At 42.6% G+C, this 72,089-nt stretch overlaps 2 protein-coding genes across 4 annotated transcripts; one reads left to right on the top strand and one right to left on the bottom strand.

Moving 5' to 3' along the window:
• Nucleotides 1–19,628: 19,628 nt before the first annotated feature.
• On the bottom strand, nucleotides 19,629–56,533 carry pigx (phosphatidylinositol glycan anchor biosynthesis, class X). Its single transcript, XM_041210562.1, has 7 exons — nucleotides 56,401–56,533; nucleotides 45,786–45,864; nucleotides 41,946–42,081; nucleotides 38,293–38,506; nucleotides 32,637–32,737; nucleotides 26,924–27,086; nucleotides 19,629–20,201 (listed from the first exon to the last, which is right to left on the bottom strand). The coding sequence occupies exons 1-6, from the start codon at nucleotides 56,456–56,458 to the stop codon at nucleotides 26,943–26,945; spliced, it is 732 nt and encodes a 243-aa protein (XP_041066496.1). The 5' UTR covers nucleotides 56,459–56,533; the 3' UTR covers nucleotides 19,629–20,201; nucleotides 26,924–26,942.
• A 17-nt stretch (nucleotides 56,534–56,550) lies between these two features.
• cep19 (centrosomal protein 19) lies at nucleotides 56,551–71,746 on the top strand. Of its 3 annotated transcripts, none has more exons than XM_041210560.1 (4): nucleotides 56,551–56,631; nucleotides 62,741–62,897; nucleotides 67,026–67,317; nucleotides 70,553–71,746. In XM_041210560.1, exons 3-4 carry the CDS (start codon nucleotides 67,188–67,190, stop codon nucleotides 70,915–70,917), a joined length of 495 nt encoding a protein of 164 aa, XP_041066494.1. In that variant the 5' UTR covers nucleotides 56,551–56,631; nucleotides 62,741–62,897; nucleotides 67,026–67,187; the 3' UTR covers nucleotides 70,918–71,746. The 3 variants fall into 3 exon arrangements, with proteins under 3 accessions (XP_041066494.1, XP_041066493.1, XP_041066495.1); XM_041210559.1 differs by lacking the exon at nucleotides 56,551–56,631 and adding an exon at nucleotides 56,722–56,808; XM_041210561.1 differs by lacking the exons at nucleotides 56,551–56,631; nucleotides 62,741–62,897 and adding an exon at nucleotides 56,749–56,808.
• The last annotated feature ends 343 nt before the right edge of the window (nucleotides 71,747–72,089 follow it).

The following is a 72,089-nucleotide window of genomic DNA, read 5'->3' as shown; positions in this document are numbered from 1 at the left end:
CCAAAACAAAGATATATCAGTAGTTCTGATGTTTTACCTGTACTAAATTTTGATTTTTCCCGAAAATTACCAGGAGTCTCTGAGTTGCTAATGAAATTAAGTCACAAATTCCTGCTCGTGCTAATCACACTCGGGCTAACGCTTGCTGCTCGTACCTGGTCCCTCAATGAAATTCAAACCAATCCCATCACAACCCACCTAAATCCTGGCCAATGGAGTCCTCCTGGCTTATTCTTTTCTGGTTTAAGGTGGGTGGTGCTGTGTGGGTATGATGTCACTACATGGCAATCCCTCACGATGGAAGTTGTCATTTCTTCCCCTTTTTGGTGGTTGCTGATGACAGACTATGGGATTGGTTTGTTTAAAATATTGTTTTGAAATCTTCTGGATTGCTTTCTTTGGCCATCGGCAGATAGATAGATAGATAGGGTAAACTCCTGACAATCCCGGGATGGATGGCGACCCTAGGCCTTCAATGCAATAAAAATCCCAAGGAATTTCATAGGAATGTAATCAGCCACCAACAATAGAACAATTGAAATTGGGAATGCGCAAATGACACTTTGAGAAATGAAACAGTTCTTGATCTGAATTCTACTGACAAGAAGCTTGGGTGGCTCAGCTGTTGAAGCTTAAAGGGTTGGGGGGTGGACAGGTTGTTTTACTGGGAAGATGTTGCAAGATATTCACACCTGTAAATTGTGACCAGAGCAATTGTGCTGACTGTGGATAGACTATTCGTCTCCAAGTCCCAGCGAGGTGTTAGGAATGTCAGTAAATCATTTTAGTAAATGGTTATACTTTAAACCATCTATTTAATTCCAAGATAGAATGAAGTTGGGAGGGGTGGGGGAGTGGGGTTCTAGCGGATAGCTAGTTAGCATTTCTGTCTGGATACAAGGTCTATATGATTCACCTTGCCATGGAGATGAGCTTTGAGAAGGGAAGATTCCATAGAAAGCCATTGTAGGTTCTGGTTGCAAGTTTTCCTAAAATGTCATTGAACCTCAGAGACATGGGCAGTCTGAAACAATCCAAGAGAGAGAGAGCGCGGAGAGATAGAGACAGCAAATCCTTATTGTTCACCACGCGAAACGTGGGTGGAAAATCGTGCTCAGATTGAAGAGACCAAGCTCGTGAGGCTTTAAACAAAGCTGGAAGATTCAACCAGCTTTGGCTAGAGGGAGGGATCTCCAGAGTAGCTAACCCTGTGTCTGACTAGAAAAGGAATAAATGAACTAAGAATCACTTTGGACTGGTTGCTGGAGAATGAAGTGTCCACTTATGGGACAAAGTAAAGTATAATTATGGAGGGGGGATATTTGGTCATTTTAAAACTCAAATGGGAGATCTTTTCTATATTTAGAGTTGTTGCCTACTGAAATAGTGTTTTGTCGATGTTGCTTATAGTTTGTGCGTTACAGTAAAAGTCTTTTTAGGATAAGGGTGTTTGGCAGAATAAGGGTGAATGTGGGAATGGAGAACAGTACTGTCCACGTAGTGATGTAGAGAGTCACAAGATAGTAGACTGTAGAGGAGGAGAGTCTGGAAGGGGCTGGTATGGAGTTAGCACCCATGCAGGGCAGTACCTTGGATATGTACATAGCTATGGGTTATCAATGAACAGTTTACGTTCAACCGTACGAGTCTCCAGACCTCTCCATGAAACACCAAACCTTTACAACATAGTGGCAGTGAAGGATGGACCCCAAAATCCCAGAGAAGCTGGAGAAGGAACCCAGAATCTCAAAGCTTGAAGAAGTAAATAAACTGAAGTCTGCCCTGTGAGGAAGGCACTTAAATTGAAGACACGGTTGGAGACTGTCTAAATAGAAAGCTCCATTACGGACATGGAGGCTGAAGGACTCCACCAGAGCATGTGGAGATCTATTGCCAGACCTGATTAAAAAAAAAGGCAGAGTCAAGGAACCTGGCCCGATCATAAAAAAAGACAGCAAATTTCAAAAAGAAAGAAGGATGAAAGAAAAACATGAATTCACCGTGCAGATGAAAAGCCAGACTTCAGTGAAAGCTGAGTCAACAGGCCTAGCCAAATCACAAGAAGGGTGAGCAAAAATTACAGTAGAAAAAAGCTGAACTTAGCTTTTGAAATAGGCAACTATCAGGATCAGCACATCCAGAGCGCAGCTAGAAGAAAACTGTGGTACTGGGTCCCAGTCAGCACTGTAACACCAGGTGGCCGAGCTGAAGTGAAAAAATAGTTTTTAAAATATAGAAGGCAGAGTTTAAAAAATTGCCTTCCACTATCTCTCCTCTGATTTAAAAGTCCATTAGAGGACCCAGGCTTCCTGTTTTGAAGTGTCTTGCAGATTCGAATACTTTTTTAAAAAGCAGCCCGTGATTGCAGTGGGAGCCTGCTGAAACTGACAAAGCATGGGAAAGGGATCAGAGAGAGAGAGAGAGAAAATCGGTGGCAGCAGAGCCATCTTGAAGGAAGAAAAACAATTAAGGAGGTACTCTCCTGTTACAAAAAATGGCCATGCATAGAAAATTAAAACTTCCAGGTCAGTTTAGGATCAGACAAGAGCCAAATCAGACCCAAAATTAGGAGTCTTGGAGAAGAAAATTCTTATATTACAGGAGTACATCAGGATTAATGAAGAAATCAGAGGAAGTAAAAGTTAATACATTTTTATACTTGTTTGATATATTAATGGATGAAGTAATCCTAAACCAAGTTATAGATACGTTCTCAACCACATTTGGCGAGATAGTAAAAGCCTCTGACAAATATTTTAAACTCCAAGTTCTGGAGAGCACAGGCCTTAAAAGAAGATCTAGTACTCCCCAATAAAGCACCATGGAGACAACAGGCCCTAGAGCCAGGGTGAAATAAGACCCAGAGCCTGCGTGACAAAAGGCCCCAGAGCCAGGGTGACAAAAGGCCCCAGAGCCAGGGCAACAAAAGATCCCAGAGAGAGGGAGACAGGAGACCCCAGGCTGAGGGGAGTATTGCTCAAGCAAACCACAAGATGGTCGCGGACTATGTCACGCAATGAAGTACACGAGCCAAAGAGTTTAGTGCAGAAGAAAGAAGAGGCTGAGAGCCAAAAGGCTTAAAAATAGAGTTTTTTGAAAATGCTGATGCATTACCCAAGCAGATGGCAGTGCAGAGTGAGCAGCTGGCTGTGAATGAAGGAAAGCTATCTGAGATAAACAAAAAGAAACAAAACCTGCAAAATGAAAATGAAAATATTCCACAGGAAGATATTCATATCAAAGCTGAGTTGAAGGAACTCAACCAGAAGTAATAAGCAGAAAACATTCTCAAAGAAGTCACGGCCGAGAAAGACTGTTTGAAGATTCAATACGTAGCCCTGGAAAAATATGAGGCACTAAAAAAGATGTTGAATACTACTTCTGCAAAAGGAGCTTTGGAGCTATCAGTAGCAATGAAGCAATGCACTGAAGCACTACGTAAGTTAGCAAGAGGTAAAAAGAAAATAAACAGTTGAAAGAACAGCTGATTGTCCTTCAAAATCAAAAGCAAAAGGAGTACGTAATCTTTCAGCAGCATGAAGAAATGAAGACTATTGTGAACAGCAGAATAGAAGAACAATGGGAGAAACTCAATGAAACTCTGCTGAATAACAAGAAAACTCAAGACGAAGCAACTGAGTCTCACAAAAAAAAGGAGAAGCTGTTGAAAGACCTTAACATGTTACAAGGAACCCTTAGGTCAAAGTTTGTTCCTCTGGAAGATTACAAAGAAGCAAAATAGAACCATAGAAAAGTTATAGCACAGAAAAAGGCCATTCAGCCCATCATGTCTGTGCCGGCTGAAAAAAAAGAAAAATTTTAATCTCACCTTCCAGCACCTGGTCTGTAGCCTTGCAGGTTACAGCACTTTAGGTGCAGATCCAGGTGCTTTTTAAATAAGCTGATGGTTTCTGCCTCCACCACCAAACCAGGCAGTAAATTCCAAACACCCCCCATACTCTGGGTGAAGGAGATTTTCCTCACGTCCTCTCTAATCCTTTTACCAATCACATTAAATCTGTGTACCTTGCTAATTCACCTCTCTGCTGGGGGAAACAGGCATCCCTGTCTACTCTATCTAGGCCCCTCATACTTTTGTACACCTCAATCAGGTCACCTCTCAGCCTCCTCAGTTCCAAGGAAAACAACCCCAGCCTATCCAATCTTTCCTCATAGCTGCAATTTTCAAGCCCTGGCAACATTCGTGTAAATCTCCTCTGTACTCTTTCCAGAGCAATTATGTCCTTCCTGTAATGTAGTGACTAGAACTGTACACAAAATTCCAGCTGTGGCCTAACCAGCGTTTTATACAGTTCCACCATTACATCCCTGCTTGTGTATTCTATACCTCTTCCAATAAAGGAAAGCATTTCATATGCTTTCTTAATCACCTTATCCACCTGTCCTGCCACCTTCAGGGACCTGTGAACATGTATACCAATGCCTCTCACTTCCTCTACCCCTCCCAATATCCTCCCATTTATTGTGTATTCCCTTGCTTTGTTTGCCCTCCCCAAATGCATTACCTCACACTTCTCAGGATTGAATTCCATCTGCCACTTTTTCACAAACTCAATCAAACCATTTATATAATTCTGGAGACAACAGCTATCCTTTCAACCACACAGCCAATTTTTGTGTCAACTGTGAATTTCACAATCATGCCATCCACATTTAAGTCCAAATCATTAATATATACAACAAACAGCCAGGGACTCATCACTGAGCCCTGTGGAACACCACTGGAAACCGCTTTCCATTCACAAAAATATCCATCGACCATTACCCTTTGTTTCCTGTTGCTGAGCCAATTTTGAATCAAACTCGCCATATTCCACTGTATCCCAAGGGATCTCACTTTTTTGACCAGTCTGCCATGTGGGATCTTGTCAAATGCCTTACTAAAATCCATATAGACAACATCCACTGCACTACCCTCATCAATCCGCCTTGTTACTTCCCAAAAAAATTCTATTAACTTAGTAAGACACGACCTTCCCCTAACAAAACCATGCTGACTATCCATGATTGATCCGTTCCTTTCTAAGTGACAGTTTATCCTGTCTCTCAGAATCGATTCTAATAATTTGCCCACCACAGAAGTCAGACTGACCAGCTTATAATTATTTGGTCTATCCCTCGTATCCTTTTTAAATAATGATACAATGTTTGCAGATCTCTAATCCTCTGGTACCCCGCCTGTATCTAGTGAAGATTGGAAAATGATCCTCAGAGCTTCCACTTTTCCTCCCTGGCTTCCTTTAACAGCCTGGGATGCAATCCATCCATCCCCGGTGACTTATCCACCTTCAAAGTTGTCATATGCTCCAGCACTTCCTCTCTCAATATGCATATTGTATGTACTGTTTCATACTCCTCCTCATTAACTGGAATGTCTGCATCTCTCCTTAGTGAAGATGGAGACAAAGTACTGACTGAGAACCCTGCCCACATCTTCAGCATCAATGCACAAGTCACTATATACATCTCTTTTAGGCCCTACCCTTCCTTTAGTTATTCTCTTGCTCTTAATATACTGGTAAAACATTTTTGGGTTTTCTTTGATTTTAGCTGCCAATATTTTTTTGTATCCTCTCTTTGCTTTCCTAATTTCCATTTTTACTTCACCTCTGTACTTTCTATGCTCCTCTAGGCTTTCTACTGTATTAAGTCTTTTGTGACTGTCATTAGCTTTCTTTTCTGTTTTATCTTGGCCTGTATGCTTCTGGAGAACCAGGAGGCTCTAGATTTGGCAGTCCACCCTTTTTATTGTGGGGACATGTCTACACGGTGCCCGTAGAATCTCACCTGCCACTGATTTGACATTTTTTCCTTCTAATAGCTGTATCCAATCCACTCTCACTAGCTCACCCCGAACTTGGTAAAACTTGTCTTCCCCCAATTTGGAATTTTTACTCCTGTTCTGTCTTTGTCCTTTTCTATAATGATGCTAAATCTAACTGTATTATGGTCACTATTTCCAAAATGGTCACCCACTGCTACTTCATTCGCTTGCCCAGCTTAATTTCCTAAGACTAAATCTAGAATTGTGCCCCCCCTCGTTGGGCTTGTTATGTGCTGGCTAAAAAAGTTCCTTGAATGCAGTTTATGAATTTTATGCCCTCTGTGCCTGTTACACTGTTTGTATCCAAGTTGATATTATTGAAGTCACCAACTATTATTGCCCTTTTTTTGCACTACATATTTCTTTTATCTCCTTCTCACTATTTGGGGGTCTGAGTCTATAGTATACTCCTGGTTCTTTTTATTTGTTCATTCATGGGATGTGGGTATTGCTGGCTAGACCAGCATTTATTTTTAAGAGTCAACCACATTGCTGTAGTTTGGAGTCACATGTAGACTAGACCAGGATGGCAGATTTCCTTCCCTAAAAGGCATTAGTGAACCAGATGGGTTTTTGTGACAATGGTTTCATGGTCATCATCACACTTTTAATTTCAGATGTTCATTGGATTCAAATTTCACTGCCTGCCATGGTGAGATTCAAACCTGGATCCCCAGAGCATCACCCTGGGTCTCTGGAATACTAGTCCAGTGATAATACCACTATGCACCACCTCCCCCAGTATTGTGGCTGCCCCCTTTTTATTCTTGAGCTCAACCCTTATGGTCTCATTTGATGATTCATTTGTATATCATCCCTCCTCACAGATGTAATTGATTCTTTAACTAATATTGCTACACCCCCTACCATTTTTAGTCCCCTCTCTATCCTGCCTTAAAACCCTTTATCCAGGGATGTTGAGCTGTTATTTTTGCCCTTCTTTAAGCCAAGTTTCGGTTATAGCAATGATATCATGCTGCCATATGTCCAACTGCACCCTTAGCTCATCAGCTTTGTTTGCTATACTTTTTGCACTTAAATAAATATCTTTTAACATGACCAAATTCCTGTGCTGTAAATCTTTTAACCTTTGCGTCTTATGTCTTTCAATCGCCGCTAGTTTTTTGCCTCCCACCCCCTGCTCTGAATTTGTCCTATCTGAATCTGCCCTCAGTTTTCCATCCCCCTGCCAATCTAGTTTAAACCCTCCCCAACAAGACTAGCAAATCTCCCTGTGAGGATATTCATCCCAGTTCTATTAAGGTGTCGGCCATCCGACTTGTACAGATCCCACCTTCCCCAGAACTGGTCCCAATGCCCCAGAAATCTGAAGCCCTTGCTCCTGCACCATCTCTCCAGCGATGCATTCATCTGGTGGATTCTCCTATTTCCATACTCACTAGCACGTGGCCTTGGATGTAATCCAGAGATTACTACCTTTGAGGTCCTGCTTGCTAATTTATTTCCTAACTCCCTGAACTCAGCTTGCAGGACCTCATCCCTTTTTCTATCTATATCATTGGTACCAATGTGCACACTCATCCTCCAGAATGCTCTGAAGCCGCTTGCTGATATCCATGACCTTTGCACCAGGGAGGCAGCATACCATCCTGGAATCATATCTGTGACCACAGAAACACCTGTCTGATCCCCTAACTATAGAATCCCCTCCCACTATTGCTCTCCTCTCTTTCCCACTCCCCTCCACCCCACACAAGTGAGCCACTTAGGGTGGTCTGGTCATGACTCTCGCTGCTCTCCCCAGAGGAACCCTCTCCCCCATTGGTACTCAGAATTGTGTACCTGTTAGAAAGTGGTATGTCCTACCTGCCTTACCTTTCTCGTCTGTCTGACGGCCACCCAGTCCCTCTCTGCGTGCTCTTTCATAAGCTGCGAGATGACTACCTTCTGAAACGTACTATCCACGTAGCTCTCACCCTCGCAAATGCTCCTTAGTGACACCAGCTGCTCCTCGAGCTCCATGATACGGCGCTCGAGTTTTCCCATTTGGTGGTACTTTCTTCACATTGTCCAGGAAATGGGTAGCGTTCTGGAGTTCCCACAAGGTACAGGATGTGCACTCGACTGGTATGAGCAGCCCTTCCATGCTTCAAATTATTTATTTACTGCGCTGAAAATGAAAATTAAGTAAGTACGATAAAATGTTAATTAACTCTCATTCCGTCCTCACGCTGGTTATTTTTAAAATCCCCGATCCTTGCTAAAACTCTCGCTCTGACCTCACACCATTTTTTTTTCAAAGCCCCGATTCTCACTGGAACTCTCGCTCTGTCCTTTTGCCAGTTTATTTCCAGTCCCCAACAGCAGATTCTAATTTTCTATCCAAAACCGTTTAATTTAATGTCATTCTGAACAAACTGAGGAACCAGCTGGCAGAGAAGGCTCAGTATTCCAGGAGGAAGCCAAGAAGTACAAGAAAGAAACTAAAGAGCTAAAGAACCAACTGAATGGAAAAGAGGAGGCATTGAAGTAAAACTTTCCAAGCTGCAAGTGGATAATGAAGCCATGAGTAGCACAATTACAGAACTGAAACAAGTTAAGACTTCACTGGAGACAGACCTGGCTAACAGTGAAATCAAAATGACGGACAAGGACAAAGCTCTGCAGCAGACAGAGAAATAGTGAGGAGGATAGCTGTAAACTGCATGAGGATATCAATGGACTGGTCAGGTGGGCAGAGCAGTGGCAAGTGGAATTCAACCTGGAAAAGTGTGAGGTAATGCACTTGGGGAGAGCTAACAAGGCAAGCGATTACACTATGAATGGTAGGACCCTGGAAGGTACTGAAGATCAGAGGCACCTTGGTGTACATATCCATATCTCCCTGAAGGTAGCAGGGCAGGTAACTAAGGGGGTTGAGAAGGCATATGGGATACTTGTCTTTATTAGCTGAGGCACAGAATACAAGAGCAGGGAGATTATGCTGGAACTGTATGAAACACTGGTTAGGTCACAACTGGAGTACTGCGTGTAGTTCTGATCACTACATTATAGGAAGGATGTGATTGCACTCAGAGAAGGTGCAGAGGAGGTTTAACAGGATGCTGCCTGGGCTGGAGTGTCTGAGCTATGAGGAAAGATTGGATAGGCTGGGGTTGTTTCCCTTTAAGAAACAAAGGTTGAGAGAGGACCTGATAGAGGTGTATAAGACTATGAGGAGCATAGATAGGAAGGCACTTTTTCTATTAGTAGAGGGGTCAATAACCAGGGGGCATAGGTTTAAAGTAAGAGGTAGAAAGCTAAGAGGGGAGTTGATAAATCTTTTCATCCAGATGGTGGCAGGAGTTTGGAACTCACTGGCATGAAAGGGTGGTTGAGTCAGAAACTCTCGTAATATTTAAGAAGTATTTAGATTCACTTCAGTTGCTATAGCCTCCAGGGCTATGGGCCAAACGCTGGAAAATGGGATTAGTGTAGTCAGATCTTTGTTGATCAGTGCAGACATGATGGGCTGAATGGCCTACTTCTGGGTGCTGTAGACGTCTATGAGTCTATGAGAAAGAAAAGACAGAAATAAGATTGGAAGATGTAAATCCTGCACTGAAGCTCAAGGAACTAGAAGGAAAAGCACTGGATGCCTCAAACTTACTGAGCACCACTGAGTTGTTGAAAAATGCCATGGCTGAAACTGTGAATCGAGTGAACACGATGGTTCCATTTTTGAAACGTCAACTTCCAGGAAGAACATGGCAGACCCATGGATAAAGAAAATCTGAGTCCACTCTGGGAATGAACAGAGTGCACATTCCCTTCAGAAGGAACAGGACAAATGCATGGTGTTCGAACAAAGAAGTTGGGTTGTAGATAAAGAGAAATGCAACTCAAAGGAGCGTAACAAGCGAATCAAATGGAGATAACCAAGTACCGGAAAAACAGAGTACTACAATTTCAATGCCAAACCAACAAAGTCAACCCAAAGTAACTAAGACTACCATCCTTCCCAATGTGAAAGAATGAGATCTGGAAGAATTGTCAAGCCTTCTGACCATCTGAATTTATGAAGTCAGAAACTTTGTGGACAGTGGCGGGGGTGGTGCTGGTGGGAAAGGTGGTGGGGACAGAATGGGTAGCAAGTAAAGTAAAGATTACATTGTAAATGTATATGGGTAAGGATTTGGGGGGAGATGTAAGATAAGGGTGTTCGGCAGAGTAAGGGTTAATGTGGAACTGGAAAATAGTACCGCCCACATAGTGATGTAGAAAGTCACATGATAATAGATAGGAGTAGGATCTGGAAGAAACCAGCATGGAGACAGCACCCATACAGAGCAGTAACATAGTTATGGGTTAACAATAGATGGTTTACATTCAACCATATGAGCCACCAGACCTCTTCATGAAATACTGTAACAGTCTTAACATTTGAAATCTTGTCATATGATCCTTTCAGCCATTCACTGCAAGTTTGAACTTCTTTTTAAATGTTATTGTTCTCTATGGGGATCATAACAATGTTGAATCATTGGCTATTAAGTTTATCAAAAAGAAAATCTATCACTCAGTCTTAGAGACAAAGAAGTCCATGAGGGTGAAGTGTGGAGGGCTTTTAAGAAGGCAATTTACATTGGAGAAGGGAAGCCATGGGGTTATCTTTGCATTCCAGGACAATACTGGAATATTGAACAGATTTGGCAGAGGAGAGCAGGACCCAAAGCAGTCCTGGTGATGAATGACTAAACTATTAGTCCACCATAGATGTTTGAGTCTCCAACCTTTGGACTTAAGGAAGTGGAGATGAATGCTATACACAGGGCAATTACCAGGATGGGAGGGGTAGGGTTTTACTGGGGTCAAGGTTGTTAAAAGATGGAGGTGAGGATGTAATTGAGCAGGATCGTAATGCAGAATTATGAGGCGAATGGAGGACCAAAGGCTAGATAGCCGGGAATGTGAATATGTGGTTACGTGACTTGGGGTGAATTTTATCTGGGGCATAGTAGCAAACACGATTGGCCGGGGGAAAGGAGACGTGGCTGCTGAGGATACAAGAAAGTGATCAGAGGTGGTCGTTATCTGTGATTGACACAATGGGAGTAGAGAGACCACGTGAGATACAAAGCCGAGGGGGTGGCTGTAAATATGAATAGGGGAATTTACATAGAGGGAGGAATTGATGGAAGATAGGAAGGCAGTGAACTCAGAGGACTTGACATATAGTTGTAGCATGATGAGTTGAAATAGAGGTTGAAATCACCAAGGAGGAGAAGTTGCTTGTTGCAGAGGCTGAGGCAAGAAAACTCAGATGTCTCAGTGAAAAACTCAGTGTGGTACTTGGATAGGCAGTGGAAAACAAGGATTTCAAATGAAAGATATGAGGGGTGGCACAGGGTGAGATATTCAAAGGAGGACTAGATTTATATCCAAGAGTTTTGATGGAAGCTCAGGAAGTAATAACAATAAAAATGACCACATGGATAGAAAGCTTGGTAGAGGAATACTAGTGGAAATTCATGCTGGAGGGACAGAGGAAATCTCAACAACATGTCTAGGTTTTGAGGAAATACAGTAAAGAAGGAAAAGACAGTACAGCAACCTCTTGAACTGATTGAGAAAGAAATCAACAGCACGTCTGGATGTGATCCAGTTGATAACTCTCAGACAGTTAGGCTGATAAGCTGAGTACCTTGCAACCTCAAGAATATTGGCCCCCAGAGGCCAGGCAATCAAATGCCTCCCAGTTATCCAGGACATCTGCTGAATGTGATGTGCATATAGAACGTAGAGTTGGGGGTGCGCTGTAGAGTAAGATCTTGAGTGGTGACACTGGAGATGCACCAATTGTAACAGGCTGGGGCATGAAGCCACCCAGATCATCAGAACTTCCAGCTTGAACCAATGTATAGAAAAATGGGCTTTACTTCATCACTCAGAAGAATTGTGAGTGTACTGGGGGTGTATCAAAAGATTTACTAAAGCGTGACATCCCTCTTGAAGAACCTTGGATCAAGGCAAAGGTTGGGTGGGGAGGGGGATTGTGAGAGGGTAAAGTATACAAAAAAGTTGTTGCAGCACTTCCTTTTTCCTAACAACGCATGTGTACTTTGTAGCACTATTATAATGCCCATTAACAAACCTTTCAGGAGGGTAGAGATAGAGAACCTAGGCTCTATGGATGTCTAAAGTCATTACTGTTACACACAGGATGAAGCCGAACAAACTGATCTAGTCCATTGATGCAGAAATATTGCAGATTCTGTGTCAGGTAAATGTTTACTAAGCTTTCACAGGCAGGGTTATCAGTGCCAGATGAATGACTGTGAGAAGTAACACCCCAACGTCTAACTAAGCTACAGACTACTCCTTATTTAATACGTAGAAATAATATCTAAGTGTTGACTAGGTGGTGGAGAAGCGTAAGCTATGCTCATCACTTTTTCATTTAGACCACAGTTCCTTACAATGATTACTTTCAGCTGGTACCAAAAATACACCTATGTTGCAATATGTTGTCCTGCAAGGGTACAATATGGCCATCTACTATTATTTTGGCTTCCAAAGTGAGGACCCACTCCAAAGCACTGTCACACAAGAGTTAAGCACAGGCTCAGTCCTTATGAGTGCCACAGCAATGACATTCATGCATACCAAATCCAAATTAGGAGGTAAAAGTAGCCAAGGTCCTCCCCTGATGTAGTTGACAGGCCCCTCAACCGCATCCGGCCTATCTCCTGCACCTCTGACCCCATTCTTTCCCCTCCCTCCAAGAACAATGATAGGGTTCCCCTTGTCCTCACTTTTCACCCCACCAGCCTCCACATTCAAAGGATCATCCTCCACCATTTCCCCAATTCCAGCATGATGCCACCACCAAACACATCTTCCCCTCACCTCCCCGTCAGCATTCCGTAGGGACCGTTCCCTCTCAGGTCCACTCCTCCATCACCCTCAACACCTCATCCTCTTCCGATGCAATCGCTGAAGGTATAACACCTGCCCCTTTACCTCCTCCCTCATCAATATCCAAGGCCCCACACACTCCTTTCAGCGAAGCAGTGATTCACTTGTGCCTCATTCAATTTAGTCTATATTTGCTACTCACAATATGGTCTCCTCTACATTGGGGACACTAAATGCAAACTGGGTAACCACTTTGCAAACCACCTTCACTCAGTCTTCAAACATGACCCAGACCTCCCTGTCACTTGCCTTTTCAATTCACCACCCTGCTCTCATGCCCACATTTCCGTCCTTGGCCTGTGCAATGTTCCAGTGAAACTCAACACAAACTGGAGGAACAGCATAAAAGCAAAATACTGCAGATGCTGGAAATCTGAAACGTAAACAAAAATACCTGGAAAAGCTCAGCAGATCTGACAGCATCTGCGGAGAGGAATACAGAGTTAACATTTCGTGTCCATATGACTCATCAGAACGAAAGAGGAATAGAAATGTGGTGAAATATAAGCTGTTTAAGGGGGGGTGGGACAGGTGGAGCTGGATAGAGGGCCAGTGATAGGCGGAGGCAAAGGAGAGTTTGTCAAAGATGTCATAGACAAAAGGACAAAGGGGTGTTGACGGTGGTGATATTAGCTAAGAAATGTGCTAACGGTGACATTAAGGGTAGAAAGCAGGATGAGCAAATGACAGGTGGCCCTAGTGGGGGTGGGGTAGGGGAAGGGAAGTAGGCTAAAAGGTGGAGATAAAGCAATGGATGGAAATAAATTTTAAAAATAAGGATAGAAATAGTTGGGAAAAAAATATAAAAATATATTATAATTATTAGAAAAAAGGGAATCAAAAAGGGGTGAGGATGGAGGAGAGAGTTCATGATCTGAAGTTGTTAAACTCAATGTTAAGTCCGGAAGGTTGTAAAGTGCCTAGTCAGAAGATGAGGTGCTGTTCCTCCAGTTTGCGTTGGGCTTCACTGGAACATTGCAGCAGGACAAGGACGGACATGTGGGCATGAGAGCAGGGTGGTGTGTTGAAATGGCAAGCAACAGGAAGGTCTGGGTCATGCGGACAGACTGAAGGTGTTCTGCAAAGCGGTCGCCCAGTTTGTGTTTGGTCTCTCTAATGTAGAGGAAACCGCATTGGGAGCAGCAAATGCAGTAGACTAAACTGAGGGAAGTGCAAGTGAAGTGCAGAGGAGATGAGGTCAGTGACAGTCCTGAAAACAATGGCTTGATGTTCAGTGGTGGGATCAATCCCTCTACACCTCCACCCCCCACCGGGATAGTCTGAGGGCTCTCCACTTCTTCCTTGAACAGAGGCCCGAACAATCCCTATCCACCCCCACTCTCGTCCGTCTGGCTGAACTTGTTCTCTTACTGAACAATTTCTCCTTAAATTCGTCTCACTTCCTCCAAATAAAAGGTGTGGCCGTGGGTACCCGCATGGGCCCCAGTTATGCCTGTCTCTTTATGGGGTATGTGGAACATTCCTTGTTCCAGTCCTACTCAGACCTCCTCCCACAACTCTTTCTCCGGTACATCGATGACTGCTTCGGTACTGCTTCATGCTCTCGTCTGGACCTGGAAAAATTTATTAATTTTGCTTCCAATGTCCATCCCTCCATCATTTTTACATGGTCCATCTTTGACACTTCCCTTCCCTTCCTTGACCTCTCTGTTTCAATTTCTGGTGATAGACTATCCACCAATATTCATTACAAGCCTACCGACTCCCACAGCTACCTCGACTACAGCTCCTCATACCCTGCTTTCTGTAAGGACTCCATCCCATTCCCTCAGTTCCTTCGCCTCCGTCGCATCTGTTCTGATGATGCCACTTTCCAAAACAGTTCTTCTGACAAACTTCCTTCTTCCTTAACTGAGGTTTTCCACCCACGGTGGTTGACAGGGCCCTCAACTGTGACCAGCCCATCTCCCACGCATCTGGCCTCACACCTCCCTCTCCCTCCCAGAACCATGATAGGTCCCCCTTGTCCTCACTTATCACCCCACCAACCTCCGCATTCAAAGGATCATCCTCCGCCATTTCCGCCAACTCCAGCATGATGCCACCTCTGAACACACCTTCCCTTCACCCCCCTGTCGGCATTCCGTAGAGACTGTTCCCTCTGGGACATCCTGGTCCACTCCTCCATCAGCCCCTACACCTCAACCTCCTCCTGCGGCACCTTCCCATGCAACTGCAGAAGGTGCAACACCTGCCCCTTCACTTCCTCCCTCCTCACCGTCTAAGGGCCCAAACACTGCTTTCAAGTGAAGCAGCATTTCACTTGCACTTCCCTCAATTTAGTCTACTGCATTCACTGCTCCCAATGCGGTCTCCTCTACATTGGAGACACCAAACGCAGACTGGGTGACCGCTTTGTGGAAAACCTTCAGTCTGTCTGCAAGCATGGCCCAGACCTTGCTGTTGCTTGCCATTTCAACACACCGCCCTGCTCTCATGCCTACATGTCCATCCTTGGCCTGCTGCAATGTTCCAGTGAAGCTCAACGCAAACTGGAGGAACAGCACCTCATCTTCCGATTAGGCACTTTACAGCCTTCCAGACTTAACATTGAGTTCAACAACTTCAGATCATGAACTCTCTCCTCCATCCTCACCCCCTTTTTGATCCCCTTTTCTAATAATTATAATATATACTTTTGTAATATTTTTCTTTTCCCACCTATTTCTATTATTATTTTTACAATTTATTTCCATCCATTGTTTTATCTCCACCTATTTCAATCCATTCCCCCCACCCCACCCCCACTAGGGCTATCTGTCACTTGCTCAAACTGCTTTCTACTCTTGATGTCACCATTAGCACATCCTTTAGCTAATATCACTACCGTCAACATCCCTTTGACCTTTTGTTTATGACATCTTTGGCAATCTCTCCTTTGCCTCCACCTATCAATGGCCCTCTATCCAGCTCCACCTGTTCCACCCCCTCAAATAGCTTATATTTCACCAAATTTCTATTCCTCTTTAGTACGGACTCGAAACGTTAACTCTGCCTTCCTCTCCACAGATGCTGTCAGACCTGCTGAGTTTGTCCAGCAATTTTTGTTTTTGTTTTGGATAAACAGCACATCATCTTCTGATTAGGCACTTTACAGCCTCTGGGCTCAACATTGAGTTAAACAACTTCAAACCGTGAGCTCAGTCTCCATTTTGATCTTTTCTCAATTTTTTTCCCCAACACCTCCCCCAACAGTGCCAATTTTTTTATTCATTCACGGGCTGTGCACACAGCTGGCTGGGCCAGCATTTATAGCCCATCCCTAATTGCCCTTGAGAAGGTGGTGGTGAGCTGCCTTCTTGAAATGCTGCAGTGCATGTGGTGTAGGTACACCCACAGTGCTGTTAGGAAGGGAGTTCCAGGATTATGACCCAGTGACAGTGAAGGAACGGCGATATATTTCCAAGTCAGGATTGAGTGACTTGGAGGGGACCTTCCAGGTGGTGGTGTTCCCATGTATCTGCTGCCCTTGTCCTTCTAGATGGTAGTGGTCATGGGTTTGGAAGGTGGTGTCCAGGGAACCTTGGTGAGTTTCTGCAGTGCATCTTGTAGATGGTACACACTGCTGCTGCTACTGTGCGTCAGTGGTGGAGGGAGTGAATGTTTGTGGATGTGGTGCCAGTCAAGCAGGCTGCTTTGTCCTGGACCATGTCAAGATTCTTGAGTGTTGTGAGAGCTGCACTCAACCCGGCAAGTTGGGAATATTCCATCACACTCCTGACTTGTACTTTGTAGATGATGGTCAGGCTTTGGGGAGTCAGGAGGTGAGTTACTTGTCACAGGGTTCTTAGCCTCTGACCTACTCTTGTTGACACAATATTTATATGGCTCATCCAGTTCAGTTTCTGGTCAATTGTAACCCCAGGATGTTGATGGTGGGAGATTCAGTGATGGTAATGCCATTGAATATCAATGGGTGATGGTTAGATTCTCTCTTGTTGGAAATGGTCATTGCCTGGTACTTGTGTGGCATGAATATTACTTGCCACTTGTCAGCCCAAGCCTGGATATTGTTCAGGTCTTGCTGCATTGGACATGGACTGCTTCAGTATCTGAGGAGTCGCAAATGGTGCTGAACATTGTGTAATCATCAATGAACATCCCCATTTCTAACCTTATGATGGAAGAAAGGTCATTGATGAAGTAGCTTAAGATGGTTGGGCCGAGGACACTACCCTGAGGAACTCCTGCGGTGATGTCATGGAGCTGAGATGACTGACCTCCAACAACCACAATCATCTTCCTTTGTGCTAGGTATGACTCCAACCAGTGGAGAGTTTTCCCCCTGATTCCCATTGACTCCAGTTTTGCTAGGGCTCCTTGACGCCACATTGGGTCAAATATGGCCTTGATGTCAAGGGCAGTCATTCTCACTTCACCTTGGGAGTTCAGCTCTTTTGTCCATGTTTGAACCAAGGCTATAATGAGGTCAGGAGATGAGTGACCCTGGCAGAGCCCAAACTGGGTTTCAATGAGCAGGTTATCGCTAAGCAAATGCCGCTTGACAGCACTGTCGATGACCCCATCCATTCCTTTATTGATGATTGAGAGTAGACTGATGGGGCAGTAATTGGCCAGGTTCAATTTGTCCTGCTTTTTGTGTACAGGACACACCTGGGCAATTTTCCACATAGCCGGGTGGATGCCAGTGTTGTAGCTGTTCTGGAAGAGCTTGGCTAGGGGCACGGCAAGTTCAGGAGCACAAGTCTTCAGTACTATTGCTGGATTATTGTCAGGGCCCATAGCCTTTGCACTATCCAGTACCTTCAGCCATTCCTTGATATCGTGTGGAGTGAATCAAATTAGCTGAAGATTGGCATCTGTGATGCTGGGGACCTTCGGAGGAGCCAAGATGGATCATCCACTTGGCACTTCTGGCTGAAGATTGTAGCAAATGCTTCAGCCTTAACTTTTGCACTGATGTGCTGGGCTCCCCCATCATTGAGGATGGGGATACTTGTGGAACCTCCTCCTCCAATGAGTTGTTTAATTGGCCACCACCATCCTGACTGGATGTGGCAGGACTGTAGATTTTAGCTCTGTCCATCACTTGCTGCTTATGCTGTTTGGCACACAAGTCGCCCTGTGTTATAGCTTCACCAGGTTGACACCTCATTTTCAGGTATGCCTGGTGCTGCTCCTGGCATGCCCTCCTGCACTCTTTATTGAACCAGGGTTGATCCCCTAGTTCAATGAAGCTGTAACAAGCTGTATTTTGTTCTGTGTTTTGTTTTCACAGATCGCTGACCCTTTTTCTGCTATTAACACATTCTGCTATCTATCCTTTATGCCTCTATTAGCATCTTCTTTAGCATTTAACATGACCATTAACAGTCCTTTTGTCGTGTCCCTGACATCTTTCTCAAATCTCTCCTGAGCTCCCACCTATCCCTGACCTTTTATTTTGCTCCACCTCTCCCACCCTCTTCAACAGCATAAAATCCATCTGTCTTGAAGCTATTAATGTATATATTATTGGAAAAAAATCTTTTAAAATAGAGGTTTAGTCTGTGGATGTGTCTTAATTGGATTAAAACCAGCTAGTCTGGGTGCTTTGATGTGTACTAGTTTTGAGATGTAAACAGAGAAGTAGAGGTGCATTTGCATTTTTTTGAATAGAGCATTCAAGAAGTGGGGTGAAATCTGGCACTTAACTAGCAGAGATCAAGCAATATGTTTATATTACTAATAAAATTGGTACCATGAAAGGGGTTTTATTGTTAGAAGAGGTGGACCGCAAAATGAGCTGTGCTAGGTATAATTTCAGCAGTTTTGTGTGTGCAGGGCAGAGGCAAAGTAAGATCAAGGTAGCTGCAAGACTACAACTGTCTCCACAAGAACCAAAGTAAAAGGAACCTCATTTTGAATTTGTAAGATGAAAATGCTTTGCCTGGGGTCTGAGTAAATCTATGGGTTGATGTTGCCTTAGTGGAGATTAGTTTGGAAATTTGTTAAAAGTTATGATAGTAGTAATTTGTAGCCATGTGTATATATTTAACTTGTGTAAATTAATAACATGTTTCATTTAGTTTAATATAAAACCTCTCGATGACTGGTGGTCTGATTCCTGAATTTAGAGTTGCATCCTAAACATACCACCTAAAGATATAGGTTATGACAGTTGTTTAACGTTTCCCTATGGGATTTTTAAAGAACTCAGCTTTACCAAAAGCTGTCTCATTCACCATCATGCTTCTACTTTAGCTCTGAAGAGAAGTCATACAGACTCGAAACATAAACTCTCCACAGTTGCTGCCAGACCTGCTGAGTTTTTCCAGCATTTTCAAAAAAATCTGCAGTATTTTAATTTCACCAAAATAGGAGATTGTGTATACACAATGGGCAGAAAATGGACATGTACCTGAACAGTGAGAAGGACTACCTGTTGAAAGATTTTCCATTAACTAACACCCCCAATGTGAGAAGACAGCATAATTCTAAAGGCTTTCACACAATATAAAGCATCATTGACTGTACCCATGTTGTTCTTTGGACCTCTCTTTGTTAAATGACCTGAATTTCCTCCCTCAAAGTGCAAAGGCTCACTCTTCAGTGCCTGCTTCCTCAGAATTTCTCAAAATTATTTATTTACTTTTTTAAAAAGAGTTCAATTATTTAAGTACCATTATCCGAAAACACGATGGATATACCTGGTTTGTTATATTATTTTATCATTCCCAAAAGCCTCCATTTATTATACAGCAGACAATACTTATTGTTGGATGCTACAATCTGTACTCTTTGTTCAATAACACACACTGCACCAGTACTTCACTGATATGGTCCATGCCAAATGTTAATAGGGTCCAAGCTGGTTGGTTAAGCCGAAACCAAGACACAGAGATTCTTTATCAAGAGAGTTTATTGACTTGTTCAGTCTTACAACTTTCTTCCCACTCAGCCCAGTGTCCTAGCTGTCCCTTATTTATGTGTGCTCAAAGAGAACTAATAATCATCACCTGTTTTTCCTAACTTTAACACTGACATTAACAAACCTTAGCAATGTAGTTAACACGACATTAAAACCAAATACTGAATTATACGGCTACAGTTGCTAAACAATACAGTCCACATCATTTGTTGGAGGATACAATCCCCACCAGATATTGAATGATATAAGCAACATGGTTTTAAACAATACAGTCTGTACATGTTATTCGAAGGTACGCGCCAGTTGTTTAGTCATACAGTACATATTATTATCCAATCCATACCAGTGAGGAAATCAGAGATGGGAAGAGAACCACACAATGCCAGATGTTGATGCTGACAGTGTTGGGAAGGGTCAGACATTCTGTCCACCAGTTTTGGGCAGGTGTGTTGCTATTTCAGCTCCTAAGATAACAAAGGAGTGAGGAGCAATAGCTAGCACCATGCCAAACATCATTCCGCATGTGGCTATCAAGGGGCATGAGACCTTGTAAGAGAAGAGAGAGAGTGACGGAGAATTAATTTTATCCACAAAACACATTATTAGTCACTTAGGTTAGCATATTAGAGTAGAGAAACTTCACACAGGACACAACTCTTTTGATTATAAGTGGGAGACGCCTGGGGAATGTAAAAAAAGCTGAGCCATCATTGCCAGGTAGAACTGGTTTGGCAAGTGCAAAATGATAATACAATGCCTATAGCCGCCTCTAAAGCATAATTACTTTGTTACAGTGGTGCATAAATTGCCAGGAGCCTTTCAGGCAGGATTCTTTGCAATTGTCATGAAAATATAGTAATTTTTATAAGGTTATTGGGATTTATTGTAAAGTAGAAATAGTGAGGTTTGGACACCATGTGTGTATGTGTGTTGGTGGGGGGGGGCGGACTTAATTGAATTAAAGATAGCTGGTCTGAAGGCTTTGATGTATTGGAAGAGAAGCTAGGTTTGAAATGCTAAGTACGTAAACATGGCTGAGGTTTTAGAATCTGAGATGTAAAAGGAAAATTTGCATTTTGGGATAAACCAGAGTAGTCATGAATTTCAATAAGAGGGTGAAATGTTACACTTATCCAGAAGAAGCCAAACAGTGTGTTTATTTTTCTCAAAGCTTACTGATAAAATTGGTACTATGAAAAATTTTTAGTATTAAAAAAGGTAATGTACAAAGACATATTGAAACAATGGGATTACATTAAAAAAGAAGAAACATGTATAAAGGAGATGAGGCTGTGTGTAGGGAAAGAAGACATTCTAAGATCTAATAAGTGAGAAAAGCCTCCAGCCTCTATGTACCAAGCTGCTGCCTATAGGAACTGAAGCTAAGAGAATTCACTGTACATATCCCTGTCCAGGGTATTGTATGTGCTTTGCCTGGGTCTGTTAAAATCTATTTTGTTTTTACCTTAATGGTAACTGGGAGTTAGATTAATTAGGGGAGCTAGGACGTATCATAGTAGTAATTCGTAGACCTATGTATGTGCTTAAAATTATTTCTTTCATTAATAAATGTTTCATTTAGTTTAATAAAAACCTATAAGACTCAGAGGTCTTATTACTACTGAATTCAAGGCATGCATCTCGAAATCAAAATAAAAATTGCAAAATAGTTGTGACAGTTGTTTCCAGTTTCCCTCTGGGATTTGAGCAGCTCAGCATTTACTATTTGCTGTACCATAACAAAATAGAAAAAAATTCTGGGAGAGTGAGATTGGGTAGCTCTACAGGTCCTTCGAGTCTGGACATAGTTTCAAGGATATGCGTGTGACATAAATTTTTCAATTACAAAATAAATATATGAGAAATGTAACAGTGGCTTCATTAAAGTCTGAGCTCCCCAATGGAGGGAGTGAATGTTTGTGGATGTGGTACCAATCAAGAGGACAAAGCAACCCACTTGATTGGCACCCCATCCACAAACATTCACTCCCTTCTCCATAGGTGCACAGTGGCATCAGTGTGTACCATCTAAGATGCACTGCAGGAAGTCACCAAGGTTCCTTAGACAGCACCTTCCAAACCCATGACTGCTACAATCCAAAAGGTCAATGGCACTCCCCCCACTAACAGCACTGTGGATGTACCTAAACCACATAGACTGCAGCTGTTCAAGGCAGCTCACCACCATCTTCTTAAGGACAATTAGGGATGGGCAATAAATGCTGGTCTAGCCAGCGAGGCCCACATCCCAAGAGTGATTTTAAAAATATTTTCCAGGACAGTGAGATTGGGTAGCTCCACAGGTCCTTCCAGTCTGGACATAGTTTCAAGGAAATGCCCATGACAAAAATTTTTCAATTATAAGAGAAATATTTGCGAAATGTAACAGTGGCTCCCTTAAAGTCTGAGCTCCTCAATTGCACTGTGCTACTGTTTGCAGCTATTTAATGCCATTCTGATCTTCAAGAAGAGAAGAATTGATATATAGCACATGGAGGATGTTAGGGAACAGAACAGTTTGCGCGACATTGTGAATGTTCAAAGGAAATTTATATCATCTGGCTCCAGTTCAGTCCTTTGTCTAACATTGCTTTCTGAATTCTGGCTGTCCAGACAGTTTTCCATGAGCTTGGCAGCGATTTTACTTGTTCCTTTTCGGACTAAAGCCTGGCATTTCTATAGGCTTCTTTTCATCTCCCACTGTAAATCTGGCAGATCAACATAAATTTCCAAAGTAACAGTGTAACTAGCTGCTTATGCCTGCAAATTATGGCACAAGATCAGTAGCTTACTTGGGGCTAAGTAAAATACCCTGGCAATTTTATTGAGGATTCTCTCTATTGGCTGTGTAACTTCAGCGAAAACTCTGTTTATGTGGCTTGAACAGGGTTTAAACAATCGAAAGAACCAGAGTGCATTCCCAGCATTAGTCTCCTCCTTAAGCATCAGGCATAGGCAGTAAATTGTGTGCAATTTGTGCAACTTATATAGAAAGACATACAGACTCCTCCCCTTTACCTATTTTTAGAGGAGAGGCGACATGAGAACTTTTTTTTTTACAAAGCAGGTTATTGCAATCCGAAATGCAGTGCCTGAAAGGATAGTAAAAGCAGATTTAATAGCACCATGCAAAAGGGAATTGGAAAATTTGGAAAAAGGCTGGAAACTGTGGAGGTCCAAAGTGACTTGGGGTCCAGGTATATAGTTCATTAAAATGTCATGAGCAGGTACAGAAAAATAATCAAAAGACGGATGAAATGTTGCCCTTTATATCTGGAATGACAGAATACAACGAGGTAGGAGTCAAGCTTTAGCTACACAAAGCCCTAGTCAGACCACACCTGGAGTACTAAGAGGGTTGTTGAGTGAGACATGGGAGGAGATAGCAGGGACGTTGGCATTAATTTTCAATATCTCTCTGGCCACAGGAGAGGTGCCAGAGGACTGGAGGGCAGCCAATGTGGTACCGTTATTCAAGAAGGGAGGAAGGGATAAACCAGGGAACTACAGGCCAGTCAGTCTACCCTCAGCAGTGGGGAAACGATTGGAAGCAATTCTGAGGGACAGAATTAATCCACACTTGGAGAGGCAAGGATTAATCAAGGACGGTTTTGTTAAAGGAGTCATGTCTGACCAATTTGATTGAATTTTTCTAAGAGATGACCAGGTGTGTAGATGAGGGCAATGCATTTGACGTAGTCTACTTGGACTTCAGCAAGGCTTTTCATAAGGTCCTGCATGAGAGACTGATAATGAAGGTAAGAGCCCATGGGATCCAAGGCAATTTGGCAAATTGGATCCAGAATTGGCTGAGTGGCAGGAAGCAGAGGGTGATGGTTGAGGGGTGTTTTTGTGATTGGATCCCTGTGTCCAGTGGGGTTCCACAGGGATCAGTGCTGGGTGCCCTGCTGTTTGTGGTATAGGGAAACGATTTAGACTTGAACGTAGGAGGGTTATCAGTAAGTTCGCGGATGACACAAAAAATTGGTGGGGTGGTAAATAGTAAGGACGGTAGCCTTAGATTACAGGAGGATATAGATGGGCTGGTCAGATGGGCTGATCAGTGGCAAATGGAATTTAATCCAGAAAATGTGAGGTGATGCACATGGGCAGGACAAACAAGGCACAGGAATACACGGTGAATGATAGGACCCTGGGAAGTACTGAGGATCAGAGGTGTGCATGTCCACCAGTCCCTTAAGGTAGTGGGACAGGTAGATAAGGTGGTTAAGAAGGCTTATGGGGTACTTACCTTTATTAGCTGAGGCACAGAATATAAGAGCAGGGAGGTTATGCTGGAACTGTATAAAACGCTGGTTAGGCCACAGCTAGAGTATTGTGTGCAGTTCTGGAATCTGCATTATAGGAAGGATATGATTGCACTAGAGAGAGTGCAGAGGAGATTTACCAGGATGTTGGCTGGGCTGGAGAGTTTTAGTTATGAGGAGAGATTGGATAGATTGGGGATACTTTCCCTGGAGCAGAGGAGATTGAGAGGGGACACGATTAAGATGTATAAAATTATGATGGGCATAGATAGAGTAGACAGGAAGGAACTTTTCCCCTTGGTGGAGGGATCAATAACCAGGGGGCATAGATTTAACGTAAGGAGCAGGAGGTTTAGAGGGGATGTGAGGAAGAATTTTTTCACCCAGAGGGTGGTGGGAATCTGGAACTCATTGTAAGAAGCAGAAACCCTCATAACATTTAAGAAGTATTTGGATGTGCACTTGTGATGCCGTGGCATTCCAGGCTATGGGCCTAGTGCTGGAAAATAGGATTAGAATAGTTAGGTACTTGTTTAACCAGCGCGGACCCGATGGGCCAAAGGGCTTTTTTCTGTGTAGACCTCCATGACTCCATGAGCAGTTCTGAGTATCACTACTTAGGAAGGATATACTGTCCTTGGAGGGAGTGGAGTGTAGATTTATCAGAATGATACCGAGGGTTAAATTACAAAGAAAGATTATACAAACTAGGGTTGCATTCCATGGAATTTAGAAAGTGAAGGGTTGATTTGAACAAGGTTTTCAATATATTAAGGAGAATAGATAAGGTAGCTAGAGAGAAACTATTTCTATTGACTGGGGAGTCCAGGATGGGACATGGTCTAAGACTTTCCAGGATTGAAATTAAGAAACACTTCTACACAAAAAAGGGTCATAGTGTAACTTTGAATAGAGTGCTGGGAGTTGGGTGAGTGAGGGAGGTGGTGAAGAGAGGAAGAAGGGGCTCCTTTACTTTTTCACCCTGTAGGAAATTGCTCCTACTCTACTACAGGGGAAGAAGCTAGCTGTTTGGTGAGTGTCTGGTGAATGAATTTAATCAATTCTATTCCTCAGGTTTAAAATAGTGGTATGGTCAATAAAATATATTTTAAAAAAAGTAATCAAGTAGTTAATTAAAACACACAAAGAATGACAGGACAGGTAATGTGTCATGGCTGCAGCATGTGGGCGCTCCTGATTGTCTGTGCTCCAGGGCAAACAAGTCTGCAGTAAGTGCTTGCGGCTCAAGGAGCTTTGGCTCAGAGTCATTGTGCCGGAGGCCGAGCTGCAAACGCTGTGGTGTATCAAGGAGGGGGACACTTGGTACCAGAAGGTGGTCACAGCCTTTAGAATAGGGTCTTCTGGTTTAGTCAGTGGTCAGGGACAGGAGGGTGTGACTGCAAGTGACGCAGGTAAGGTGACCCAGAGGACAGGACTGCAGGAGCCTCAGCCTCTGTAATTGTCCAACGAGTCTGAGGTCCTTTCAGCTTGTTTGGAGAGTGGGGGCTGCAGAGTGGATGAGCTGACTGACCATGGCACCGTGGTACAGGAAGCCATTCAAGTGGGGGGAAGCAAAAAGGAATGTTGTGGTAATAGGGGACAGTATATTGAGGGGGATTGACATTGTTCTCTGCAGCAAAAAGCGAGAGTCTAGAAGGCTGTGTTGCCAGGGTTCAGGACTTCTGTTCAGGGCTGGCGAGGAACTTGTCCATTTTGGCAGGAGGAATAAAAAAGAAGCATATTATCTAAATGATGAGAGATTGTAGAACTCTGAGATGCAGAGAGTGTTCTAGTGCATGAATTGTAAAAGGTTAGTATGCAGGTACACCAAGTAATAAGGAAAGCTAACAGAACATTATTGTTTGTTGCGAGGGGAGCTGAATACAAAAGTAGAGATGTTATGTTTCAGACCACATCTGGAGTACTGTGTACAGTATTGGTCTCCCTATTTAAGGATGTAAATGCATTAGAAGCAGTTCAGAGAAGGTTTACTAGACTAATACTGCAATGAGAGGGTTGTCTTACAAGGAAAGGTTGGACAGGCTAGGTTTGTAACCACTGGAGTTTAGAAGAGTAAGAGGTGACGACTGAAACATAGCAGATCCTAAGGGGTTTTGACAGGGTGGATGTGAAAAGGATGTTTCCTGTTGTCACTAGATCACCGTTTAAAAATAAGGGGTCACCCATTTAGACAGAGATGAGGAGAAATGTTTCCTCTCAGAGGGTCGTGAGTCTTTGGAACACTTCTTCAAAAGGCGGTAGAAGCAGAGTCTGAATATTTTAAAGACAGAGCTAGATAAATTCTTGATAAGCAAGGGGGTAAAAGGTTATCAGGGGTAGGTGGGAATGTAGAGTTGAGGTTACAATTATATCAGCCATGGTCTTATTGAATGGCAGGCTCGAGGGGCTGAAACTCCTGTTCCTTATTCATATGTATGTTCATATGTAGAAGTTTAGAACTCTCTTCCATAAACAGCAATTGATGCTAGGTCGATTGTTAATTTTAAAACTGAGGTAAGATTTTTGTAAACCAAAGATATGAAGGGATACATGGTAAAGGTAGGTATATGGCATATGGGTGCAGATCAGCTATGGCTCACTCCTATAAATACTCAAAGGAAACAAAGTTACATGGATATGGAGAAAGAACAGTGGGCTGGGATTAACTGGATAGTGCTATCAAAGCTAAGACACAGGCATATTGGGCTGAATAGCTTCGATTTTTGGATGCATCTGCCCTTAGCAAACAGTGCAATTCCACCATCTCCCCGACAATGCCATATAATCTGAGCATAGGGGGATGCCTGTGTACAATGTACTAATTGCAAGCACTCGTTCAGCCAGAAAATGCCAAGTTGATACTAACTTCACTGGCTGCAGATTTGCTCGGACTATCGAGTGTACATAAAAATGGACAAAATTGCTGAATATATGAAGGGGATTCCTCAAAAATATGCAATTCCAAACTATTCCAGTAATAGCCAAGACGGGAAACATCACCTTTTAACGGCCTTCCAAGTTAGTGTTCAAACTCGCCATGTACCCACACAGCTCTGAGAAGAAGGCTGCAGCACAAAATGGTCATGAGTAATGTTGCAGTGATCACAGCTAGTACATCCTTCTTCTGGCCAACAGGAACCTGGAGTGTTCGGGTTTCTACAACCTGTAAAGAGGAGGAATCATAAGGTACAGAAACTGAAACAGCATGAGATTCTGAGGCTTGGTAACTTGTACATAGGAAACAGTCACAACATTATACTGGACATCCTTACTTACTATTCGCATGTTCCAAATTCACTATCCTGGGAGTGCTTTTAAGAATAATATGTGATGGAACAGAACCTAATACTGTATATTTTTTATAAAATATATCCTCACGGCTATTTCTAAATTTTAAACTGGACCTTTCGGCTGACGAAGGCCTCTATGATGGCTGACCCTATGCCTGTGACTCACCAGAACAAAAGAAGCCATGTTGCAGTGATGGAAATGTCATAATTCATTATTGCATTTGACCAAGCTTGCCAGCAGAGTCAGAGAGTCTACTAAGACAATGGTCTCTCAAACATTTCTTTCAGCCCATAATAGCGGGGACGTTAGCAGTCCTGAAGACTGAGCTGAATTCCAGAAATCAGATAAACATCCTTTGTTGAAGACCCTATGGAAAGGTAAGGTCACATGACCCAAGACTCTGGCTTGTTGAACAAGTTATCATTGCCTTCCTGAGCTCCAAGCCAGTCTGCTGCTTTAATATTTGACTAGCAGGCCACACAGAGGGAGCACTGACCAGGCTGGACAACTGGCCCCATCTCTCCTGCCTCTGCTGAAAGTTCTGTACCATTGCCTAAAATCTGATTCATCTTGGAGTGTCCATTTCATCCTGTGAAGTCAATGCCACCGGAAAAGCGAATCTTATGCCATCAGTTTTCAGCCTGCTGACCTCCGTGAAGGAATTCCTCATGGGACTTTGATTATGGACTCCGGACCTTCCTTCAACCAATTTTTATTTTCTGTGGTCTCTCTACTGTAAAACCTTCTTTTCTATATCCCTCTTTTTATTGTATGTGCGTGGAGGGGATCGCTGCAGATCCTTCTTTTCGTGGTTTTTTGATGTGTGCAATAAGCTAATCTTTTTTGAGTTTATCCTTCCTCAAGTTTGCTGTGGGGTTATGAGTAGGTATTGGATCATACAAAAACCAAAGGGTTGAGAAATATGACACCGCTCATTAAAAATCAAACAAATCAAAACATCTTTCTGTTTACGGACAGGTACTGAGAGGAAAAATTAGTGTGGTTTGAATGGACCCCCTTCCTATTTGTAACAAATCCAACATTTATGCAACGTGGACTGTTGCTTGACAGGAGCGGAGATTGCATAATCAGACACACAACTCAGCCTGTTTTTTGTGGAAAATCGAGCTTTTCAACTCCGAGGCTGTATGAGGATATCCAAGGCGTGTAACATCAGCATCACAAAGCAAGGTAAAAGTGTTATAATTTATTTCCAAATTACTCTCTACTTCCATGGCACTTTTTCCAACTCAATTTAGCATAATAAAACATCCCAAGGTCCTTCACTGGAGTGTTATAAAGCAAAATTTTACACTGAACCACATAAGGCAAAACTAGGGCAGATGATCAAAAAGGTGTGATATAAATAACATCTTAAAGAAAGAGAGGTTGAGAGTAAAAGAGGTTCAGGGAGGAAATCCCAGGGCTTTAGACCCAGGCATCAAAGGCACAGCCACCAATGGTAGTGCAATTAAAACAGGAAATGCTCAAGAGGCCAGAATTAGATAAGCTCAGATATACCAGAGGTTTCAGGGTTGCAGGAGATTACAGAGACAGGGAGAGGCAAGGCCCTGGAGGTATTTGAAAAAAAGATAATTTTAAAATTGAAATGTTGACTGACCAGAAGCCAATATAGATCAGCGATCACAGGGGTGATATGCAAAGTTTTGGATCACCTCAAGTTTATGGGGGGAGGGTGGGCAGGAGGGATGTGTTAGAGGTAACAAAGGCATGAATAAGAGTTTCAGCAGCAGATGAGCAGAGGCTGGAGCAAAGTTGGGTGATGTTATAGAGGTGGAAATAGATGGTCTTACTGATGGCATGGATATGGAAGCTCACCTAATGGTTAAATATGACACCAAGGTTGCAAACAGTCTGGTTTATAAAGCAAAACTCAGACAGCTGCCAGGCAAAAGAATGGACGTGGGATAGTTAGTTAGAATAGTTAGGGAACAGAGTTTGGAGGGGTGATCGAAAACAATTGCTTCATTCTTTCCAACATTTAGTTGGAGGGAAGCAGCCTGATAATTTATAATCAATGAAGGAGTCAAGAGCTGGTGGTGAAGTACAGCTCCGTATCCTTATTTGTGAAAACTAATGCTGTGCTTTCGGACAATGGCACCAGGTAAATGAGAAATAGGAGGGGCCAAGGACAGAACCTTGTGGGAGCATGAGAGGTAATGGTGCTGGGGCAGGAAGAGGAGCCATTGCAAGGGATACCCTGGCTACAATTAGATAGATAAGAACGGAATCAGACAAGTGCAATCCTACCCGGCTGGACAACAGAGGAAAGACATTGGTGGAGTATGGTGTGGTCAACCATGTTAAAGATTGCAGGCAGGATGAGAAGGACGAGGAGGGAAGGTTTAACTTTGTCACAGTCACATGTCATTTGTGACTTTGATAAGAGCCATTTCAGTACCGTGACAGGGGCGGAAAACTGATTGGGGGGGGCAGAATTCAAACATGGAGTTTTGGGAAAGATGGGCACAAATTTGGGAGGTAACAACATGTTCCAGGACCTTGGAGAAGGGAGGTTGTAGACAAGGCAGCAGTTTGCAAGGATGCTATTAGCCTGCACTTGGTGCATTGTTTGTTGCCCGCACACATCAGCAAGCGTTCAATATTGTAAATAACTTGCACTTCTTAAAAGCTAGTACAATACTCAAAGTTAGCCTGCGCTTATTAAAAGGGGTGTGCATTGTAGCTAGAAAAGGTGCTGTAAGTTGTTCTGCAATTGAATTTGATCTGGGAAATAGAAATCAATAGTTGATTATGGAAGAGAGTGAGCATTCAGATTTTTGAATGCTGCACTGGATGTCTTGGAGGAGCTGGAAAGAAGGAGAGATGTCCTGTATTTTCACTGAAGCAGGTGGTCCTCCAGGCTGATGATCAGAAAGTGGCAGGAACAGATAGCCACAGAGGTCAATGCCAGGAATATAGCCCCAAGAACCTGGATGCGGTGCAGGAAAATGTTTAGTGATCTGACACAAGTGGTCAAGGTTAGTGAATGCATCTTTAAATGACATATTATAGCAAAGGCACCATTAGCCTGAACCACTGCTCAAGTCACCAAACCCCATTACTCACCTATCAACAGTCTCTGTCAATCAGGACTCAACTCCACCATTCATATGACTCATCTTACCCTTGGACACTTAACACCGTTGCAAGCCCCAAATCCACATCTTTCAGCTTACACACACTGTCATCTATTCGAATCACCCACACAGATTGCACAATAGTCATTGACCTTCCCGCTCTCTTGCAGGGGAAGATGGCACACAACCAGAGGCAGCAGAGGCTAACTGGAGAGGGAGAGGTGTTCCTGCACGTTCTAAACCCCACAGAGGAGACAGTGTTGACCATTATGGGAAAAGTCATTCTGAGCCCGTGACCACCAGCAGTGCTGAAGCCATTGAAGATGAAGGTATCCACATACCCAATCCTCCTTTTCTCATCTCACTCCCCTCTCACCCCACAATCTTATCTGATTAAGAAGATACTGATGGTACAAGCATGCACTTCTCTTCCCTCACCACAGCCTTCTCCTAACTCCTTTTTCTTTTCAGATACTCAAACAATATAACCTACCCAGGCAGAGGAGGAAGAGCAAGAGACAGCGAAGATGAAGAGCTAACATCATTCAATCTCACAGTTGCAGCTACCAGCTCAGACACTGACACAGTGTGTAATTTTGAGGATAGGATAGAGATGGGATCTGCACATGGTGAGGCAGTGGACACAAGTGTACTCCAAACAGGAAGCAATAGTGCTGATGCTTACCAGAGGGCAAGGTTGCACACTAGTTCTGCTGCTGAGGACACTGATGGTTACTTTACTAGGCCAGGCTATAGAAGTATGAAACAAAAACAAAAGTTGCTGGAAAAACTCAGCGGGTCTGACAGCATCTGTGGAGACAAAGACAGAGTTAACGTTTCGAGTCCGTATGACTCTTCTTCAGTTCAGAAAAGTCATTTGAACTTGAAACGTTAACTCTGTCTTTCTCTCCACAGATGCTGTCAGACCTCTGAGTTTTTCCAGCAATTTTTGTTTTTGTTTCAGATTTCCAGCATCCGCAGTATTTTGCTTTTATAGAAGAAGTATGATGGGCGTATGCACAAAAGTGCTTTGTGCACTGGAAAGCCCTGGACTCCTTCTTTGGAAGAGTCCAGCACCAACTCAGCACTAGGCTTTATATAGAGCTTGGATCCCATACTTTTCAACATAAACAGAGAACCACTCCAGCAATGCACCATGATGCAGTGTCTGATGGCAGATATCTTAACTTCTATTGCAGCACGCAGATGGATGCTGTTTGTGCTGTGGTGGAAGCTCAAAAGGCTGTCATGCAATCTCAGCTTGCTGCCATGGAAGCTCAGACTTTTGCCATTATGGCTCTGGATACCAGTGTGCAAAGGGTGTCATAGCACTCCTGCAATATGTTCTCCAATAGACCTGCTCCCTAAAGAACGTCTGCAAATACAGCCTCCTGCTGAGAGACCTTCTACCCCCTCCTCCTCCTCCCCCCTTTGCTAGCAGCTTGTCCTGCTCTATGTGGCTTCTGCTCATTCTTCCAGTCATGCTTAGTGCCAAGAGGAAGCACTACATGTCTGGAAGCAACTGGTTTGTGAAAAGGACTTCAACACCAGCCAGACCATTCGCACAGATTACAGAAACTTTCACCAAATATGGAACAGAATCCTAGACACATAGAATTACAGCAACCGTCAGTAATTGATGATCCCTTTACATAATGCAGGAGGGGGTGTGGTCCTTCAGTTTTCAGCTGTGCAAGGTCAAGAGAGGTTGTAGGCTGGAGTGCGGAACTCCAGATGGCAGTGCTGGTGTCCAATCAGCTTTGCACACTGATTGATGCCATGATCTGCCTGTTTTGCATACATTTGGCAGATGTTAGATGTGGGCATGCCAACCCCTTCACCAAATGGTGTCTGGCGCGTTTTGCATCAGAAACGTGTGTGCATGTCATAGATGCCACTTTGGAACTCCCGTCTCTGTTTACCAGCAAACAGTTCCACAGCTGTATTAAATTAAAAAAAAGGGTGGCAAGTATGTGAACAGATTATTGGCAAAGGTGATTTCAGGAAACTCCAACTGGTTTCAAGAAGAAATCAAACAGGTTCTCAATAAGAAATGGGATATTGTGAATTAATCAGCTAGACAGACCAAAGCTCTTCTCTTGCCTGAAACTACTAATATGTTAAAAAGTCATAAGAAATAGGAGCATTACAATTATATTTATATCAAATAACATTGTACATAATTGCTTTTACCACGGGTCCAATGAAATAAATGGGAATAATTTACTTAGTTCGACATAAAGTATGTAGAAAATACAAAGGACGTACAGTTTTAGCTGCAGAGATATGGTAGAATTTCTTAAATAAGTTACCCAACTTACATTCCGATAGTTAACATTCAGCCAGCTACAGGTACTGGGGTTACTCGCTGAGCAGGGAGCCTCAGTCACACCAATTTTCCAACTTTCCACTAATGGACTATCTAAAAGAGACAAAAGTGGATAAGAGGAATGGATTCTCTTTACAAATCAGGATCAAAAAATAGAAGTTATTTCACAAAGTTAAACTTTGCATAGGCTTTTAGTAAAGAGACAGGAGAGGAGGCGAGTTTCGAAGCGCTGAGAGCAAGCATGGATTTCAACAGGTGACAATTATGCAAGACAAACATCATAAATTTTTGAGACATTTTAGCTGAGGGAAATGCAGTGCATGTAGTGTACATGAACTTTAAGAAATCCTTTGACAAGGTACCACACATTAGTGAAGATTAAGGGTTATGAGATTAGCAGGGAGGGGGTTAGTTGACAGCAAACTGAATTAAAAATTGGTTAGAAGGCAGAAGCAAGTGAGAAGGAGTTAAGGGCAGTTTTACAAGATTGGAAGTGGGTGGTGGTGTCTCACAGGGTTCAGTTCTGGGATCGCTTCTGTTGACTGTATATATCAATGATTCAGATATAGGTTTAGAGGGAAAGAGGTTGAAAGTTGCAGACAATATCAAAGTAGAAGGTATAGTAAAATCTTTAATGGAACAAAGGGAGTTGCAAAGACACATCAATAAGTTGGGGTGAAGGGGTTAGCTTGGCTAAAAGGTGGAATTCACTGTCAGTAAGTGTGAGGTGATAATTTTGGTTAAAAAAAATAAGAGCAATAATTATACTATGATTGGAAATAGGCTCAGAATGGCTGGGCAAAAAGATTTGAGAGGTACAGATTCATAGGACATTAAAGCAACACCTCAGGTTGACAACGCTATTAAAAGCTAATAGAGTTCTAGGTTTTACCGCAAGAGATATAAAATATAAAAGTCAAGAGTTAATGATGAGCTTTTATAAAACCTTAGAAATAATCTCAGTTGGAGCACTGAGATTAGTGTTGGGCTATTAGATGTCAACTAATACTTAGATGGTAGCACTCACCCCGCTGAGTCAGAAGATTGTGGGTTCAAGTCCCTATCGAGGGCTTGAGCACAAATATCAAGGCTGACACTCCAGTGCAGTATTGGGGGAGCGCTGAACTTTCAAAGGTGGCATCTCTTGGATGAGACATTAAACCAAGGCCCTGACTGTCCTCAAAAGGTGCAAAAGATCCCATTTTGAAGAACAGAGGAGTTACCCCCTGTGTACTGGCCAATATTTATCTCTCAATCAACATCACAAAACAACTTATCTGGTCATTATTATCTGCTGTTTGTCAGAGCTTACTGTGCACAAATTGGCTGCTGCGTTTCCCATATTATTTTCAAAGCGTAGTCACTGTTGCACTTCATTGGCTTTGAGATGTTGAGTAGTCATCAAACACAATAATTAAATGCAAGTCTTTCTTTCCATGCACATGTGCCTGCTTCACAGTATCCCATAGTAATATTGGAAAAAATATTTTCTTTACAAATCCGACAATAAAGAAGAACTTTACAGAGAGTTGAGGCTTCTCAAATTCACTTGCAGGATTAGTGGTTGAGGCAGAAATTATTTCAACATTCTTCAATTGGTGAATGAAAAAATAGCAGAAAAGGACATAGGAACAGCAGATAAATGTGAATAGAACCATTTCCACTTGGAGGAATGGAGGATAAACACCAACAAGGACTAGTTGGGTCAAATAGCTGTTTTTTGTGGGATAACTTGTATATACGTTTTTATGTAACCAATCACATTAAGAGGGGACTACTGATAAAGTACTGCTAACTAACAGGAACCCCAAGTACTAATTTCTGTACAGAGACGATATTACAATTGGGAAACACAGTTCAGAGTGGCATTCAAGGCCAGAACTTATGATTGTCTGTTTTACTGGATGCAAAATTACCAGCCGCATTGTCCAACTTCATGACCTCTGCTGCCTGCAAGTACTGCTCTTTGCTGGGAGGGTCATATTGCAGAATCAGTTCCAGTGTACCATGATTATCCGCACACCAATTTCTAACCTCATCTGGTATAGGACAAAACCTTCCATCAGTTTTCAAAACTACACAATGTGTGTTTTTAGAATTTACGTTGTATATCTTCCCATTTCCATGCCTACAGTACTGCTGTAACGATTTAAGGTGGAGGTGGGGACTATTTCGTCTACTTTTTGTTCTCATTGTGTTTCTGTACAAGGCAAAGTAACCATCTCAGGAGGGAAGTGCTGACAAAGCTTGTGAAGCTGTTTGGCAAGACTAAAACTTACAGTCTCTCATTATGTGATCAGTTATATAGACAATACTGTATATGTGAAGTAAAAGCAAACAGGATTATTCCCTAACCAATACAGATGTTCTAAAGGGTAAAATCCAATACAAAATACAAACTACATTTCTTCCTCAACTTTCTCCAGCAGTGCAATTTGTACTAAAAAAAACTAGACTTATATGTTTGTTGCTTGGAAAGTGGATATCTGCATGTAGTGATTCAGTAAGCCATACAGTAGTGCAGATTTCAATCTGGAAGGGCGATAGCTTGAACCACATAAAAGTCAACATCTTTGAAACATCTTGTAACAGCAGTTACATGATTCATGAGAAGAACATGTAGTTCCCAATTCAAGATCCTCAAGTGCTTGAAGATCAGTCTCCAATGCCAGGTTTACTACCTTAGGCTGAATCTTAAACAGTAGCAGTGTTCAGTCACAGAAGAACCATTACAAAACCTGGTCTTAGCCCACCTAAAACAAAGAATCACAATTCCTGTTCACAAATTACAATGGAACCAAGAGGAACGAGTCCATTAACACCTCCCAATTTGAAATAAGTGAGAATGAGAGTCCTAGGGCCTCATACATGTCGAGAATTAAATCCACCAATGACAACAAAATGTTTTAGATAGCACCTTTAATGTAATAAAACATCCCAAGGAACTTCAGAGGAGCGTTATAAAACAAAATATGGCACCGATCCACATTAGGAAATTTTAGACCAAATGACCAAAACCCGTGGCCAAAGAGGTAAGTTTTAAGGAGCGTCTTAAGGGAGGAAAGGGATATAGAGATTGAGAGGTTTAGGGAGGGAACTCCAGAGCTTAGGGCCCAGGCAGCTGAATGTTCATGCAGCAATGAAAACTGGGGATGCTCCAGGGGGCTAGAATTAGAGAAGCACAGATATTCTGGAGGGTTGTGGGGATGGAAGAGATTAAAGAGATAGGGAGGGGCATTTCTATTCCTTTAAGACACTCCTCAAAACCTACTTCTGTAATCAAGCTTACAGAGATGGAGAGGAGCATTTACAATTGTAATAGGATGGAATGTTACATTTCTAAGTGTTTTCCAGCTCAAAAATCTGTTAAAATATAAATAGATCATTTTAGATTTAAATAATTCACTATGATTTATCCATGCAGAGAAGGCAGGCTACTGCCAGAGTTGGCAACAATCAATACAGGTGGCACTTAAAGCCCTCTCGAAAAGCTCAAGGGAAGACTTACAAGTTGGATTCCCAACCCTCCTGTTTTCCTGAATCTTCTGAGCCCTACTGCTCGCAACTCGGGAGTAAAGTTTGTTCAGAAATGATGAACCTTTTATAATATAATATGAACATTTTTTTGCACACTATTTTATATAAATGGACAGATTCAAAGGTCACTGGGCTGACATTTCAGCAGTTTGCATCGAAGAGCTGTCTGCTATGCTGAGCGAGAAAGACCGGAACAGCTACAGTACAGGGCAATTCTGGCTGTACTTTCAAAGTGACCATGATTATCAGCAGGTAATAGGATTATCATTAGTAACAGGTAGGATATTTGGGTGTTAGACCTATTACTACCCATTACCTATAGACTAAGTTATTATATTATTGTTGGTTGTGAGGAAAATCTGAATTATACTATTAGTTATCAGTGTTCTTTCAGTGAGTTAATTTTAATTATTGGTGGAATTAAAATTCATCCCATCTCTGATTCCCCATGAATCGCTTTCCCACCCTCCGTTAGCCCCTCTCCCATTGCCCCTGATTTCCTCTCTCTCCCTATTATGGCACAGGCGATGGTAAATGCTGAGTTGTTAAAATCCCAGAGGGAAACTTGAAACAGCTACCACAATTAATTTTGTAATTTGTATGTTTCGAGATGTAGGCTTTGAATTCTGGTGGTAATAAGACCACCAAGTCTTAAAGGTTTCTTACCAAACTAAACAAAACTTTTATTAACAAAAGAAATGATTTTAAATACATACATAGATCTACAAATTACTATGATAACTTCTAAATCCCCTAATTAATCTAACTCCCAGTTACACTTTGGTTAAGGCAACAGTAAAATATAGATTTTAAAAAACCCAGGCAAAAAAACATGATACCCTGAACAACCCAATTCAAAGTGAGTTTCCTTAACTTCAATTCATTGTAGACAGCAGCTTGAGGCATAGATGCTGAAGGTTTTTCACGCTTGTTAGATCTTAAAATGCCTGCCCTTACACACAGCCTTCTCTCTTTTATGCATATTTTCCCCTTTGAATGAAAATTCCCATTGTTTCACTATGTCTTTGGACTTTACCTTTCTAGTAATAAAAATCTCTCAGTGCTAATTTTACCAGTAAATCTTTAGGAAAAATAAACAGTTTCTGAACTTCACCTGGCTAGGTGACACATTTCACCCCTCCTCTGTAAACAATCTTATTTAAAAATGTAAATGTCCTTTTATGCCTTACATTCTAAACTTATCCCCATGTTTACCTACTTAACATTTCAAACCTAACTCATCTTCTAACACATCAAAGCCTTTAGATCGGCTGCCTTTAATCCAATTAATGTACACGCACACACATCACTATTTTACAATAAATTCCAATAATATTATTATATCTTCCTGACACTCCCCCATTTCCTCAGTTCCCCCCCTTCTTCAATTATCCCCACTCCAACTCTGATTTCCACTATTTTTCCCCCACCTCCTCGCACTTGGTTATCCCTCTCCATCACTTTTCCCTTGCTTGCAGGTGGTCTTCTCCTGGTATTTGGGACTTCTCACACAATAGCTGCTGCACAAAATCACAAGTAAAGTTCAATGTCATGGGACCCAATCTTTGCAGGGTAAACATAGTAAACACTTGCAGAAGGCATGCGGCCAAGCCTCCAGGAATGTCTCCAACCAAAATTGGCAGCCCTACTTACAAGTTTGCCTTTACAATAAAGGTTTTCATTAGAAAAGCAAGCTTGCTACAATCTGCAGCACAAAAAACAGCCCTGTGTGGATCTGAGCCAGACAGATGACAGGATTCATCTGCTTTCTATTCTTTGTTGGCTGACCTGAATTGGATAAGCAATTCAGGACACTGCGACTGATTTCTGCATCCCTGGGATACGGAGGGGTTACTCAAGATTGCAATCCAGTGACTTCTTGCTGGTAAATGTAGATGTAGGAATCGGCTGTGAATGGGATCGGCATTTGATTAGCTGTAGTGCATTTCCACAGTGAAATAAAGAATGTAGACTCACCGGATGAGGAACAAGACAATAGCTGGCGCTTATAGAACCATAATCAAACAGTAACAGGAGTCAAGGGAGAGGATAGAAAATTGGTAGACAAAAACACCAAAACTGTAAGCCACTCATTCTAATTTGTTACATACTTTCCTGGCAATGAATCATCAACTGTGGATCAGCAAGGGTCACCAAAGCAGTGGTTTCCTCTGTGTCTGTAGGCCGATGATATCGTACATGCACTGGGGCAGTGCCAGTGAAATGTCCACTGTGTTTGGGGTCAGGCTTGAGGTAGATAATAATCGTGTGTGCTGTTGACAAATATTCTGGAGCTTCAATGTTGATCTCATTCTGAACGAATATCTGCACACCAATTACAACTGTTAACAGCCAGCATCAATAGCAAAGGACAAACAATAACCACTGTCGTTACATACATCCAAGTGAGTAATTCTCAATAGTTAGTACTACCAGTTACAACGCAATAGTGTTAGCACCATTGTTGCTGTTGAAATAAGTGGCATTGCTAATTAAACAGAATACCCAGTAATTATAATAGTGCTTCCCATTTCACAATTATCATGTTAGAATGTACAGCTGATTTTACATTACAATCAGGCACCAACAGGGACCTAATTGAAAAAAACTCTTCTGCATTTATTTCATAAGGTACGGCAGCTGCACAAATGCAGGGTTAGCTGTCACAGGATGTCTCTAAAAAGAATATTTGGGCATAATGGTGTTATGATGACAGCACCAAAACATTGCAGTGGTTCATTTACAAGTTTCAATAAAATCAGCGACAGGCAGAAAGATCTGGAAAATTGATCTAAATAAACATCAGGTACAAGAGCTATCAGTCAAAGAGCATTATAAAAGCTATGTATGACTACAATGATGCCTGAAGTTGGATTGAAGGTATATGGTTTGTACCTTATATCTACCTTGTTCTATACTAGGGTCTGGAATTATTTAATGGGCAGTGTAAGGAATGATAGCAGTATTGACCTTTTATGATGATGATATTTCAGTTTCATCCTACAACAGCTTGTATTTATATAGCACCTTCAACCCTTCAACATACCCCAAGACGTGTCACAGAGACATTGGCCCATAACTTCCGTACTCCCCAGCATTGGATTTGAGGGGTAGCCCAAAAATGTGCTGGGGAATCCCTCTGGCAAGTTCCCAGACAAGGCTTTTGCACGGCAATTGCCCAGAAGTGCTAACTTCCTCTGGACAATTGCGCTGTGTTGGGAACCATCCGAAAATGCAATTTAAATTGCAAAGTTCGGATGCTTCTGCTGGGATTATACCAATAGTTACCCAGAAAACGTTAGAAGAATTAAAACCTCTTTTAATTTCTGAGTAACTATTGTAAAGACCCATCCTCCCCCGAACTCTGACAACTCCACCTCACCCCCACACTAACCTCACCCCCTAGTGACATCGGATCTTCGCCCCCTCTGGAGCCCCCAATCCCCACCCATAACCTCCCAACCTCCAGGCCCTTTCACTCCCGACCTCCGGATCTCCCCACTCCCCCCCTTTCACTCCCGACCTCCGGATCTCCCCACTCCCCCCATTTCCTCCCGAACTCCGGACACCCCCATGCCCCAACCGACCCCTGAAGTTACCCACTCCCCCACCTTTGGACAGCCTTACTCACCCACTCCCCATGACCTATCCCAACCCCGACCTCTGGACCCCCATCCTCCCGCCCCGATCTCTGGACCACCCCAACCCATCCCCGACCTCCAGACCCTCCCATACCTCCATAACTCTGCAACCCCACCTCTGGACCCCCCACCCACCCCCAACCGCCAGACACCCCCAACCCCCCTCCCACACACCACTTCGGATACCTCCAACCCCACCCGCCCTAGCCCCACCCCAGACATTCCCAAGCCCCCCCGAAATCCTTTCTACTTACCTTAGACACTTACCTTTTCCCTGGCCTGTCAATTTCCCTGGCCCTTTAAACTTAACTGCTTTATGGAAGCAAGTGCTGTAAAAATGGGGATGTGGCCTTCTTGAATATCCTGGATCTAAGCTTTGCAGGGGCCTACGAGGATTCTTTCGACGCAGGCCCCATTCAGCTCTGGTGAATGGAATTGGCAACACAATTTTCAAGACCAGGTAAGTGTGCATTTATTTCTTCTAATTCCTGCGGGCCAGCACTTTCCGACACTAGTCAGAAGTTACGGCCCATTATAAAACACCAAGCCACATAAGGAGATATTAGGGCAGGTGACTAAAAGCTTGGTCAAAGAATAGGTTTTAAGGAGTGTATTAAAGGAATTAGGTTTCAGAAAAAGGTTTTAAAGAGGCAATTTGAAGGCTTACAGTCTAGGCAACTGAAGGCATGGCCACCCAATGTTGGGGAGATTAAAATCAGGGATGCTCAAGAGGCCAGAAATGGAGGGGCGCAGATATCTAGACATGTAGGGCTGGAGGAGATTACAGAGATCTGAGGCCATGGGTGAACTTGAAAATAAGAATGAATAAATACTTAACCAGGAGCCAGAGCAGCTCAGTGAGCATAGGGGTGATAGGAGAATGGGATTTAGTGAGAGTTAGTTTATGGGCAAAGTTTTAGATTACCTCAAGTTTACGGAAGGTAGAAAGTGAAAGGCTATCCAGGACTCTGTTAGAATAGTCAAGTCCAGAGGTAAAAAAGATGTAGATGAGGGTTTTAGCAAGAGGAGCGCTGAGGCAGGAGTGGGGGGAGGTGGAAATAAGCAGTCTTATTGGTGGTGCTGATACATGGTTTAAAGCTTGTCTCAGAGTCAAATATACACAGAGGTTGTGAACTGTATGGTTTACTCTCAAGACAGTTATCCAGCAGAGGGATGGAGTCGGTGGCGAGAGAGTGGAATTGTGGCAGGGGCCAAAGACAATTGCTATGGTCTTTCCAATATTTAATTGAAGGCAATTTCTGCTCATCCAGTATTGGATATCAGAGAAGTAGTCTGACGACTTAGAGATAATGGAGAAGTCAAGAGAGGTGGTGGTGAGGTAAAGCTGACAGTCCTGAGCATACATGTGGAAACTGACCTGTTTTTGGATGATGTCATTGAGGGCTGCAAGTAAATGGGAGATAGGAGGGAGCCAAGGATAGATCCTTGGGGAACACCAGAGGCAACTGTGGAAGCAAGAAGACAAGGCATTAATGGTGATTGTATGGTTACCATTAGATAGGAACCAGGCAAGTGCAATTTCAGCCAACTGGATGACAACTGGGGGGCAGTGGAGGAAGATGGTGTGATCAACTATGTCAAAGGCTACAGATAGGTCAAGAAGGATGAGGAGGGATAATTTGTCACAGTCACACAGGATGTCATTTGTGACTTGCATAAGAGCTATTTTAGTACTCTGGCAAGGGTGGAAACCTGATTGCGGGGATTCAGACATGGAGTTCTGGAAAAGATGGGGACAAATTTGGGATGCAACATCACTTTCAAGGACTTTTGAGAGAAAAGGGAAGTTGGAGATGGGGTGGCAGTTGCAAGGATGGGGTGGGTCAAGGTTTGACGTTTTGAGGAGAAAGGGTGATTATGGCAGATTTGAATGAGACAGGGACAGAACCTAAGGACAGAGAACCATTAACAATATCAACTAACATGGGAAACAAGAAGGGAAGTTGGGTTGTCAAGAGATGCACCTAGGAGAGATGGATTTTAACGCTAACATTTTGAAAAACATATTCCATTTCCTTACAGTGACAGTGACCAAAAGTAACTAAGCCAGGTAACAATACTCCTACTTCTGCCCTTCTTACTGATAAATAAAGCAGTCATACCTCTTCAGTCTTATGCTCTCGTAGTGATGCGAGTTCATATGGATCCACGTAAAGTCCTTGGGGCAACTGCTCCTTAATCATAACGCAACAGTCTTGGTGAGCACCTTCACCAAGCTCAACATCCATGACTAACTCTCTACAGAAAGTAACAAGCAGTCAATTAGTCACAATAAGTCAGACTCTTACCTGTTCATCAGTGCACTCTCCAAATTAATCACATGAAGAATAGGGCATGTAGATTTATTTTGTCAAGTTCCATACCTTGCTTTAACCTTGAAGTGCTTTTGCAACACTCTCTGGCTCAGTAGGTAAAGACATCACACTGTATTGAGCCATTAGAACAGAAGATCCACGATTCTGCCTGGTCTGCATTGGCTAGTATCCATGGAAAGATGTCGCATCATGATGTGGGAGAGGAATGGAAGCACAAGCTAGAAAATGGGTGGGGGATGGCAACCGGAGGAAAGGTTTGGTCTTTCTTGGATTTATATAGGATACCTTCATACAGATTCAAGGAGTAGGGAACCGCTGAAAATGTTGGATTGGTACTCTTTATTCAATAAAGTCAATGAGAGAATAAAACATAACCTCTTACATGCAGTGTATATGAGATCTAGTACCAAACTACCCAAATGTCTCAGGAGATATCGCCATTGCTGCATAAAAACATATGAACTAGGAAAAGCAGAAGACCATTCAGCCCGTTGAACCTACACCACCATTCTATAAGACCGACCCTTTACCAGAGTTACACATTCCCGCACTATCACCATATCCCTCAATACCCTTAGTATCCAAAAATTTGTATATCTTTGACTTAAATATATTCAACAGCTGATCATCCACAGCTCTCAGGGCTAGAGAATTCCAAAGGTTCACACCACTTTAAATGAAGACATTTTCCTCATCTGAACCTAAGTGGCCGACTACTTATTCAGAGACTGTGACCCCTAGTTCTAGACTCGCCAACCAGGGGAAACAGCGTTTCAGCATCTGCCCTTTCTGGCCCCTTAAGAATTTTGTATGTTCCATTGAGATCACCTTGCATTTTCCTAAACTCTAAGCCTAGTCTATTCAATCTCTTCCCTTAGTACAACCTCTCACCCCAGGAATCAATCTGGGGAACCTTTGTTGTCCTCCCTCTAGGGCAATTGTATCCTTCTTTAGGTAAGGAAAACAAAACCATACACAGTACTCCAAGTGTTGTCTCACCAAGGCCCTATACAATTGCAGTACTTCACTTTTATACTCTAATCCCTCTGTAACAAAGGCTATTGTGCCATTTGTTTTCCTAACTGCTTGCTGTACCTGCATTCTAACTTTGTGATTTTCTACAAGGGTTTTAGGGATGAGGAACTTCAGTTATGTAGATTGGGGAAATTGGGACTGTTTTCCTTGGAGAGGAGAAGGTTGAGAGATGATTAAGTAGAGGTATTCAAAATCATGAGTGGTCTGGGCAGAGTAGATAGGGAGAAACTGTTCCTTTTGGTGTACTGATACATCATTGTTCAGCACCTGACTGCATTGCAGCAGTAAAATGTGGCACTCTGGATGTACTGTCTCAGAGCAATTAGTTCCTTGTTCTTTACAAGTATAACAACAATATAACAGTACCTATCCCTTGACTATACTGGTCCTCCATCACTACCACATTCCTTTCCTCTCCCTGGTTTGAGTGGTCTCCTGTACCATGGTCAGTTTGCTCATTCTTCCTACTGACTTTGCCCCCATTTACAGGTAGCTAGAACCTCATACGTGTTTGATAAGGGCAAAGGCCGAGACTCTTCCAACATTGGATCTGGGGTCCTCTTAATAAGCATATACTAGCCTCCGAAAGAGTAGATTAAAGTGTGTGATCTGAGCTTCTGAGAGTTGTATTCCTAAATGTTAAATTATATAGGACAAATGTGTCTATCATTGTGTCATCACAACTCCCTGTATGTATCCTGTTGATTCTATTGCTAAATCTAGTGTAGGAGAGTGAATTAGCTTTCACTCTCCACAGTATACATCTTTGATGTTTTATCTCTTTCAATATTTATTGGCAGAGAAGCAATTTTTCCCCCAATATACACCGATAATTGAAATTCTCTCCACACACTCTTCCCCTTCTCCCACCACTTTGAGAAAGGCCTGCTGTGTGTCCTCCTGGTTTAACCCAACAATTCCAGCTCAATATTATGTAATTCCAAATAACAAAAAATAGCTTATTCTATTTAACCATTTGGTGGTGCAGAACTTGGGTATTGCTGAAAAAAGAAACGTGCTGAAGCTTTTCATCTTGCACTCATCAGGACACTTCACAAAAATAACAATATAAGGGGAAAACAACAATGTATACTGTATGCGAAGAGATTGCTGATTGGTTGGCAAGTGGACTCTGATTGGTAGAAGCGTTGCCATTGAGAATGCACCAGAGATGTTGACTGACAGTTAACTGCAAAACATTGTTTGAAATTTAAACCAGGCAGCTTGACACTGATTGATCAAGGCAATGCCCTGAAGAATGAGTCAGTGAATGGATGTCACTTATTTTGTGTAGCTGAAACAGGCGCAATGTGTGTACATGTTCTTTCTGTTTGCAAAGAAAAGGGCCCTGTGGATTAATATATGTAGCTTCCAGTACACACAAATGCGCCACACTGCGAGCCCAACTGACAAATAGGGCACATCAAGGCATCCTGCAGTATACTGGCTATCCTGATCAGATCAGATGCTGTATATCATGCAAACTCATGAATGGGCCTAAGGCCGTCACTTTCAGGCCTGAAGAGTGCCCAGTCTATCTCAGATTACCCTGGAAGGGCAAGGTATCTCAAAAAATTCGAGCAACAGGTGAAGCTAGCAGTTTCATGCTGCTCCTTTGCAGCAGCAACACGAGTGCTATTCACCACTAACAGGATGCTGCTGTCGAGCCAAAAAGACGTTCTGCCTATCACACAAATGAGTAACGTGATATATGAATTACAGTTCAAATATGATGCTAAGTATGTAGGCTGTATGTCCCAAAGACTGGTGGATCATACCAAACAGCATGTCCCAGCCACTGTTGGCAACGTGCAAGGTACAGACCGTACCCAACCAGCCTATGCTTGTGAAACTCAAAACAGTGTCCAACATTATATGTGATTCCGTGATTACACAACATTTGCTAAATAATCCTCAGTGTGCCAAGAACTACGCTGACAACCAATTTAAGATTATCAGTCTGGCCCACATTGTGGTGCACTTGCCTGTACTGGAAGCTACGGATATTAATACATAGGGCCCTGTTCTTTGCAGACATAAAGAACATGCACACACATTGCACCTGTTTCAGCTAAACAGAATAATTGATAACCATTTGCTGACTCATTCCTCAGAGCAATGTCTTGAACAATCAGGGTCAAGCTACCTGGTTTAAGTTTCAAACAATGCTTGGCAGTTAACTACCAGTCACCATCACTGGTGCATTCTCCATGGCAATGCCTCTACCAATCAGAGTCCGCTTGCCAACTAATCAGCACTCTCTTCACATTCAGTATAAATTGTTGTTTCCCCTTAAATTAGCATTCTTGCAAAGTATCCTGATGAGTACAAGACAAAAAGCTTTGACATTTCTTTTTGCAGCAACGCTTATTCTATTTAATGACTTATATGAGTGTTTCCTTACAAAGTACAAAGTCTTCAGCCCTGAAATTCTGTTACGTTACCTAAAGATTCATCCTTCTCCAATCTTATGAGTGTTCGTATGATCAAAAGATAGGAGTTGCGAGCACACTGCTTCAATCAATTATGCTTACATTTGCTGTCCTGCATTAAAATCATGCAGAAACATATCTATATTCTTACATCTCTTACCTATGAAATCCATTCTTTACGATACGTCTGTTCAAACTCACTGATTGCAGCCAGGGTTCAGAATACAAGGGATCAGTGCCTGTAGAAACATAGAACGGTAAGCATTACACTCCTGGCTTGACACAGTATTTAATAGATAAGATTGGGTAAGAACTTTTTTTTAGGAGATTCCAGGCACAGGATCTGTTTTTCTTAATTTTCTGTTACTCATCGAAACTTCCCATCTGTGTTTTCTTCTCCTACTAACACTTTTATAGCACATTCCGGAGAACATTTTCTTCTAAAAACTCAGACTATTGAATTCTAGAAAAATCCAAAGGTTTGTTACTGTAATTCTGGGAAAGCCAGGTCTCTAGAGAAAACTGAAAACACAGGGATTCACGTACCAAACATGTAGCAAATAGCTGAACATCATTTATAAAACTGTTAGGCTGATTAAGACCATAAGACATAGGAGCAGAAATTAGGCCATTCGGCCCATCGAGTCTGCTTCACCATTCAATCATGGCTGATAAGTTTCTCAACCCCATTCTCCTGCCTTCTCCCTGTAACCTTTGATCCCCTTACCAATCAAGAACCTATCTATCTTGGTCTTAAATACACTCAATGACCTGACCTCCACAGCCTTCTGTGGCAATGAATTCCATAGATTCACTACTCTCTGGCTAAAGAAATTTCTCCTCATCTCTGTTCTAAAAGGTCTTCCCTTTACTCTGAGGCTGTGTCCTCAGGTCCTAATCTCTCCTACTAATGGAAACATCTTCCCCACGTCCACTCCATCCAGGCCTTTCAGTATTCTGTAAGTTTCAATCAGATCCCCCCTCATCCTTCTAAACTCCATCGAGTATAGACCCTGAGTCCTCAAACGTTCCTCATATGTTAAGCCTTTCATTCCTGGGATCATTCTCGTGAATCTCCTCTGGACCCTCTCCAGGGCCAGCACATCCTTCCTGAGATATGGGGCCCAAAATTGCTCACAATATTCTAAATGTGGTCTGACCAGAGCCTTATAAAGCCTCAGCAGCACATCCCTGCTTTTATATTCTAGTCCTCTCGAAATAAATGCCAACATTGCATTTGCCTTCCTAACTACTCTGTCAACCTGCAAGTTAACTTTAAGAGAATCCTGGACTAGGACTCCCAAGTCCCTTTGCACTCCAGATTTCTGAATTCTCTGCCCATTTAGAAAATAGTCTATGCCTCTATTCTTCCTACCAAAGTGCATGACCTTACACTTCCTCATATTGTATTCAATCTGCCACTTCTTTGCCCATTCTCCTAACCTGTCCAAATCCTTCTGCAGCCTCCCCGCCTCCTCAATACTACCTGTCCCTCCACCTATCTTTGTATCATCTACAAATTTAGCCAGGATGCCCTCAGTTCCTTCATCTAGATCATTAATGTATAAAGTGAAAAGTTGTGGTACCAACACTGACCCTTGCGGAACTCCACTAGTCACCGGCTGCCATCCTGAGAAGGACCCCCTTATCCCCACTCTCTGCCTCCTGCCAGACAGCCAATCTTCTATCCATGCTAGTACCTTGCCTCTAACACCATGGGCTCTTATCTTACTAAGCAGCCTCCTGTGCGGCACCTTGTCAAAGGCCTTCTGGAAGTCCAAGTGGATAATATCCATTAGGTCTCCTTTGTCTAAGCTACTCGTTACCTCCTCAAAGAATTCTAACAGATTTGTCAGGCATGACCTCCCATTGATGAAACCGTGCTGACTTTGCCCGATTTTACCATGCACTTCCAAGTATTCTGAAATCTCATCCTTAATAATGGACTCTAAAATCTTACCAATGACTGAGGTCAGGCTAATCAGCCTGTAATTTCCCATCTTTTGCCTCACTCCCTTCTTAAATAGGGGGGTTACATTAGCGATTGTCCAGTCCTCTGGGACCCTCCCTGACTCCAGTAATTCCTGAAAGATCACCACTAACGCCTCCACTATCTCTTCAGCTATCTCCTTCAGAACTCTGAGGTGTAAACCATCTGGTCCAGGTGATTTATCCACCTTCAGACCTTTCAGTTTTCCTAGCACCTTCTCCTTGGTAATGGCCACCATACTCACCTCTGCCCCCCCCACCCACCCCCCCACCCCCCCCACCCCACTCTCTTGAACTTTGGGGATGTCACTCGTGTCTTCCACTGTGAAGACTGATGCAAAGTACCTATTCAGTTCCTCCATTTCTTTGTTCCCCACTACTACTGCTCCAGCGTCATTTTCCAGAGGCCCAATGTCCACTTTTGCCTCTCTCTTACCCTTTATATATCTAAAAAAAACTCTTGCAATTTTTTTTATATAACTGGCTAGTTTACCCTCATATTTAATCTTCTCCCTCCTTATTTCTTTTTTAGTTGTCCTTTGTTGGTCTTTGTAGGCTTCCCAATCCCCTGGTTTCTCACTGCTCTTCGCCGCATTGTATGCTTTCTCTTTAGCTTTTATGCTGTCCTTGACTTCCCTTGTCAGCCATGGTTGCCCTGTCCTCCCTTTAGTATGCTTCTTCTTCCTAGGGATGAATTTTTGCTGTGTCTCCCAAATTACTCCCAGAAACTCCTGCCATTGCTGTTCCACTGTCTGTCCTGCTAAGCTCATCTCCCAGTCAATTCTGGCCAGCTCCTCCCTCATGCCTCTGTAGTTGCCTTTATTCAACTGTAATACAGCTTTTTCCTCTCAATTGCAGGGTAAATTCTTGATCAAACTGTTTCTGAGAAAAGGCTTGGAATAAAGAGAAAGGGGGAAAGGAGGTAGCATTTTCATTTATGTAACACCTTTGATGACCTCAGGGCATCCCAAAGTAATTAACAGCCAATGAAGTACTTTTTTTTGAAGCATCAGCCCTGCTCAGTTGGTAGCACTCACCAGAGTCAGGAGATTTTGGGTTCAAGTCCCACTCCAGAGACAAGAATCTAGGTTAATGTTCCAATGCGGTACTGAAGGAGTGCCACACTGCCAGAGGTGCCATCTTTTAAATGAGATGTTAGACCAAAACCCTGTCTGCTCTCACAAGTGAACATAAAAGATCCCTTGGCACCATCTTCAAGAAGAACAGAGTAGTTATCCTTGGAGTCCTGGCCACCTTCAATCAACATCTCTAAAAAAGGTCAGGTCATTACCACATTGCTCTTTGTGGAATCTCCTGTGTGTAAATTAGGTGCCAAATTTATTATATAACATCAGTAACAAAAATTCAAAAGCACCTCATTTGGTGTAAAGTGCTTTGGGACGTCTGGACATAAAAAGACACATTATAAACACAAGTCTTTCTTTCTTCAGACACTGTTATTGCATTGGAAAATTAGAGAAAGAATAATGGCCCCCCTGTCTGTAGCTAATTCTAAGGCATTTGAACAATGCAGTTTCACACATGGAAAAAAATCCTTTTTCAGCTGATCACTAACTTTTGACAAACTTTATTGAGTTCTTTGAAAAAATAATGGAGAGGGTTGATGAGGGGATTACTATCTGAGCCATAGGCAAACTGGCATAGGGTAAATAAAGTCAAGGAGTTAAATAGATGGCTCAAAGATTAGTGTGGGAGGAATGGGTTTCAGTTCCAACAGGATAGGCTTCACTTGAACTGTGCTGGGGCTAGTGTCCTGGCAATTCGAATAACTAGGGCTGTAGAGAGTGCTTTAAACTAAAAGGAATGGGGAAGGGGAGGGTTTTGGAGAAGGGATAGGTAGGCTTACAAAGCAAAAGGATATGGCAGCTTTGCAGGGCAGCTATTTAGGTCATGTTACCCAGAGTGTGACTGGAAGGGACAGAGTGCACAAACACAAAAAAAATAGCAAACAGGGTCAAGGGGGGAAAAAATAGTAAAAAGGGAAAATTAATGGCTCTTTATTTAAATGCACGTGGTATTTGGAACAAAATAAATGAATTAACGCCACAAATAGAGGTTAATGGTTATGATCTCATAACCATTATGGAGATATGGTTACAAGGAGGTCAAGGCTGGAAACTAAATATCCAGGGGTATGTGACTTTTCGAAAGGACAGGCAGGAAGGTAGTGGGGTAGCTTTGTTAGTACGAGATGGAATAAGTACAATAGCAAGAAGTGATCTTGGATCGGAAGATGTAAAATCCATAAGGGGAGAGGTAAGAAATAACAAGGGGAAGACAACACAGGTGAGAGTAGTCTAAAGGTCCCCTAACAGTAGCTATACTGTAGAAAAGAGGATAAGTCAGGAGATAATGAGGGCATGTAAAAAAGGCAGTACATTAAAAATGAGTGACTTTAATCTTCATGTAGATTGGGAAAATCTAATTGGTAGAGGTAGCCACGAGCAAAATTCAGAGTGTATTCGGGACTGTTTCCTAGAACAATATGTTGTGGATCCAACCAGGGATCAGGTTATTTTGGATCTGGTAATGTGTAATGAGGCAGGTTTAATAAATGATCTCAGACTAAAAGATCCCCTGGGAAACAGTGACCATAACATGGTAGAATTTAGCATTCAGTTTGAGAGTGAGAAACTTGGTCAGAAACAACGATGCTAAACTTAAATAAGGGTAATTACAAAGGGATGAGGGCAGAGTTGGCTGGAGTGGATTGGGAAAGGAGTTTAGCAGAAAAGATGATTGATGAACAATAGCAGATGTTTAAGAAAATAGTTCATGACTCACAACAAAGACATATCCCAGTGAGGAAGAAGGATTCTAGGAAGGGGATATATCAACCATGGTTAACCAAGGAAGTTATGGATAGTATCAAATTGAAAGAAAAAACATAATGTGGGAGGAGGAAATAAATACAATAACAATCACTAGAGAAAAAGTACTAGGGAAATTAATGAGGCCAAAGGTCATTAAGTCCCCTGACCTGATGGGTTGCATCCCAGGATATTAACAACAGGGATAGTGGATGCACTATTCAAGAATGCTTAGATTCTGGAAAAGTCCTAGAGGATTGGAAAACTGCCAATGCAACGCCCTTATTCAAAAAAAGGGAGGGAGACAAAAAACAGGTAACTATAGGTCAGTTAGCTTAACATCTGTCATTGGGAAAATGCTAGTCTATTTATAAAGGATGTAATGGTAGAGCATTTAGAAATACATAATCAAGCAGAGTCAGAATGGCTTCATGAAGGTCTGCACTGGAGTGCTGCTTTGGGCTGCAGTAGTGTGCTAAAGTTGGAGTTTGGACTGAGGGAGTTCAGTGAGGAGGGAACAAGGTGATCCTTTGAGTACCGCGAGTACGGTCGGGTAAGTATTTACTACTTTTAATGCTTACAGTTTTTAAGGTCTTATTTTGTGGTTCATCGTTTGTAAGGGCTATATTCTGTAACAAAGAGGAGCTGGGAAGAAGGGCCCTAAAGTAATTGATATTATTTGACATTAAGTATCTTCCAAAAGGTTTAATTTAATTTAAAGGGGTAAGTGATGGCAGGAGAGCTCAAAGCCGTGGTGTGCTCCTCCTGCTCTACGTGGGAAACCAGGAACATTTCCAGTGCCCAGGGCCAGCAGGTGCGCAGGAAGTGTCTCCAACTGTAGCTCCTGGAAGCCCGGGTTTTGGAGCTGGAGTGACGGCTGGGGACATTGTAGAGCATCCGCGAGGTGGAGAGTATCGTGGATGGCACATATAGAGAGGTGGTCACACCGCAGGCTAAGAGTCCACAGGCAGGAAGGGAATGGGTGACCACCAGGCAGGACAAGAGGACTAGGCAGGCAGGGCCGGAATCTCCTGTGGCTATTCCCCTGCAAAACAGATATACTGCTTTGGATACTGTTGAGGGGAATAGCCTCTCAGGGGAAAGCAGCAACAGCCAAATCTGTTGCACCACGGTTGGCTCTGCTGCACAGGGGAGGAGTAGAAAGTGTGGGAATGCAATAGTTATAGGGGATTCAATTGTAAGGGGAATAGATAGGCATTTCTGTGACTGCAAACGAGGCTCCAGGATGGTATGTTGCCTCCCTGGTGCTAGGGTCAAGGAGGTCTTAGAGCGGCAACAGGACATTCTGAAGGGGGAGGGTAAACAGCCAGTGGTTGTGGTGTGCATTGGTACCAACAACATTGGTAAAAAAGGGATGAGGTCCTAAAAGCAGAATATAGGGAGTTAGGAAATAAGCTGAAAAGTAGGACCTCAAAGCTGACGATCTCAGGATTACTACCAGTGCCACGTGCTAGTCAGAGTAGAAATAGCAAGATATATTGGATGAATATGTGGCTGAAGAGATGGTGTGAAGGGGAGGGTTTCAGATTCCTGGGACATTGGGACCGGTTCGGGGGGAGATGGGGCCAGTACAAACTGGATGGGTTACACCTGGGCAGGAGCGGGACTGATGTCCTTGGGGGAATATTTGTTAGAGTGGTTGGGGAGGGTTTAAACTAAAATGGCAGGGGGATGGGAGCCTATGCAAGGAGCCAGTGGAGGGGGAATCAAGGACAAGAACAAAAGACAGAAAGGGGAATAAAAAAAGTGATAGGCAGAGAAATCAAGGGCAAGAATCAAACATGGCCTCAGTGAAAAATAGTGGGAACTGGACAAGTAATGTTAAAAAGACAAGCCTTAAGGCTTTTTAACATAATGCGCAGAGCATTCGCAATAAAGTGGATGAATTAACCGCGCAAATAGATGTAAACAGGTATTAAATAAGTCCGGATTATGGAGACATGGCTGCAGGATGACCAGGGATAGGAACTGAACATCCAGGTGTATTCAGTATTGCGGAAAGACAGACAAAAAGGCGGTGGAGTTGCATTGCTGGTTAAAGAGGAAATTAACGCAATAGTGAGGAAAGATATTAGCTCCGACGATGTGAAATCTGTATGCGTAGAGCTGAGAAACATTAAGGGGCAAAAAATGTTAATGGGGATTGTATTTGGACCCCCAAATTGTAGTGGTGATGTTGGGAATGGCAATAAAGGAACATCTGTAAATATGGGTGACTTTACTCTGCATTTGGATTGGGCAAATCAAATTATTAACAATACCGTAGAGAAGGAATTCCTGGAGTGTATACGGGATGGTTTTCTGGACCAATACAATGAGGAACCAACTAGAGAACAGGCCATCCTAGACTGGGTATTGTGTAATGAGAAAGGAATAATTGGCAATCTAGTTGTGTGAGGCCCCTCGGGGATGAACGACCATAATATGATAGAACTCTTCATCAAGATGGAGAGTGACATAGTTGATTCTGAGACTAGGGTCCTGAATCTTAATAAAGGAAACTACAAAGGTATGAGGCACGAGTTGGCTATGATGGATTGGGAAACATTATTTAAAGGGATGACAGTGGATAGGCAATGGCAAACATTCAAAGAGCTCATGGGTGAACTGCAGCAATTGTTTATTCCTGTCTGGCGCAAAAGTAAAACAAGAAAGGTGGCCAAACCATGGCTTACAAGGGAAATTAGAGATAGTATTAGATCCAAGGAAGAGGCATACAAATTGACCAGAAAAAAACAACAGACCCTGAGGATTAGGAGCAGTTTAGAATTCAGCAAAGGAGGACCAAGGGATTGATTAAGGGGAAAATAAGATTATGAGAGTAAGCTTGCGGGGAACATAAAAATAGAATGTAAAAGTTTCTATAGGTATGTGAAGAGAAAAAGATTGGTGAAGACAAATATAGGTCCCTTACAGTCAGAAAGAGGGGAATTTATAATGGGGAACAAAGAAATGGCTGACCAACTAAATACATACTTTGGTTCTGTCTTCACAAAGGAGGACACAAATAGGTCTCGAGGGCAATTAGGGGTGGGTGATAAATGCTGGCCTAGCCAGCAAAGCCCACATCCTATGAATGAAAAATAAAAAAAAAATCACATGGAAAGACAAATCCACCAATGAATCAGTCCTTTCTAGGGCAAAGCATGCCAGCACAAATCAAGCAAAGGTGGCTTCGCTGGCTTCGGCATGTGCACAGGATGGAAGATTGACACATCCTCAAAGATATGCTGCATGTGGAGATAGCATATGCCAAGAGACCAACAGGACACCCAGAGCATTCAAGGATGCTGTCAAAACGGGCATGAAAGCCTCAACATCAATCACGACTAGTGGGAAATCTGTGATAATTGATATAAATGACAACACCAGATGTGGGCAGGAATTCACCTCAATTATATCATGAGGTTTGAGAAGTTCCAAAATAAACACCATCCCTGCAAACAAGCATCCACAGAGATTTAATTGCAAATCCCTGAAGACAAATGACGGCCTCCTCATTTTCTGAGTTTAAGGTGATTAGTCCACGACTTAGTCTGTAGAGGGGACACTCCTCAGTAACATGCAGCATGGTTTGTCTTTCTACAAGTGCATGACAGATTTACACTGGGGCCAGAGCCATGAAGGTTGGCTGTAAAGGGCCTTGGCCTGTCATGAACCTGTTTAGCAAGGACCACTGTTGCCTGGCAGTTCAGAGCCTACCATTCGATAGATGGGGTTTGTCACAAGGAACTTGTTAGTGACTTCCTGTGTTTCCCATTCCTTGATCCAAAGGATGTTTGCTGGTAGCTCTCACTCAGGAAGGGTGCCGAGATGGAAGGCGAGCAGCGAGTGGATTGAATATATCATTGTGAAGTGGTAAGTGGGGTTAAGCATGGATAATTTCAACTAGTTTGTGGGTTTTCTTCAGTCGACAGATGTGACGCGGAGTGATGTTTGCAGGGACAGGAAGCCAGGGGAGGGGTGTTGAGCAGAGAGTTCCAGTTTTGATGCACGTTGTTGCATTCAAATGAATTGTCAACAAGATATGTGCAAGATGACTTTTGCTGAACAGCTGTACTGTACTCCATTGTGGAGTATGATAGGGCAACTGCTGAGGTACAGGATGTTCTGGCAGCAGCTCCCCATAGAGATCTAGCAAGTTTGGTCAGTAGGTTGTTTCTGGTTTTGACCTTTGCTGCTTTTCTTTTGTTTCCTTCAAATGTTCCCGAAAGGAGTCCTACCTAGAGTGACTCCCAAGTATGTTAGGTTGGGATCATGCTTTAGTCTCTGGCTATCCATGCAGATATGCAATTCTCTTATGGCACTGCCATTGCGGAGGTAGAAGACACTGGATATGGTTTTAGCGACTTAACGTGACACAGCATGTGCTGCAGTAGTCCGTCAGCTTTGCAACATCTCAGCAGAGATCATCCCACACCAATGGCAAGGGAAAATGTCAAATAAAAACAGAAAATGCTGGAAACACTCAGCAAGTCAGGCAGCATCTGTGCAGCAAGAAACAGCATGAACATTTCAGGTCAATGACCTTTCATCAACTTAAAATGCTAACTGATCCTCCCTCCATAGGGAGCCTGACCTGCTGAGTATTTCCAACAATTTCTCGTTTTTATTTCAGATTTCCAGCATCCGCATAAGAGTCAACTTCACATAACTCACTTGTGGCCTTTCCACAATCAGCTTCTTCAGGCATCAAAGGGAATGCAGCAGATGATTTCATATGACCTGACCAAGATTCTGAGTCTGCAGTCCCCACCATAAAATCATAGAGGTCTACAGCAAAGAAAAAGGCCCTTCGGTCCATCGAGTCTGCACTGGTCAAACAAGTACCTAACTATTCTAATCCCATTTTCCAGCACTAGGTCCATAGCCTGGAATGCCATGGCATCGCAAGTGCACATCCAAATACTTCTTAAATGTTATGAGAGTTTCTGCCTCTACCACCCTTTCAGGCAGCGAGTTCCAGATTCTCACCACCATCTCGGTGAAAAAAATTCTTCCTCACATCCCCTCATCTTAAATTTATGCCCCCTGGTTATTGATTCCTCCACCAAGGGGAAAAGTTCCTTCCTGTCTACCCTATCTATGGCCCTCATAATTTTATGCATCTTAATCGTGTCCCCTCTCAATCTCCTCTGCTCCAGGGAAAATATCCCCAGTCTATCCAATCTCTCCTTATAACTAAAATTCCCCAGCCCAGTCAACATCCTGGTAAATCTCCTCTGCACTCTCTCTAGTGCAATCACATCCTTCCTATAATGTGGATTCAGAACTGCACGCAATACTCTAGCTGTGGCCTAACCGACATTTTATACAGCTCCAGCATAACCTCCCTGCTCTTATGTTCTATGCCTTGGCTAATAAAGGCAAGTATCCCATATGCCTTCTTAACCACCTTTTCTACCTGTCCCGCTACCTTAAGGGACCAGTGGACATGCACACCATGGTCCCTCTGATCCTCAGTACTTCTCAGGGTCCTACCATTCATCGTGTATTCCCGTGCCTTTTGTTCTGCCCAAGTGCATCACCTCACACTTACCAGGATTAATTTCCATTTGCCACTGATCAGCCCATATATATCCTCCTGTAATCTAAGGCTATCCTCCGCACTATTTACCACCCCACCAATTTCCGTGTCATCTCTCAGAGCTGGGAGAACACAGACCGTAGTTCCTGAACTTGGGAAGTGTTAGTTCTGTATGTCCCCTGAACTCTGTAGCCTGCCTGACAATAACTAGACAAAGCAGAGAACTGGAATTACTCTGCAGAAAATAGGATCTCCATACAGCCGGAGTTTTAGGTGCGCAGGGTCCCGCCCACGACCTGTCGGCGCCAGGGAATAAATAAGGTGTTTGCAGCTCCCTCGGTACTGACCCTCCGACTGCGCAGCGCTCCCTCGATAGCGATATGAAACTTTCGCTTGTTTACTCTTACATGTGGTGACAGCGACACAAATACATCCAACAGCGAGCATCACTCCGCCAACATCCATGACTAGCTTCCCTCCAGCCGGGCCTGACTCTCTCCTTTAAATTTAGCCGCAGGCTGTGCAGGCCCGGCCCAGGACCCCAGGTCCCAGTTGCCCTCAGCACTGCCTGAGTGCATATCGATCAAGCCTTTCAATTCAGAGTCTCTCCTTGACAGAAGGCAGTGGAAAGCAGAGGGGTACGGATATTTCGTTCTGCTGAACTATTTTTCCTGTTACAATAGGTGGCGGCCGCGTTGAATTATTTTTTTCATCTCAGACAGTGCATCAATCGGTCTCAGTGAGGGGTCTTTTATTGGCTGGGTTGCCATGGGGACAGAAAGGTGTTGGTCAAGGCCCAGTTCAATTACACTGAGGTTTGTATTAAGTGCAAAATAAGATGAAAATTAGTGATTAATGAGAGTAATAAAGCTAGTGAGAGTTTCATATCTGTACCGAGGGAGCGCCGCACTGTCGGAGGGTCAGTACCGGTGCGCCGCACTGTCGGAGAGTCAGTACAGAGGGAGTACTGCACTGTTTGGAGGTGCTGTCTTTCAGACAAGGCATTAAAACTCTTACATGTGGATGTAAAAGATTTCTCATAACTGTTGCCAAGAAGAACAAGGGGGTTCTGGCCAAACATTATCCTCAACCAGCACCATGAAATATAGATTATTTGGTCACTTTCACATGATTGTTGTGTGAGATTGGTGTGTGTAAATTTGGCCGCTGCGTTTCCTATGTGAAGGAAACAGTGAACACAGTTGAAAAAAATATTTCATTGGCTGTAAAGTGCTTTGGGATGTCCTGTGATTGTGTAAGGTGCTATAGAAATTCCAGTCTTTATACTCTTTCCATTTAGATATGGAGTTACATTAGTAATTAATGAGCGTTCTAACAGGAGCTGATAACGATGAGAGTTTTTCAAATAATACCAGTGAGCATTTTAGTACTGACGAATAGCAGTTATGTTAGTAACTAATCACACTAAGAGTAAAAAGCAGTGAGTTAAATTATATTACTTTTATTCTTTCATGGGATGTGGGCATCGCTGGCCAGGCCAGCATTTATATTGCCCATCCTGAATTGCCCCTGAGAAGGTGGTGGTGAGCCACTTTCTTGACCTACTGCAGTCCATGTGGAGTAGCTACACCCACAATGCTGTTTGCGAGGGAGTTCCAGGATTTCGATCCAGTGACAGAGAAGGAATGGCAATATAATTTCGAGTCAGGATGGTGTGTGACTTGGAGGGAAACTTACAGGTGGTGTTCCCATGCATCTGCTGTCCTTGTCCTTGTAGTGTCGACCTGGTGGAGGTCGCGGATTTGGAAGGTGCTGTCGAGGGAGCCTTGTTGAGTTGCTGCAGTGCGTCTTCTGGATGGTACACATTGCTGCTACTGTGCGTTGGAGATGGAGGGAGTGAATGTTTATTGTGATGGATGGGGTGCCAATCATGCGAGCTGCTTTGTCCTGAATGGTATTGAACTTCTTGAGTGTTGTTGGAGCTGCCCTCATCCATACAAGTGGAAAAATATTCCATCACACTCCTGACTTGTGCCTTTTAGATGGTGGACAGGCTTTGTGGAGTCAGGCAGTAAGTTGCTCTACACAAAATTCCCAGCCTTTTGTAGCCACAGCATTTATATGTCCAGTTCTCTGTCCTAGGCCAAACCATCTTCAGCTGCTTCATCAATGACCTTTCTTCCGTCATAAGGTCAGAGAGGGGATGTTTGCTGATGATTGCGCGATGTTCAGCACCATTCGCGACAACTCAGATACTGAAGCAGTCCATGTCCAAATGCAGCAAGACCTGGACAATATCTAGGCTTGAGCTGCGAAGTGACAAGTAACATTCATGCCACACAAATGTCAGGCAATAACCAGCTCCAACAAGAGAGAATCCAACCATCACCCCTTGATGTTCAATTGTATTACCATCACTGAATCCCCCACTATCAACATCCTGGGGTCACCATTGACCAGAAACTGAACTGGACTAGCCGTATAAATACTGTGACTACAAGAGCAGGTCAAAGGCTAGGAATCGTGCGACAAGTAACTCGCCTCCTGACTCCCCAAAGCCTGTCCACCATTTAAAAGACACAAGTCAGGAGTGTGATGGAATACTCCCCACTTGCTTGGATGAGTGCAGCTCCAACAAATACTCAAGAAGTTTGACACCATTCAGGACAAAGCAGCCCACTTGATTGGCACCACATCCACAAACATTCACTGCTGCCGCCACCGAAGCACAGTAGCAGCAGTGTGTACCATCTACAAGATCCACTGCAGGAATTCACCAAGGTTCCTTCAACAGCACCTTCCAAACCCACGACCACTACCATCTAGAAGGACAAGGGCAGCAGACACATGGGGACATCACCACCTGGAAATTCCCCTCCAAGCCACTCACCATCCTGACCTGGAAATATATCACCGTTCCTTCACTGTCGCTGGGTCAAAATCCTAGAATTCCCTTCCTAACAGCACTGTGGGTGTACCTATACCACATGGATCACAGTGGTTCAAGAAAGCAGCTTACCACCACCTTCTCAAGGGCAACTAGGGATGGGCAATAAATGCTGGCCCAGCCAGTGAAGCCCACATCCTGTGAATGAATCAAAAAAGTTCAGTTTAGGGTCAATGATAACCCCCAGGATGTCGATAGTGGGGGATTCAGCAGTGGGAATGCCATTGAATGTTAAGGAGAGATGGTTGGATTCTTTCTTATCGGAGGTGGTCATTGCCTGGCACTTCTGTGGCACAAAGAATACTTGCCGCTTACCAGACTGTGCAAATGGACACAGACTGCGTCAGTATCTGAGGAGTCGTGATATCAATGACTTATCTTTGTTTTTGATTTTGCCTTTGTGAAGTACTGTTAGATTTTTCTAAATATGAAGTGCATTTCACAGAGCTGTGATGAAAAATTGAAAATTTCACCAGAGGAGGAGATATCCGAAGAAGGAGATGAAGAAGCAGAGTGGTTTAATGAGGGAATTGTACAGTTCTGGGCACCACTCTTTAGGAAAGATCTGAACGCATTGGCAAGATTGCAGAAGATGTTTACAAAAATGGTTCTAGGGATGAGAAACTTCAATTACGTAGACAGATTAGTGAACTTGGGACTGTTCTGCTTTGAGAGGAGAAGGCTAAGAGGAGATTTGATAGAGGTATTCAAAATCATGAGAAGGCTGGACAGAGTAGATAGGGAGAAACTGTTCCTGCTCGTAAAAGGATCAAGAACAAGAGGGCACAGATTTAAAGTGATTCGCAGAAGAAGCAAATGCGATGTGAGAAAAAACAAGTGGTCCAGGTCTAGAATGCACTGCCTGAAAATATGGTGGAGGCGGGTTCAATCAAGGCATTCAAGAGGGTATTAGATGATTATTTAAATAGAAACAATGTGTAGGAAATGGTAAAAAGGCAGGAGAATGGCACAGAGTCAATGCTCATCCAGAGAGCCGTGCAGACACAATGGGCTGGCTGGCTTCCTGCACCGTAACAATTCTGCAATTCTATGAACTCCATAACATGGCGACTGGGCGAACAGGCTGTTTGGAGAACATTGTAGGTCTGAAGGAGGTTACAGAGGTAGGAAGGGTGGGGCTACAAAGGGATTAAAGTACAAAGATGACCATTTTCAAATTTACCTTTAAAGTTATGAAGGGGCTCATTAAGATAGGGGTAAAGAGAATGTTTCTACTTGTGAGGTGTACAAAACTTGGGGGTGTTTTTATAAGATGGTCACCATTAAACCTAATAGGGAATTCAAGTGGAATTTCTTTTATCCAGAATTGAAGCCATGTCTGGCTGTAACCCTAAACAATAAGAGCTATTTGGCAGTATCAAAGAAATTTACACCCTGTTATCTCCGAAGAGACCTTAATGACCCCTGGGGGCTGCAGAGACCAAATTCAAAGGGAATTATACAGAGTCCATCTGCATTTCAGAACCCAGGCTAGCCAACCGGAGGCTACTAGTCTGCTAGGGCAAAGAGGCCTGCAACCTTCCTTTCGAATTCTTAATGGTTAGAACATTAACAGTCTCAACCCAGGTAAAGATATATACATCCATTTGTCAAAGCCAATGTGGAGAGATGGGAGTCATGTGACATAAGTCCCCTAGCTAGTGGAACCTGTAATAATGCCTTATGGTAGACTGCTTTGCAGCTCAACCTTTCATACCAAGGAGCAGCACAGAAAAAAGGCTCTTCAGATATGAATGCCTGGCTCCATCTACACTGTTTCTACTGAAACTGCTGAACTTCCATACCATCGCCTACAGGACTGATTCATCTCTGCATGCTTATCTCATCGTGGAAGCCATATCTACTGGAAAAGTGAATTATCCAGCATCCGTTTTCAGCTTCCCAACCTCTGTGAAGGAATACATCACTGGACTTTTGATTCTGGACTCTGCACACACATGAAACAAGAATTCTTTTCTCTGTCATCTTTGCCCTTTAAATATTTCTTTCTCTATTCCTCTTTACTGTATGAATGCACAAGGGGCCATGGAGTGAACCCCCCGATCCACCTCATGTTTTGAGTGTGTGCAAATAAATTAACTCTTGAGTTCATCCTATCTCAAGTTTGCTGTGGGGTGATTCATAGAAATTGGATCACACCAAAACCGAGGGGTTGGGAAATATGCTACCGCTTACAAAGAGGGAGATGGAAATCAAAATCAAAGCACCTTTCTGTTTACGGGCGGATGGTAAGAGGAGAAATCAGTGCCATTTAAATTAAATGCCCTCGTGTCTGTAACACTTGGATGCATTTAAGGGAAAGTTAGAAAAATATCTATGAAAGGAATAGAAAGCTTCATTGATGCGGTTAGATGAAGAAAAGTAGGAAGAGGCTAGTGTGGTGCATAAACATTGGCAAATTGGCTCGAATGGCCAATTTCTGTGCTCTACTTTCTAACTGTGTAATTTTGAATTATTGTGGTTCTGGGAGCCAATGTAGATCAAGCTGATGGATGAGTGGGGCCTGATGCAGGATAAGATATAAATAACAGGATTTTGGATGTGTTGATGTTTATTGAGGAGGAAAAGGAGGATGGCCAGGAGAATCCTGAAATAGTCAAGTGTGGGGGTGACAGACACTAATGAGGGTTTCGGCAGTACTGGGGTTGAAACTGTGTACAGACAAGTGATGTTACTATGATGGAAAGGACATGGGAGTAGAATCAGTTCAGGCTCAAATAGAATGCAGAAGCTGAAAACAGTCTGGCTGATGCTGAGACTGGAGGGGGAGGGAGAGGGCAATAGAATCTATACAATGGAATCCGTGTAAGGGTACAGAGTCTGTCCTGGGGACCAAAGACTTTGGTCTTACCAATGCTAGTGACTGCTAAATTCTTAGCTCAGCAGTGCCAGTGGGGCCAAATGAATTAACTCCATTGTTGTCTGTTCCTAGCTGGCCTGGCTGTTTCGATCATATGTATCTCTTTCTATGTCGAATCACTGTTTACATTATCTATCCAGTGCTAATATTGAGAATTATGATAGTGATGAATAATTATAGTAATTGAGTGATCGTTAGAATAATATTGGTGAAGTTGTAATAGTGATTTTTTTTACAGTAATTATAATTCTAAAAAAAAACCTGATAGTTATAGCATAATACCCAGTGATAGTTATTTTAATAATTAGTAGATCTCCTGTGGCAATGCTAATTCAGGAATTTTGGCATTTCAGAACAACAGAAGTGTTGTAGCATGTAACCCATGATTTAATATTCTGATGCAACGATGGGACATTGTCTAAATCCTTTAAGACCAGAAGTCTAATTGGTGTAAAAAAATAACTTGAGAACAATTGGAAAATAAATGTTGGGAAATTTTCCTTCTACGTTGATGGCTTGCTGTAGATCCCCAGTTCCTCTCCAATATCACAAAGAAACACCATTTGCTGTTAGTTTCTTTTAAGTTTAATGTGGCAAGCTGCATTCTGACAGAGTGTATTGTCAAAGAAAGGACCAGTCTTCCCTACCTCTGCTTTACAAATGTGGCTACCGCAAAGGTGTACTAAAATACTGCAGATGCTGGAGATCTGAAATAAAACAGAAAATGCTGCAAAGCTCAGCTGGTCTTGCAGCATCTGTGGAGCGAGAAACAGAGTTAATGTTTCAAGTCCAATATGACTCTTCCTTGGAACCCAAAGAAGAGTCATATTGGACTCTGTGTTAATTGTTTCTCTCTCCACAAATGCTGCCAGACCTGCAGAGATGTTCTAGCATGTTTTTTTAATACAAAGGTATACCGTCTGCTTAAGACTGAACTACTTATAATTTATATCAAAAGGACAGAGCTTCTCTTCGCTGTGAAAGCCTGCAGTTGCTCCTCTTCACCCCAACCTTGGGAATGCCTGTACTCCTAGCCTCAGCCTAAGGAACTCTTCCCCTGGAACCCAGGATCATCAGGAATTATGCTGAGGCATCGCTTGTGCTTGCAATCAGAGGTGACTTAAATGCACAATTTGCTCTGGGTTTTGAGATGGTTTTATCTGAAGACATGGATGTTCAATTTTGAGGTCATTTTTGCCTCCACAATTGAGTTTTTCTCAATTACTTATTGACTGGATTTTTTTGCCCTTTGGTTTGATGTGATATTGTCATAGAGTTAGCATTTTCTCTGGAGTTTGAATGGTAAGAAGGAATTTTTTTGCTGAGGTTTAAAGTATTTTTTCATCAACATCTGGATTATTCCAGAAGTGTGGGAGTAATACCTCAGGACTATAATTCGAGACGAGTTGGCCATTCAGCCCCTCAAGCTTATTCTACCATTCAGTTATTTTCCTTGGTGCACTTGCCCGACAAAAATCTATCAATCTCCGTTTTCAGTTTTCGATTGCATCCACCCCCACCCCCCCCATCCTCACCACAACCTCAATTGCCTTTTTAGGGGCGTGCGTTCAACATTTCCACTATCCTTTGTGTGAAGAAGTCCTGACATCACCATTGATCAGCCTAACTTTAATTTTGAGGTTATGCCCTTTATTCTGAACTCCCACACCAAAAGCAGTGAGTACTCTTTACCTGTCAACCTCTTTAATCATCTTAAGCACCACAATTAGATAACCCCTTAATCTTCAATACTTGGGAAACAAGTCCATTCTATCACCTGTCCTAATAATTTACCCCTTTTTAAGGCCCTCGTATGATTCTGGTGAATCTGCAGTATATTCTTCCTGAGATGTGGTGCCCAGAACTGAATGGAGTACTTCACAAAGGGTCTAACTAGAGCTCTATAAGGCTGCAATATAATTTTCACCTCTTTATATCCAGTCCCTTGAGATAAGGTCCAATATTCCATTAGCCTTTTTAATTGCCTTTTTGTACCTGTCCACAAGCTTTGTGATTTTTGTACATGGAGCCCTAAGTTTTCTGTTTCTCCACAGTTCCTAGCTTCTCGCCACTTAAGCTATCGACATTTTTTTGCAACTTTCTGCTCCCACCTACACTATCTACTGTAAAACCTAACTTGGTATTATTAGCAAACTTGGAAATATGGCTCTCTCTTTCTTCATCTAAATCATTGATAAACATCGTGAAATGCTGGAGTTTACAGTACAAATCCCTGGAGGACACCACTGGTCACATTCTGTCATTTGGAGTACACTTCCATTATCCCTACTCTCTGTCTCCTGCCTCCAAATCAGTCCACTACATATTGCAATGGTAATGATAATTATTACGCCTGGTTTTGGAGTATTATCTCTTAAGAGCTAGGAGTGTTGGTGTTGAAATTCATGAAAAGGGGATGGGTTTGTTGATTTTAGTAACCTCTCTTGTTCCTAAATGTATTTTGTTCTTAACAAGTGACAGTGACACTACCATCAACAAGCAGAGCTAAGTGATGAGCGCCTCTGTGCCAGCAATACTTTGATCATCTGAAACGTGCTGTTCTGACAAAGTCTAGAACCCTGGGTCAGGTTTCATCGGTAGACTTAGTCTCTCAGAATGCTTAATCTTTAGGTATCTTTTAATTTAAGAAAAAGAGCCACAATTGAGCAGCAAATAGCCTTGCCCTTCCCATATGTTTAGCAAACTCTACTATTATCCCATCACTTCTTTTCCTCTTCTCCTTGCTGGGTTATGGTTCTGTGGGTCCAACTCATTCCCTGGTATCTCATTTCTGTGGCCATTATTTGTAAAACTTGATGATTGTCGAGGCTAATTTGACATCACAACCGAGCCCAATCCTGCTCTCATTAAATATATATTTTGCATACTTCTGGCAAGGCTTGTTGACAGCATTTGGAAGCAGGAATCTGGCTGATTTTCCTGCTCCTAAACCAGTAACACTGAAATCTATTGAAGTGCACCTCCCCTGTCCTAACTGAGATCAGCTAATTTACCATAAACCATGGTTCGAAACTGAGAACTTCCAAGTAGCTCAGCCACTAATTTTTAAAAATTCTTTATTGGGATATGAGCATTGATGGCAAGACCAACTTTTATTGCCCACCCCTAATTGCCCTTGAGAAGGTGATGGTGAGCCACCTTCTTGAACCACTGCAATCCATATAGTGCAGGTACACACACACTGCTGTTAGGGATGTGAGGGGGGAGGGTAATGGCTTTCTCAGCAGACATGCATCTTAAAGAACACATTCTTTAGGTGTTTTGACTGCACTGAACTGCACAGAATATTGTCCAAGAACAATTCAATGCTGTTTTCCACTCATGGGGTTTGAGACAAAAGTCTTCTTAAAACAAAGATAGAAATGCAGTGGAAAAATCAACCTGAGAAACTGGATTAAAATTCTTTACTGTTGCTTGTTACATCTCCGTTAAAGGCTTAATAGCTGTGGTATGGCACAGAACTATTGAAACTCAAAACTGGATTACCGTGTACAGTTTTGGTCTCCCTATTTAAGAAAGAATATAATTGCATTAGAAGCGGTGCAAAGAAGGTTCACTAGACTGATTCCTGGGATTGGAGGGTGGGGGTTACCTTATGAGGAAAGGTTAGGCGGGTTGGCCAATATCCATTGGCATTTAGAAGAATGAGAGGTGATCTTATTGAAACATATAAGATCCTGAGGGGACTTTACAGGGTGGATGCCGAAAGGATGTTTCCCCTTTTGGGAGAGATTAGAATTAGCGGATACAGTTTAAAAATAAGGGGTTTCCCATTTAAAACGGAGATTTTTTTTCCCTGAGTGTCGTTAGTCTGTGGGATTCTCTTCGCCAGAAAGCAGAGGAGGCTGGGCCATTGAGTACTATTAAAGCTGAGTTAAATAGATTCTTGACTACTAAGGGAGTCAACGGATATAGTGGGTAAACGGAGGGTAGAGGGTGCAAGCAGATCAGCCGTGATCTTATCAAATGGCCGAACGGGCTCAAGGGGCCAAATGGCCTATTCCAGCATCTAATTCATATGTTCATATGAATCATCTGTGAGTTATTTAGAACTGAATAATTTTACAGCTGTTTTTTGACAAACCTAGGGAAAGTTCAAGGCTAATAGTGGCACAGAATGTCACCAAGATTGAAAAATATCACGATTACATAAACAGTCTGAGTAATGGGAAACCAACCCCTGTTTTTCATCGCATCCTGACACTCAGGCAACTTGTTTGGGGCACAAATTACAGTCTTGAAAGTCAAAACTTTCTGACAATTCACCTTTTAAAATTAAATTGGGCTTTCATCATAGCTCATTATGAAAATGATTGATATGCCCACTACACTGTGTTGTCCTAGGTTCCAACCCTTGTCTGGGCTCATCTTAGCCAGGGAACTAGTGAGGCATTGCAATTGCCTTAAGTGAAATTTTTAACTTGTGCCCAAGGACAAACAGGCTTCCTGTTCTAAATTGCTGTTCACTGGCCACTGTTAGACAGGGTAAGGCTCACCTGTGAAGCCAGAGTTGGAGTCCATAGATGATGAGTCTCACATGTCAGGTCAACTAGGCTGCCAATGTCAATAAAGCAACAACTCTTCCTGTTGCCATCATCAGGATGGAGATGGAAGGCTACAGTTAGAAATACCAGTATTCAACGTATTTGTGAATGATGCTCACATTAACCAAGGACTACAGTGAAGCCAAGAAAATCTTGTGCACTGTGTAAGGTGAGCTTTTCCAATGGCTCAGGAAGTAAATGTGCCATACAGACCAGAAGATCTGGTTTTGGCCAAATTAATGCTGATTTACCTGATCCCAGCCAGCGAACTATTAAGTTCATGATCCCAGGAATAGGAATGGGAAAAAAATCAGCCACGGCTTCTGTGTTTGCTTGCTGACCAGTGACTCCTATTGGAAAGCTCGTACATGTGGGCATAATAAGGCTCACTATTCTTGAGGATCACAGTAAAATTCCTTGTGGATACATATTGCACAATTTTGCTTCTGACCAATGGCTAATTGAGTGAGCTACTGGAAGGTACCAATGCCAATGGAAGCATTCCCCAGGAAAATACATCGGTGACCTGTTCCATTTACATCAAGAGCTATGATACATCTGTATTCAATACTACTGCCACTAACTGCCCTGTGTTCTAAACACAACTAATTTCCTCTAATTTTACAGGAGAGATTCAGACGCATTTACTTACATTTACTTATTTTTCCCTCCATACAGGATATTCCTTGTGGATTATTCTTTACCAATGCTTTAAAATGTAGAAAAAGGTTATGAAGATCCTTAGAGCCAGAAACAAAGGTTGAGTGTCACAACATCACTGACTCTCCGACCTTGCTGATGAATTGCCTGGAAGCTGGAAGGCTCTTGTAGCTGAACAAGATGGCCTATGTTCCAAGGAAGTGTGGTGTTAAGTTCAAACCACCTGCTATTGTTTTAATCTATGAAGATGAAAATACTAAAAAAATTCGACGAAGGCTGATACCTGTTCGAAATTTCTCCAAATTTTCAGGTGAGAACTTTGTTTTATGTTTATTCTCAAGTAGCCCATCAAACACTGCACCAATCAAGCAGATGCTAATCACAGCAGGAAGTGAGAAATAACAATGATCACGTTAACATGGAGTGGTATTACAGTGCTGACAGTACGAATTCAGTAAAGCATGCTGATTAAGTGAAGTTTTCCATCCACTTAGACTATTAAAAAGAACAAACACTGTACCTAAAATCATTTCCCTTCCAAACTTGGAACATTTTTGTGTAATATAATTACAGTACACTAGGTTAAGCAATGAGTTACACATTTTCCCAGTGGTGTAGTTAGTGGTGGGAGCAATTTAAGGTGATGTACTTAAACCATAAGAAGTATTTCATAACATGAAAGCTGTTTGGCTAAGTGTAACACATTGTGTGATGATAATCTGCACTGGCTATATATCACACTACACAGGTAGTTCATTGATTGTGAAGTGTTTTACACACTCTTGGAGATTTAGGGCATCATTTGAATGTACGTTTTTTCGTATCTATTTTTTTAAAAAGCTAAACCCACTCAAGATTTCCTGATAAAATTCTGTCCACAAATACTAATGTAGATGAATAGTTTCTTTGAAGAACAGAGTTCTTCCAATCTCCTAGCCAATGTGTCGCTGTTGCCAACCACCACACAAAAAAACAAATTAACAGCTCAACTCACTCCTCATAGGAAGATGCACAACCAAATGGAATGGTGCATTTTCTCACATAGCTGAGGTGTTATCTCTGAGCAGAACAGTGCACTGTGGTCATGTTACACTTGCCCTTTCTCCCCTCACAGACCCAACTCATCCACATCTCCTCTTGAAGTGTGACCTCCAAACTGGGCTGGGAAATTTTAATGTAAGTGCTTTGAAGTAGTAAATCGTAAGAAGTTGACATGCAAGAAAATAATGAGCCAAAGGAACAATTGTTATGGCACAGTGGATGGTAAATGCTGAGCTGCTGGAATCCCAGAGGAATCTTGAAATAGCTGCCACAACTGTTTTCAATTTGTACTCAATTTCGAGATGCATGCCTTGAATTCAGTAGTAATAAGCTCACTGAGACTTAGAGGTTCTTTACAAAACTAAATTAAACATATATTAATAGAAGAAAAGATTTTAAGCACATATATAGGTCTACAAATTACTACCAGAGTAACTCCTAAATCCCTAATTAATCTAGCTCCCAGTTACATCTCCGTTAAGGCAACAGTAAAACAAGATAGATTTCAACAGACCCAGGCAAAGCACACAATACCCTGGACAGTGATATTCAAAGTGAATTCTCTTAGCTTTGGTTCCTGTAGACAGCAGCTTGATACACACACAGGCTGGAGGCTCTTCATACTTGTTAGATCTTAGAATGCCTTCTCCTTACACATAACCTCATCTCCTTTATACAGGTTTATTTCTTTTTAATGTAAATCTCATTGTCCCAATATGTCTTTGCAACTTTACTATTTCCATAATATAAATCTTCCATAGTACTCATATTATCAATAATCTTTGGGAAAAATAAATACACTGTTTGGCTTACCCTCTGTTGGCTAGGTGTAACACCTTACTATCTCTTTGAAATTCATGACTCTGGTTTATCTAAAAATGCAAATGTCCCTCAAACCTCACATTCTACAACTTCAGCCACGTTTACGTATTTAACATTTCAAACCTAGCTTCCCTTTTGATAGCTCAAAAGCTCCAGACTAGCTGTCTGCAATTCAATTAAGCCCCCACACACACAACCTCACACAGAGAAACTGATCCAAACCTCACTAGTAACCTACCTTTACAATAAATCACAATATTATGAAAATCATTATATTTTCATGACACAATACATGATAATTTCCACAAGGTAAAAAGAGACAAGTGAGGAATAGACAGTGTATCAGGCAGGTAGACCTGAAGAGAGAGTTTACATAAGGCTTATATAAGGATGATACCCAAAATGAATGGGTATAAATATCAGGAAAAGATGAACAGGCTGGGTTGATTTCCTTTTGAAAAAAGAAGGCTGAGGGGTGACCTAATAAAGGTCTTTAAAATTATGAAAGGTTTTGCTAGAGTGAATACAGAGTATATTTCCAATTGTGGGGAAGAGCATAACTAGATGCCATCAATATATCATTAGGGAATTCAGAAGAAACATCTTTACCCAAAGAATGGTGAGAATGTGGAACTCGCTACCACAGGGAGTGGTTGAATCAAATAATAATGTTTTTTAAGTGGAAACCAGGCAAGCAAATGAGGGATTTGGGAATATAGAATTATGATGATAGATCTAGATAAGAAAAGATGGGAGGAGGCTCAGGTTGAGCATGAGCACCGGCATGAACTGGTTAGGCTGAAAGGTCTATTGAGCCATATATCCTATGTATATTGGACAGAAATTAGATTACTTCGCTCCATTCCCTTTTCCTTGTCTTTATGCAGTACCAGTTGAATGACAACTAACAAAAGGAGAATTGAGGGGAAAAAAATTGCAGCTACAAATTAGTGCTGCTAATGGGACAACGCAGGCTCTGAAACTGAGGCATATATCAGGAATCCAGGTCTCGAGGTCAGTGTGTTTATCTGTTAGTCCTGGTAGATGGAAAATCAAGTGGAATTCACTAAACACCAAATTGTTGATATGCACTCAGGTTACTGGTGTTCTGCACCAGGAGTGATTTATTTCTATATAAGAAAAGCAAGAAATGGGAAACAGCCATTCAGCTCATCCCTCTAGAATCATAGAATGATACAGCAGAGAAGGAGACCATTCAGCCTATCATACCTTTGCCAGCTCTTTGAAAGAGCTACTTGAACAGTCCTACGCCTATTCTCTTCCCCACAGCCCTGCAAATATCACCCCTTCAAGTATTTATCCAATTCCGTTTTGAAAGTTACCACTGAATCAGCTTTCACCACCCTTGATACCTTCGTACATTAATTCTGTGTAATGTTGTGAGGTTACTCTCCTAACATGGAACTATATTAGGTGAAAGTTTGGGTGAAGGGGCCGAAGGCCATGCTACCATCACAAAAGACTATACATTGGGATTATATTACCCCTGCTATCTGACCTTGAAATAATTTCAGTTATTTTCTTCTTTGATTAGATTATTGCAAACCATACTTCAATTGAGTCAAAGCTGTTAGAAAGGGAAAAAAGGAAAGAAATGGAAGAAGCATTGAATAATGACAGCATATAATATGTTTTCTCCTTTTAAAAATGTTTGATTATAGATTGCAGCCAAGCTGCGGAACAGATGAAGAACAACCCTCGGCACCAAGTGTATCTGAATAGAGTGTCACAGCAGCAGTTGCAGAAATTACACCAGCTACTGAGGGATAGCCTGAATGGATTGAGCCTTGACCAGAGTCTGGAGACAATCCTGAGGGAAAACTCCATCAATCCAGAGGAGGATCTCAACAAACTCGATGACAATGAATTGGCGAAAAAGAAAAAAATCATGGATGAATTGTTTGAAAAGAACCGGAGGAAACCCAATGACCCAGAGTTTGTTTATGACTTAGAAGTTGATTTCCCACAGGAAGGACAGATTGAGTCATGTGGCTGGGATGAGGAAGACCAAGATGGAGAGTTCTGACTTGTCTTTTATTTGCAGAACTGTGAATGTACATCTTTGAGGGTAGAAGAATAAGTGAGTGGTCAGCTGCCCTTGGGTGCCAACCTATTGGTTACACCTGGCCAAAATGACAACTGTAATACACATGGAATTATATCCAAACAGGTTAAAGAGGACAGGAACAGGATGTTATCATTTGCAAGTAAACTGCAAATGCTAAATAGCAAACATTGGAAATAGATTTTGTATTCATTAAGATGAGGGATCTTAGTGCTGTGGTAGCGAAAAACATTATGGTGAGTGTACTAGAAGGCCAAATAATTTCAGTCCCAAGATGTCAAAATGATTATTCGTAAATGCAGAATGAGATCCTTTGCAGTTCTGCCAGCCCACAGTTTTATTGGGAGACTGATGATGGTGGCTTTATTTTATAGGCCACTCTAAAGCTCATGTTTTCAGAACTGAAACATCTGGTTGCACTCACTTTGTCTCAATTTCAGTGTATATCGCATGTGGAGATTCTGGCCAGAATTTTACATCCCACGGGTAGGCGCATGCCCAACCCGAATGGCCGTGAAATAGCACGTGATGTTGGGAGAGTGTCCCAACATCATGTGCAGTCGTGCGATATTTCGCTTAGTGGGCACACGCAGCTGTTGGAAGCGAGCCTGCCAACAATTAAGTGGGCAATTAAGCCTGTTATCGATGCAGTCAGCAGCGATTTTATGTTGCCTGTTCAGATTTACAGTTAGCGGACGGGCCATTCTCCCAGGCGACATTCACATTTTTGCTCAAACCTCGATCCAGGGCGGGATGAAATCTACGTGGGGAAATAAAATAAAAAGAGATATCTGGGTACTGGTTTTGTATGAGGTATGCTTTCTGGTGCTTGATTATGCAGCATCTGTGTCGTGTCCTTTAGCCCGTGGAGGTCTACAGCTCCCTGGGGCAGCTCACCCACACCCTCGGTTACATTAGCGCCCGCCCTCTTCCTGCCCCCACCCCGGCAGTGCTGAGCATTTCAGCGCACGTTTCATGCTGGCTGGCCATTAATTGGTGGTTGAGGTAGTGAATGTTTGTGGATGTGGTGCCAATCAAGTGGGCTGCCTAGTCCTGGGTGGTGTCAAGCTTCTTGAGTGCTGTTGGAGCTACACTCATCCAGGCAAGAGGAGAGTACCCCATCATACTCCTGA

Source organism: Carcharodon carcharias, chromosome 2 (genome assembly GCF_017639515.1).
Source record: "Carcharodon carcharias isolate sCarCar2 chromosome 2, sCarCar2.pri, whole genome shotgun sequence".
NCBI lineage: Eukaryota > Metazoa > Chordata > Chondrichthyes > Lamniformes > Lamnidae > Carcharodon > Carcharodon carcharias.
The sequence above is the reverse complement of the archived record's forward strand: the minus strand, read 5'-3'. Positions and strand labels throughout refer to the sequence as shown.

Bases quoted from the DNA above. Each gene is read 5' to 3' on its own strand.
- cep19 (XM_041210560.1), top strand. From the start codon at position 67,188: ATGGCCTATGTTCCAAGGAAGTGTGGTGTTAAGTTCAAACCACCTGCT. The intron at 67,318-70,552 runs GTGAGAACTTTG...GTTTGATTATAG, and splicing joins AAATTTCTCCAAATTTTCAG to ATTGCAGCCAAGCTGCGGAA.
- pigx (XM_041210562.1), bottom strand. From the start codon at position 56,458: ATGGATGTTGGCGGAGTGATGCTCGCTGTTGGATGTATTTGTGTCGCT. The intron at 38,507-41,945 runs GTATGACTGCTT...ATTGGTGTGCAG, and splicing joins GAGAGCATAAGACTGAAGAG to ATATTCGTTCAGAATGAGAT. The intron at 27,087-32,636 runs GTAAGTTGGGTA...TCCTCTTTACAG, and splicing joins TGAATGTTAACTATCGGAAT to GTTGTAGAAACCCGAACACT.